This window comes from Mytilus californianus, unplaced genomic scaffold (assembly GCF_021869535.1).
Source record: "Mytilus californianus isolate M0D057914Y unplaced genomic scaffold, xbMytCali1.0.p SCAF_1, whole genome shotgun sequence".
Taxonomy (NCBI): domain Eukaryota; kingdom Metazoa; phylum Mollusca; class Bivalvia; order Mytilida; family Mytilidae; genus Mytilus; species Mytilus californianus.
In genome coordinates this window covers 135,898,410-135,955,284 of record NW_026262581.1, presented here as the reverse complement: position 1 = coordinate 135,955,284, position 56,875 = coordinate 135,898,410, and the positions used below count along the sequence as shown (strand labels likewise).

At 34.3% G+C, this 56,875-nt stretch overlaps 3 protein-coding genes across 6 annotated transcripts; all 3 read left to right on the top strand.

The window, feature by feature from the left end:
* Positions 1-2,072: 2,072 nt before the first annotated feature.
* LOC127736001 (uncharacterized) lies at positions 2,073-10,026 on the top strand. Its single transcript, XM_052246502.1, has 4 exons — positions 2,073-2,144; positions 4,266-5,164; positions 8,216-8,367; positions 8,743-10,026. Exons 2-4 carry the CDS (start codon positions 4,303-4,305, stop codon positions 9,406-9,408), a joined length of 1,680 nt encoding a protein of 559 aa, XP_052102462.1. The 5' UTR covers positions 2,073-2,144; positions 4,266-4,302; the 3' UTR covers positions 9,409-10,026.
* Positions 10,027-29,305: 19,279 nt separating this feature from the next.
* Positions 29,306-39,466, top strand: LOC127736023 (protein starmaker-like). Of its 2 annotated transcripts, none has more exons than XM_052246524.1 (4): positions 29,306-29,394; positions 29,721-30,672; positions 30,971-31,122; positions 38,231-39,466. In XM_052246524.1, exons 2-4 carry the CDS (start codon positions 29,739-29,741, stop codon positions 38,585-38,587), a joined length of 1,443 nt encoding a protein of 480 aa, XP_052102484.1. In that variant the 5' UTR covers positions 29,306-29,394; positions 29,721-29,738; the 3' UTR covers positions 38,588-39,466. The 2 variants fall into 2 exon arrangements, with proteins under 2 accessions (XP_052102484.1, XP_052102480.1); XM_052246520.1 differs by having other exon boundaries at positions 29,696-30,672.
* A 5,819-nt stretch (positions 39,467-45,285) lies between these two features.
* Positions 45,286-49,410, top strand: LOC127735775 (uncharacterized). 3 transcript variants are annotated; one of them, XM_052246096.1, is made up of 4 exons: positions 45,286-45,446; positions 45,933-46,450; positions 47,696-47,847; positions 48,815-49,410. In XM_052246096.1, exons 2-4 carry the CDS (start codon positions 45,949-45,951, stop codon positions 49,034-49,036), a joined length of 876 nt encoding a protein of 291 aa, XP_052102056.1. In that variant the 5' UTR covers positions 45,286-45,446; positions 45,933-45,948; the 3' UTR covers positions 49,037-49,410. The 3 variants fall into 3 exon arrangements, with proteins under 3 accessions (XP_052102056.1, XP_052102046.1, XP_052102064.1); XM_052246086.1 differs by having other exon boundaries at positions 45,287-45,450; XM_052246104.1 differs by lacking the exon at positions 45,286-45,446 and adding an exon at positions 45,471-45,490.
* Positions 49,411-56,875: the final 7,465 nt, after the last annotated feature.

Sequence of the window (56,875 nt, the reverse complement as noted above, 5' to 3'; positions counted from 1 at the left end):
AAATTTAAGTTGTATTTCATACTCGCTCACATAAAACGGAATAGGTTGCATTATCATGCAAATTTAGTATTCATAGTACCCTCAAGAGAGGGAAGAATACCACCCTCCTCATGTGGTTCTTTGCATCAATTCTCCGAATGGAACTTTGTGACTGGTTGATAAGTTCCGTTGGAACTTTTGGGCTAGTTTGTTAGTTCCGGTTTTGACTTATTTGCCAAAGAGGAACTTTGTGGCTAGTTGATAAGTTCCTTTTGACTTTTGTAATCAGTATCTTGGTTTCCCTTTGAAAGGTTCAAATATAATATGTTGCGCTTTTACTTTGCATCAATTCTCCAAATGGAACTTTCTGCCTGGTTGATAAGTTCCGTTGGAACTTTAGGGCTAGTTTGTTAGTTCCGGTTTTGACTAATTTGGCAAAAAGGAACTTTCTAACTAGTTGATATGTTCCGTTGGAACTTTTCAACTAGTCACTTTGTTCCGGTGGAACTTTTAAACCAGAGGAAGAACAAAGTAACTAGTTAATAAGTTCCTCCGGAACTTTTCGGCTAGTTAGTTCTTTCCGCCCGGAACTTTCCAACGTCGGAACAAAAGAGCATTTACAAAAACAGCCCATTGCATTTTAAATGGACGAAATAATGAATCAAACATCATGCGTTTGTCTTTATGTTTTACAGTATGTATTTTTGAGCGATCTAGATATAACTGAAGATTTGTATCTAAATCCCTATCTTAATAGATATGAAGTTTTATATTAGTAACTTGTTTTAGAGTTTTAGTTACAGCTTCAAGTTGTATTTTGCTGTTAAGTAACACAGTTGTTTAATAAACAAACTATATTTGTTAAGTGTATCTGAATGGTGTCAATTTCACTTTGAAATATAAATTGCAATGAACAAATGTAGACATGAAATATAAAAGGTACTGAACAAATACAGACAAAAACAAAACAAACATGACAACATAAGTAAAGGGGGAAAAAACACAAACAAAGAGTTTACAGGACATATGATATGATATTATTTTACGACGCTCGATAGTTAATCGTGGTCCTTGACACCCTGATTATTCTCGTCCTGTACATCTTTGTTATTACCAGTACTATCATCAGGGTCATTGCTTCTCAGCAAGTCACGAATATCATCGTGGTTAAGAATTAACTGTTTCATGGAAGCCTCAGTCTTTTTAACATAAATGCGGCCATCATTTGTCCAGTAAGCATGTATGGAATGGCGGTATTTGAGATCAGCTAGCTCTTTGACCAGGTTGGTTCTATGGGTTGTAAGATTTTCAGTGATGAAAATTTTGCTCGGATCACCCTTTAAACCTTTTTTTGCACTGAACACTTTTTCGCGATTTCTATAAGAAATGAAGCGCACGATGACTTGTGATTTACCGTTTCGGACTTTACCGATGACATGTGATCTGCTAATGTCTGATTTTTGGATTCCTAGATCAAGCTTTTTGTTACAAACATCTAATATAAGGTCGTCGGTATTAACCGGATGCATTACTTTACCATATCTGTCAACCGGGACCTGAATATTATGAAATCGAAGGCTGGTTCTACGGGAATACTGTTCTTGATTTTCAAGACGATTTTCAAGAAGACCGATTTTCTGGTATAGATCGCCAATCTCTGAGTTGTAATCATCTAGTCGGTGTAAATTTTCAACCACAATTTTGTTTAAGGATAGATGGTTTGCGGCTTGTACTGCTATCATTTGTCTTTGTTCTGCAATTTTTTCTTCTTGTTTTTTAATTGTTTCAGTCATAGGTGCAATGTGCTCTTCTACAGTGGATTTGACCAAAGCCTGAATTGTTTTGTTTAAGGAAAGTTCTATTGACTCACATAGTTTTAAATGGACTAACAAAACAACAACACCACGATAACTATGAATAAGTATAAAACTAATATTAACAATTAATAACAATAATGTTACTATTACTACTTAAAATAATTTTTATCATTACTCTTTTAATTTCCTAATGAAATAACTATATATAACAATCACTGATCATGAAAAATCCTCGGATAATTTCAGGGTTTTTGCCGAATCGATTCTAAAATTAACTTAAGTTTTTGTTTATCATTTCAACTTTCGTTTTCGGAAAATCCACTTTTCAGAGAAACACAATACATGCCTGTAAGTTCACTTTATTGAAAAACAATAATTTGGTTAATGGTTCTTTAAAATGTACAAATGATGTATATAATTCAATAGGTTCGTAAAATTTCATGGCTGGGCCGCTCTCTTTTGTCACTTATATTGTACGAAACATAGTGATAGGTAAAATATAACCGTAAAAGTAAAATAACAAAAATACCAAACTCCAAGGAAAATTCAAAACGGAAAGTCCCTTATCAAATGGCAAAATCAAAAGCTCAAACACATCAATCGAATGGAAAACAACTGTATTTTTGTTTGTTTGTATTGTTGAATTTAGGTGTATTCTGCCACCTCATATATGATTTAAATTCTAAAATTAAACCTTGGTATTTAAGAAAGAAGTAAAGTTGGTATCTATGTATTGGAATTATTTCAAGTTCATGAAAATACTTCCTTGTTTGTTTAAAATTAACTGAACATACTATAATCTCAAATGGGATTAACCACACTCTTATTATATACGCTTGTAACCGGAGAGCATAATTCTACTTGCAAAATCGTATGTCTCCACCGGGACTCGAACCCGGGACCTCTGTGTTACAAGGCAGCGCGTATACCGACTGAGCTAAAGAAGTACTTCCTTAGCTCAACTGCTTACGGCTGACTAAGTATCTACTAATGAAGGGAATCAATCCCGTCACACTTCCCCCACCTCAAGAGTCATCGTACCATTATGACTCTCACACACATACCCTAGCTAGAAATCCTCTCTAACTACCATGGGTTTTTATTGTTGGGCGCCAATGTAACCGGAGAGCACGATTCTACTTGCAAAATCGTATGTCTCCACCGGGACTCGAACCCGGGACCTCTGTGTTACAAGGCAGCGCGTATACCGCAGCTCAGTCGGTATACGCGCTGCCTTGTAACACAGAGGTCCCGGGTTCGAGTCCCGGTGGAGACATACGATTTTGTAAGTAGAATCATGCTCTCCGGTTACACTCTTCATAGAAAAGGAGTTGACTGCAAACCTCAAAGTTTATCCTTAAAGATAGATACCACGATAAAGAATAGAGAATGGAAACGGGGAATGTGTCAAAGAGACAACAACCCGATCAAAAGTATGCATACATCCCTATTCATTATGAAGAGCCACTTTATTATTATAGTGGAGTTCTACATTATTATAAGCAAGCTTTAAAACACTCCATAGTATCCAAGAGTTATTTGTCATATGTAATTTATCATCCCCGAAGTTAACATTGATTGAGGACGATTTAGAGTTTGACTTTTTATACTATAGATACTTACAGTTCTAGTTCTATATGTCATTCTAATATGAGGCTCTTCTTTCGCTTTGTTTACAAAGCCATGTTCTAATTCCACTAGAGTGCATGAGGTTACAATCAAAATTGCAACATCAATTGTATTTTGAACCTCGCTGGAGATCACCATGGACATTTTTGTTGGTGTTGCTCGCTAGTAAATTAGATAAAATCATGCTAAAAGTAATTTACATGTTTAATTCATTTTTTATTTAATGGCGAAACAGTTGGTTTTCTAGAACGTGTGTGCTTCATCACATCAAAATGATTCTTTCGAACGTGTCTTACAGGCCCGCTTCGAAGTATAAAAGTTCAGAATTTTCCTATTCAAATCGAAATAATTCTTTCATGCATGCTCTGTGCTCATTTTAATATCGGTAGACATTATATTTGTCAATATTTTACATCCCGCTAACTCTCGGTATAAAGATACTTGCAAATATAACGCCTATATATGATACCGCAAATTTGCAGATCTAACATTGTTGGGCTAAATTTGAGACGAAGTATATGTTTATACCCATGTTAAAATTAGCATAGAGCATGGCATGAAAGAACTATTTCTTTTTTTTTGTGGGTGTTTTATTGAGTTGGTGTCCCATTGGCATGTGCCACTAAACTCTATATAAATATATGAGATATGCACATTTATTCTATCTTTAAAATATACAATGTCAGTTATTCGTTTGTTAAATAATTATTCTTGGCTATGTAATTCTAATCCTTTAATATGTGTTATTGTTGATATAACTGTTTTAAACACAACTGTATTTATTTCAAAATTAACGTCAAACAGATTGGATAACAATTTATGCCTGAAATCTACTTTCAGTATATAGGTAATCTACTTAATACCAATCATCTCAAATATGTCCGAATGTGATGTAGATTCGAGTGTCAACGGTATTATACAGACCAAAACAGATGAACAAGCCGAACCCGAAATCGGTGAGGAAACAAGATCAGAAAATAAATCGGAAACCACACCAGCTGTCGACACAGGAAATATATCGGAAACCATACCAGTTGTCGACACAGATAATATATCGGAAACCAGACCAGTTGTCGACACAGAAAATGTATCGGAGACCAGACAAGTTGTCGACAAAGAAAATATATCGGAAACCATTACAGTTGTTGAAACTGAAAATATATCGGAAATCACAATAATTGCTGATACAGAAAATACATCAGAACACAATAAGATGGAAACCGAACCGTATGATATCATCGCGAATAAATCTCAAGAAAAGTCGAATAAAACCGAAGCTATTTGTGATGAGGCTCAAAGCGAGGATTCCCCAACGAAACAGAAAACAGTTGACGACAACAAAGAACAGAAGCCATTGATAGATAGAAAAAATAGATTTAAAGGTAATTCATCAACGGAAAGTAGTGCAATTGCATCCATGGATGATAATAATTTATCAGAAAAAGATGCCAATGACTTGTCAGTGAATAACGAAGTAGATGACAAAGAACAAAAATCCACAGTAGATAGAAGGAACAGGTTCAAAGGGAATGTGCGGGATATAAACAATGACTTTGAACCAGAGTACGACTGCAATTATTTATCAGAAACAGAAATTGAATTAAAACAAAAGGCTTTAAAACAATATGAATTCTTTTGGAGATCACATTCTCCCTTCAGTCAATGGTATTTAAGTGAATTCACAGTCGATGGGGACTCGTTTAATTCTGCAGAACAGTACATGATGTATAGCAAAGCAAGTAAGTCTAACTATATATATACATCTATATCATGTATATACACTCTCGTATCTTGTATACACATACAAGAGGATTGTATTCTCGTATCGTGTATACACATACAAGAGGATTGCATTCTCGTATCGTGTATACACATACAAGTGGATTGTATTCTCGTATCGTCGTATATACACATACAAGAGGATTGTATTCCCGTATCGTGTATACACATACAAGAAGATTGTCAGTACAAATAGATTATATTTTTATTACAAAGTATAACTATGTCTATGGCTCTGCTATTATTGTTTTTTTTTTAACAATTTGTAGTTTATACATATACTGGATATCATTAGATGTAACAAACTCAAAGGACAATTTTGCAATCGGACGATTGTTTGCTTAAGGTCCAGTGGCAAATATTTCATGTATATAAGGACGAGAACAGTTAACAATAAATCAAAAAGGTAAGATCTGCAAAGTTGGAAGACTGGGATGAAGGGCAGACTATTCAAAATTCCACTGGAAAAGGTTTGTTGAATAGGGGCAGAATTGTTTATGCAACATGCCACCTATAGACATCAAAAAAGTTGTTGCAATGGTTCTCTAACCTGTAGAGAGCGTGACACTCACCATACACGAGGCAGCACATTTAATGTCACAATTCTGACGTGGCTGTGTATTTATACATCCTGCAGTATGCAACGCCCCACTTTAGCATGGGCTATACGGCCGCATTGGAGAAGTATAGGGATGATCATAATTCTATACTGCAATATAACCCTTGGGATTGAATAAAAATATATACGGTGTAAACGCCAGTGAGACACAAACAGCCAAAAAGACATCTAGAGGGTGTCTTCACAAAATAGCATGCTTAATCGTCCCTAGCCGATAAAAAGTTGTGAATTTAACAGATACTATGCCAAATCTACCATCAATACCAAGTTCTTTGAATAACAAAACACACTAACATATGATTCTTTTAAGGTGCATTTCACAATTCCCATATTTATTTTCGATGAATGATCGAGACTGTAATATTATCTTGCACCACTCTATCGAAACACACAATCTCCTTTACACTGAAAACCTAAATTAGTCAATTTGACCAATTTAATTGGTCATTTTGACTGTCCTCTAGATGACAATGCACTTTAATCATTTTGACTATGCTCTTAGTCGTTTGACTAGATGGTTAGTCACATTTGACTGAGTAGGGTGGTAATTATGACTATGTTAGGAAGTCAAAATGACTATATGTTATACTCGTTATGACGAATTGGATGGTTCAATTGACTATGCACATTTGTCAGTTTGACAATTGAATGCAGTCCATATGACTTATTGAAATGGTCGAAAGTGACCATGTTGGTTAGTCGACATGATTACTGTGAATAGTCACGACTGTTAGACTGTTATTTTAATTTGTGTTGTGTTTTTTGTTCTACCATTTTACTTTGTGTGTGTTTCTATCCGTTCTGTACTTTTGTGTTTCATTTCTTCTGTTATTCTACTTTATGTTGTTTCTCTTCCATAGGATTGACAAATGCATCTGGAATATAATATCATAAAAATACCACAGCAGCAATACTAACAATGACAACAGTATAGGACCACAAAGTGCTCAATGTTCAAAACCTTCCTATATCTTAAGTTTCCATGTGTTACCATTACTCAGTGACATATATTTAAAGTCTAAAAATCAAATAAAGAAAATGTATTTATTATAAACTCATTGTTACATACATTATGATATCCCAACTTAAATATATATTTTATACATTTTCAGTATGTCAAAATTTGAAGTGTTTATTTAAGATATTTTGTCGGTATCAACTCTGCATGTGTCAGTGTAATATTCTCTCTGGTCAAAAATCTCTCAGCTGTGCTCATACAAATAGCAATGTCTTCATTTGCTGAAAAATATAATTATATCATTTTAGAAGCTAAAATATAACAATAAACAAGTATATCAGTCATGTTAAAAGTTAAAAGAAAAATACAAATTTTAAAATCTTTGATCTAGTGATGTAGTCACTCATCTTATACCATTATTTTGTAATGTAAGCACCGGGATCTTGACAGCCACCCATCCTATATCACAACATTGTAATGTAAGCACCAGGATCTTGACAGCCACCCATCTTATACCACAACATTGTAATGTAAGCACCAGGATCTTGACAGCCACCCATCTTATACCACAACATTGTAATGTAAGCACCGGGATCTTGACAGCCACCCATCTTATACCACAACATTGTGATGTAAGCACCAGGATCTTGACAGCCACCCATCTTATAACACAACATTGTAATGTAAGCACCAGGATCTTGACAGCCACCCATCCTATATCACAGCATTGTAATGTAAGCACCAGGATCTTGACAGCCCCCCATAGGTTTTTTTTTTTAATTTATTGTTGTGAATATCGATTGCAGTGTTTATTTTTAACAGTTTTTTGTCAGATGAAAAAAAGATATCGCTAAATACCCTTTTCAATCGACAATACGTTGAATGTGTATCAAAATTGATATCCCGTATACATATGTCCCCCTTTTTTTATTGTCATTATGTCAACATGTGCCGATATTACATTAGTTCCACTTCTTTTTCTTAAATTTAATTTTTGTAAGTTAGAATTAAAACATATATACATGATACTTACTTTAAACAATTGGTTTAATTGACAAAATGACAGTTTCATGCCTCCTGGTTTGTTTACATCTACACGATCTAGGGAACAAAGGGAACGCGAAAGAGTGCGCGTGAAAACCGATACTCTACACCACGTGGTGCTGTGACCACTAACATAGTCAAATTGACCGTGCAGGTAGTCACAATGACTAGATTAGTAGTCATATATGCTGTTGACTACCTTTCGGCTAATATTTGACTAACTGAATAGTCATAGTGACTAATTTAAATTTTCAGTGTACTTAATATGCATTAAAATGTGTTAACCCAAATCTCTTATGGTTGACATCTGAAGTAGTTAAATAATAAAAAAATCATGTGCTTAGCTCTGAAATAAACAACTGAGACAATTTAACTAATCCTATTTTACAGTGCTGTTTGAAGATGAAGACAGTGCTTATGACGTGCTTAGAGAACCGGATCCTCGCGAGCAAAAGAAATTTGGGAGGCTTGTTAGAAACTTTAATAAAGAATTATGGGAAGCAAATTGTTCAGCGATTGTTGAACGTGGTAATAAAGCAAAGGTAAGATATTAAAAGCTTCAGTGACACGTGACACATATTGCAACTGAAAGAAGTGAATATAAAAAGGCAAGTAGCCAAATTTACTGGAATTTGTGTGAAACATCTAGAGCTTATAAAGAAATTGTGACTACATAATTATTGTATCTTCTCTGGTTAATGTACTTACTAACTAGAATTGTCATGTTTTATATTACAAAAAGGAGTATTTAACAAAACATAATATGAACTCGATCTGAATAATGTATGTTTAGTTTTACAAACTTTTGCTTTGAGAGTGTTGGAAATTGCTTTATATACAATAAAGAAATACATTGACTTAATTCATATTCTTAAAATGAATGCTCACTAATTTGATCCTATGATTTTCCTTTGAAGTTTTCTCAAGATGAATACCTTAAAAGAATACTCCTAGATACTTATCCCAAAACTCTTGTCGAAGCAAGTCCATATGACTCAATTTGGGGTATTGGACTTGAAGAAAATGACCCCATGGCATGGGATTGTGAAACATGGAGAGGGCAAAATTTACTTGGAAAGGCATTGACTAAAGTGAGAGATGAATTGAAACAAGAAGAAAAGAAAGGAGAAAATCAAAGTGAAGAATATCAAAACACAACGACCGAGAGAGGCAATAACCCAGAAAAAGATATAACAGATACAGTCGATGAATCTATATTAAATCAGAATCCCAACTTTGAAGAGGAAAATGCAAATTTAGTTAAAGGCGAGAAAACAGTAGAATTTACCAAAAATTCAGAAGCTCTTCCTGTCGATATCCGTGCCAGTGTTGAAAACAATGCAAAAATGGAGGACACAGCAGTCGAGAATCCAGCAGATAATAGTAAGACAATCAAAACAAGTACAGAGGATAGCCAAACTCCTGAAACTATTATCTCAGAGGCAGATAATAGTGAGACAAGCAAAACAAGTACAGAGGATAGCCAAACTCCTGAAACTATTACCTCAGAGGCAGATAATACAGATAATTCTAGTCCAAATCTAGTGGGCATTTCTGAAGTATCAGAAATAACACATATGTAAAAACTATAAAATAAGATGACACAGTGACTTAAAAACCAGTTGTTTTGTAATCAACCAATGAACTGCCAAGATCATAATTACTAAAAAAATATATTATGTCACTTGAAAAAGGATATCAAATGATTTTATAAACATGCAATATCATTCTTTAAAAAAGCCTTCTACCATTGGAATAATTAAGACCTGGACTACCGCGGGTCTCGCAATGGTTACTTTATTTTGGGCAGTATTAAAGAACTTGCATTTTACAGAAATATAGATCGACAATCTGTTGATTTAAAGAGGTCATTTTACATAATTATTTGTCCCAAATAGATAACCAGGAATTATAAAGTATGTCATATATATGCATTTCTCAGTAGATGGAGCAGTATTTTATAATTCAAATTTTAAAGATTTTTAGTTACATGTTTTTATGTATATATCAAATAATATTTTACATAAGCTATTTTTTTTTAGATATTTTATTTACCAGATATTCTTTTACTGTGTACCATTGTTATTTATTTTTTTGTCGGAAAATTTTACCATTTTTTCTGTTGTGATTATAATATCTATATTTACCATGCATCGCATGGTGTTATTCATGTATATACTAAATAAATTGTAATGACTATTTCTAATCATTTCCTTTTTACTACAAGTAAAATGATCTGTTTCTACCGTGTTAATGATGGTTATGTTATTGTTACAATAACGTTATTTGTTTTCCAACATTCTAAAGAAAAATGACATCAGATGACGTGGAATAGAGATGAGAATGGGTCGGAAAAATTTCCATTACACTTCTTTCTTTAACAATTTTTCACACTCAAAATCTAATCTAAGGCATTCCCATTGTCAAATAGAGGAGCACGAAAAAGACATTCCCATTGTCAAATAGAAGAGCATGCGAAAGACATTCTCATTTTCAAATAGAAGAGCACACGAAAGACATTCTCACTGTCAAATAAAGGTGCATGCAGCAGTCTTTCAAATTCTCAAATCAATAGCTACATCAATAAAGTTTTAATTTATCTGATGAAGTTAACTTAAATGGTAAAAGGTACATAATTGTGAGATCTTTCAGATTATATGAGATTCTGTGTAAACTAGATCATGTGTCATGATATAGGTAATTTTATACTTTCAAAGCTAAATAAATTAAGTTTCTAGCAAATGCGTCTTAAATTTTAAACCTGGTACCTTTTGTTAGCTATTATTCGTATGTTTCTCTGTCCTATATGTTCTCCCATTTATTTGTATTGTAGTCCTGTCATGTAATGTGTCATTTTAATGTTATATTTAACATTGCCATAAAAGCGGGAGGTTTGGCTAGCCACAAAACCAGGTTCAACCCACCATTGTTTTCTTAAAATGTCCTGTACCAAGTCAGGAAAATGGTCATTGATATAATATAGTTCGTTTCTGTGTGTGTCACATTTTAATGTTGTGTTTCTGTTGTGTCGTAGTTCTCTTATATTTGATGTGTTTCCCTTAGTTTTAGTTTGTAACCCGGATTTGTTTTTTTCTCAATAGATTTATGAATTTCGAACAGCGGTATACTACTGTTGCCTTTATTTGAAATATAAGCTTAGGTTCAAAGGATGAAGACATAATCTTTCAATCAGTTTAATTGAGGTCTGAAGCTGGTATGTCAGTAACTGTTAGTAGTCCTTTGTTAATTTATGTATCATTGTCATTTTGCTTAGTTTCTTCTGTTACCTATTCTAACATCGGACTCGGACTTCTTTTAAACTGAGTTTTACTGTGCGTATTGCTGTGTGTTTGTGTATTCTACAGTAATTATTCAGTGTGACGTCCATTTTCGCTGAACTAGTACACAATTTTGTTTAGAGGCCAACTGAAGCCCGCCTCCGGGTGCGGGATTTAATCGCTGTGTTGAAGACTCATTGGTGGCCTTGGGCTGTTTTTTGCTCTTTGGTCGGGTTGCTGTCTCTTTGACACGTTCCCCGTTTCCATTCTCAATTTTATTAGGTGTAAACACAAATTGCAAAAAGCTAAAATAGTTTTAAATTAAATTATCCATTTCTTGAAACCCTGTCCTATGAATTTTGTGTAAAATCATATGTAATTGCCACTGACATTCTGTTTAGCTGATATTAGTTGGAGTGTTCAGGATATATAAATACACATCCACGTCTGGTCTTAATTAAATATGATGTATCGTGTTAGGAGAGTGCCGGAACGTTAAAGAACCCTTGCAACAACTCTCTGTGAGGTCCGTTTGTGGATTGTTGAAAGGCAATTGTTTTGACCCTATCCGCATACCCTCTATTTCCGAAAGATAGTCAAAATTCCCCGCCCTTCACTACATTAAACCCACTTTGTAGATTCCAAAAATAAATGTATTGTTAATTTGTTCTCATCCTGAATATTCGTGAAATATTAATGATTACTGTTACGTATAACAAACAACAATCAATCTATTATTCAATTATTCTTGTGGACGTCAAATCTCAAAATGCCAGGTGACGACGACCTCACCCTGACCCTTAAGGCCTAGAGGATGCACTAACAAGACAAAAAAAAAAGGAAATAGTAACAAACGAGGCAACGACTTAAGACATAACAACACAAAAACTACAACTTTAGACAATATAATTACTAAAGCACGGAGTGAACACAGTTGTGAAAGCTGGTAATGTGTCAAATTTAATTCGGTAAGGGTCAAAATCGTAAAAGGTAACTGTTTGGGGAAAGGGATACATATCTATTGTGTATGCCCCCCCAAAAAAACAAAATAAACAAACAAACAAACCAAAAAACAAACAAAAAAAAAAAAAAAAAAAAAAACATAAAAAAAAAAAAAAAAAAAAAAAATAAAAATGCTGTAGTTTTTTAAGTCGGCTTCGGTTCTAGGTGTCAACATAGAACATAAATAGAAAAATCGAGAAGTTGCATGATTCGGTACTGCTACGAAAAACAAGAACAAAAGAGGGGTTTTGAAAGATTTAAGGACAGCAAATGCCCAGATTTTGTTGCTGCTGTTAATCAGTTCCATGTATACAAGGCCAACAAAAAGTTTAACGTTCATATCGATCAACGTGTTAACGTTTGGGAAGAGGGTCCATGTATCTTATTTACAATTTCGAGGTTCACCAACAGCCAGCAAATTAAAAATGTATGCTCACAATGTCGCTAAGTATAATATAGACTTTCACGGTTAAAGTTATACGAAAAACCCAGTTGTGTCATTGTTCCAACTACAACGATGGTCAACGTGGTTGATTGATTAACTGCTTGTTGATTGCTCAACATCCAGTGGTAAATTTTTAATGCATATTCATTACGAAAAACAAATAAACAATAAATCCAGTTTGGATGGTTTGTAAAGTAGAACAACCGGTATGCCACTGGAAAAGATGGTATACTGGGTAGGGGAGCAACTTTTGCATTGCAACATGCCACCTTTGGACTCCCTAGAATTGTTGCAAGGGACCTTAAACGTGCACAGAGCATTTACCTTCTCCATTCACGCCGCATGATAAGAAACGTTCCTATTCCGACTGGACATAGTTCAGTGCGTCTTTATTGATCTAGCACACCCAAATGGACGCCCCTTTTTAACATGCGTTTAATGTTGGATGGTAGAAGACTTTAACTGGACGTAACATATTTCAGCAAACGTACGTATATATAAGCATATTATACTTTTTCGTCATACTGGTGGGGTTTAACTGATGTACGTATAACTGCAGTTAATGGCATCACACGATGGAAGATTGATTTTTTTTAATTTCGCAAGAATAAGAAATCATTGATCGATTTTTTTTGGGGTGTTTATTCGCAATTTATCTCGAAAGTGGGCAACTCTGGAACGTATCTCGTGCAGAAGTTTCCGCTTAGTGAAGAAATCAGCCGTTCAAAAATCGGGATGGTGTCCGTACCGTAAATAATAACAGTTCATAAATAATTCAGACGGCTCGAAAAAACGGTAAAACATCTGTTTAAGGATGTAGTTTATAACAGTGCAACGATTTGTTTACATTGACCTGCAACCTTTTTTATAACCCAAAATAGTATTGAGAACAAGAACAGTTTGGGGCTCCTGATTAGATGATGCAGGGTTGGAATTATATTTTATATGAAAGCGCTTCGGACGCAATTCATTTATAAAGTATTACTTTCATTTATCCATTTAGGTTTAAAAATTCCGGAATACTAAATCTATATCTTACATAGTATAGAAAATATTTTCACTGTATAAACTAAGGAGCCATTCAAAATTTCCTTTTCCATTAAGTACATAATTTGGAAGCTTCTACAACAACAACATTTTAGGTCAAATTTTGCCGCATGACCTTGAATATACTTTTCGCTGTAATAAAATGCTGACATCTCTAGTAACAGGATCAGCTGCCGTCTTATATTTTGTTTCTTCAAGAAATAAGATTTGAACACTACAAGTACCTTAAGAAGAATGCATTACAAATATTTCCGCTCTTGTGACCTTTAACGCTCTTATTCAATCCGGACGGGGCTGCGTATTTATACATCCCGTGCAGCCAAAAGTGACGCCGTCCTAACCATGAGTTTACCTGCCGGGCGGGAGAAGTCGAGGAAACCACATTTCATGATAAACCCTAGTATTTATGGGGAGATAACGCGAAGGTTTTTCGTATTGACAGTCATTTTGGTAAGCCATGATATGGCCCGTTCATCAACTTGATGACATCTACAAGATTATCATTTGAAAAGATCTAGAGAAAATGTTAATTGGCAACATATAGCTGATGCGTTTGCAAATAAACTGAACATTAACGACATACGTTGTTTTTGAAACGGAATCAAGACTGGAAAACCAAAAAAACCTTTCCACTTTAACAAACGAATTGGTCCATCTGGGTCGCTCTACATTGCACCGGTATGGCGTGATCATTTAATCACTTGATAAACTCTGCTACTAATAGATATAAGAAGATGTGGTATGAGTGCCAATGAGACAACTCTCCATCCAAGTCACAATTTGAAAAAGTAAACCATTATAGGTCAAAGTACGGTCTTCAAAACGGAGCCGTGGCTCACACCGAACAGCAAACTATTAAGGGCCCCAAAAATGACTATTGTAAAACCATTCAAACGGGAAAACCAACGGTCTTATCTATATAAAAAACGAGAAACGAGAAACACTTATGAACCACATCTACAAACGACAACTACTGAACATCAGATTCCTGACTTAGGACAGGTGCAAACAAATACAGCGGGTTTAAACGTTTTAATAGGTACCAACCTTCACCCTTATCTGAAACAATAGTGTAACATCACAACATAGTAAGACCCATTATAAAATATCAATTGAAATGGCTTAACTCAATCAAAAGACATATTAACACAAGTTAACATACACTGAACGAATAAATTCGATCTATGATACAATATAAATACAAAATCAATAAAATAAAATAAGGGGTGAATAAATAAAGGCAACTGTAGTATACCGCTGTGAGATGTTAAACAATTAAAAAAAAACCAATAACTAACAATACATTCAGAGGTGCAAACCATTGTTAAAAAAATCACTAACTGGCGGAAAAGCTACGAACAGAGATGGTTTTGTTGCAGGACATTTGAAATATGCACCTCACAGGCTACCTGTATTGTTGTTAATGCTTTTAACATCAATGCTAAATTACTGTGTCATCCCAAAGAAATCCATGCTTGTTATTTTAGTACCTATCGTCAAATCCAAACTTGAGCCAGTGAGATCTTACTGACATGATTTATAAGGAAATCCTTTGACACAGCTAATCACATGACATTGCTATAGATAAATTGTTAACGTGTGATACTCTCATTTATATTACTCGCTTCATGATTATTAGAGTGGGAGAATATATTTCTAGTGAGTTTAATTTCAGCAATGGTGTGCTACTAAAAGTATTTAATTTGAACGCCCACGAATAAATTTAGTTAAGGAAACAAAATTTTATAAATTGGTTGCGTCTGTAGGCGCTTTCTGGCTTTACCTTCATCATAAACTCTCAAAAACTAAATTTTTGCAAAAATGTTAAAATAATTTTAAATTAAATTATCCATTTCTTGAAAACTGTCCTATGAATTTGCTGTAAAATCATACGTAATTGCCACTGACATTCCGTTTAGCTGATATTAGTTGGAGTGTTCAGGATATATAAATACACATCCACGTCTGGTCTTAATTAAATATGATGTATCGTGTAAGGAGAGTGCCGGTACGTTAAAGAACCCTTGCAACAACTCTCTGTGAGGTCCGGTTGTGACTTGTTGAAAGGCAATTGTTTTAACCCTATCCAACATACCCTCTATTTCCGAAAGATAGTCAAAATTCCCCGCCTTTCACTACATTAAACCCACTTTGTAGATTCCAAAAATAAATTTATTGTTAAATTGTTCTCATCCTGAATATTGGTGAAATATTAATTATTACTGGACGTATAACAAACAACAATCAATCTATTATTCAATTATTCTTGTGGACGTCAAATCTCAAAATGCCAGGTGACGACGACCTCACCCTGACCCTTAAGGCCGAGAGGATGCACTAAGAAGACAAAAAAAGGAAAAAGTAACAAACGAGGCAACGACTTAAGACATAACAACACAAAAACTACAACTTTAGACAATATAATTACTATAGCAGAGAGTGAACACAGTTGTGAAAGCTGGTAATGTGTTAAATTCGGTAAGGGTCAAAATCGTAAAAGGTAACTGTTTGGGGAAAGGGATACATATATATTGTGTATGACCCCCGCCCCCCCCCCCCCCCAAAAAAAAAACAAAACAAAAAAAGAAAAAAGAAAAACAAACATAAAAAACAAAATAACAAAAAAACAAAAAATGAAACAAAAATGCATTAGTTTTTTAAAAGTCGGCTTCGTTCTAGGTGTCAACATAGAACATAAATAGACAATTCAAAAAGTTGCATGATTCGGTACTGCTACGAAAAACAAGAACAAAAGTGGGATTTTGAAGGATTTAAGGACAGCAAATGCCCAGCTATTGTTGCTTATATTAACCAGTTCCATGTATACAAGGCCAACAAAAAGTTTAACGTTCATACCGATCAAAGTGTTAACGTTTTGGAAGAGGGTCCATGTTACTTATTTACAATTTCGAGGTTCACCAACAGCCAGCAAATTAAAAAGTATGCTCACAATGTCGCTAAGTATATAGACTTTCACGGTTAGAGTTATACGTAAAACCAGTTGTGTCATTGTTCCAACTACAACGATGGTCAACGTGGTTGATTGATTAACTGCTTGTTGATTGCTCAACATCCAGTGGTAAATTTTTAATGCATATTCATTCATTACGAAAAACAAATAAACTATAAGTCCAATTTGGATGGTTTGTAAAGTAGAACAACCGGTATGCCACTTGAAAAGATGGTATACTGGGTAGGGGAGCAACTTTTGCATTGCAACATGCCACCTTTGGACTCCCTAGAATTGTTGCAAGGGATCTTTAACGTGCACAGAGCATTTAACTTCTCCATTCACGTGCGGCATGATAAGAAACGTTCCTATTCCGACTGGACATAGTTCAGTGCGTCTTAATTGATCTAGCACACCCAAATGGACGCCCCCTTTTAACATGCGTTGAATGTTGGATGGGAGAAGACTTTAACTGGACGTAACATTCTTGCGAAATTAAAAAAAAAAATCAATCTTCCATCGTGTGATGTCATTAACTGCAGTTATACGTACATCAGTTTAACCCCACCGGTATGACGAAAAAGTATAATCTGCTTATATATACGTACATTTGCTGAAATATAAGAAATCATTGATCGATTTATTTTTGGGTGTTTATTTGCAATTTATCTCGATAGGGGCAACTCTGGAACGTATCTCGTACAGAAGTTTCCGGCTAACTGAAGAAATCAGCCGTTCAAAAATCGGGATGGTGTCCGTACCGTAAATAATAACAGTTCGTTAATAATTCAGACGGCTCGAAAAAACGGTAACACATCTATTTAAGGATGTAGTTTATAACAGTGCAACGATTTGTTTACATTGACCTGCAACCTTTTTTATAACCCAAAATAGTATTGAGAACAAGAACAGTTTGGGGCTCCTGATTAGGTGATGCAGGGTTGGAATTATATTTTATATGAAAGCGCTTCGGACGCAATTCATTTATAAAGTATTACTTTCGTTTATCCATTTAGGTTTAAAAATTCCGGAATACTAAATCTATATCTTACATAGTATAGAAAATATTTTCACTGTATAAACTAAGGAGCCATTCAAAATTTCCATTTCCATTAAGTACATAATTTGGAAGCTTCTACAACAATAACATGTTAGGTCAAATTTTGACGCATGACCTTTGAATATACTTTTCGCTGTAATAAAACGCTGACATCTCTAGTAACAAGATCAGCTGCCGACTAATATTTTGTTTCTTCAAGAAATAAGATTTGAACACTACAAGTACCTTAAGAAGAATGCATTACAAATATTTCCGCTCTTGTGACCTTTAACGCTCTTATTCAATCCGGACGGGGCTGCGTATTTATACATCCCGTGCAGCCAAAAGTGACGTCGTCCTAATCATGAGTTTACCTGCCGGGCGGGAGAAGTCCAGGAAACCACATTTCATGATAAACCCTAGTATTTATGGGGAGATAACGCGAAGGTTTTTCGTATTGACAGTCATTTGGTAAGCCACGATATGGCTCGTTCATCAACTTGATGACATCTACAAGATTATCATTTGAAATATTTAGAGAAAATATTAATTGGCAACATATAGCTGATGCGTTTGCAAATAAACTGAACATTAACGACATACGTTGTTTTTGAAACGGAATCAAGACTGTAAAACCAAAAAAAAAACTTTCCACTTTAACAAACGAATTGGTCCATCTGGGTCGCTCTACATTGCACCGGTGTGGCGTGATCATTTAATTACTTTACCGAGTACGGCAGAAAGTGATTTTCCCCCGATTATAGTACTGATTTTCCTCGATTTTGTACTGATTTTTCATGATAAATTTTACACTATACTTCTGTTATTTAATTTAAGTAGCTTGAACTAATCAATTGGTTAAAGATCATTTATTCTGTCTGGTCAGCAGTCATTAGTAAGTGATATCCTGAGGTGGGATTGCTTTGAAGTTACATCATGACCTTCCTTATTCTTTGTTTTGATGCTGTTGCAGCTGATTTGAGTAAAAAAAATCTGTTTTAGTCTGCTTTTAGAAAACTGGGAGTATAAATTAGATTTTTTTTCATGAAATTTTTTTCAAATATAATCTGAAAAATGCAAGTAGAAATTTGGACAAAATAAGCATTTAAATGAGAAAAAAAACTAGCAATTAAACTTGAGCTTTGGTGTACAGATTGTCCCCGATCAGCTTGTGTTGATTACAGATTTTCCCTGATACCTATACAGATTGTCCCCGATTTTGAAAAAGCTAATCCTTCAAAAATAAAGCTAATATGTGGATCTTTATTACACTTAGGCATGTGCTAATAAAAATAGTGGAATATATGAAAATTTTTCCTGCAAACCTATAATTCTACAATTTTATATATACAATTGAATTAGAAATTTTTTGGTTCATTGATATTTCATTGGTTGGTTCAGAAACTTTAAACAGGTTTCTTCTTGCTTGGGGTTCATAACTTACTGTTTGTATATTTCTGGATTCATAGTTTGGTGAATTTGATAAATTGTCTGAAATGGTTGGAGATTGTGATGATTTGCCTTTTTTGATAATGTTTTGTGGTGTATTTGTTGATAATTTACAAATTATAATTTTTTCATTTTGTATTTTTAATAAAAGTTTTTACTTCTCTGGCAAGAAGTTTTGGAATGAATGCATGGTATGTTATCTTTCACCACCCTCTTCAAGTCTTCTCCAAATGACAAGTTTTTCAGATGGATGTGTCTTCTGATGGTGAGCTACTATTTCTTCAAAGATGACATTTTTAGAAAACTATTAAAGCTATGTTGATATTTTCTTGCAAGTAACAGTTAAAAATAAAACTTAGAATGAACCTTTTTCCTTATGATACTATAAGAGAAAATCGGGGAAAATCTGTAATTAACTTCATCTTCTCTGGGACAATCTGTACACTGATAGTGGACAATCAGTACACTGCATCAGAAATTGAAATCATATTTTTTTAGTATTTTCCTTATCTCCTTAAAAAAGTACTTCCAGCTCTAAGTTTACTTAATTTGCACATTTGAATAAGTATTCTATAATTAGAGAAATAACATTTAGATATTTGAATAATATAAGAAAATCACTTCCCATGACTTCGGAAAAGTTTCTATTTTTAGGATTGGTCAACAAAATTCATATTGCCCATGGGAGGTCAATGATAAAAATGTATGAATGAAAAGGAAGGTTGCATAATTATTGACACAGATTTTCTTTAATTCATATATAATTACCCTTTTGATGTTCTCTACATAGGAAAATCGGGAAAAATCAGTAATCAATCGGGGAAAATCAGTACTATAATCGGGGGAAAATCACTTTCTGCCGTACTCGGTTACAAGCAGTGTTTATAAACTCTGCTACTAACAATACATTGAGAGGTGCAAACCATTATAAAAAAAATCACTAAATGGCGGAAAAGCTACGAACCGAGATGGTTTAGTTGCAGGACATTTGAAATATGCACCTCACAGACCACTTGTATTGTTGTTTATGCTTTTAACATCAATGCTAAATTACTGTGTGATCCCAAAGAAATTCATGCTTGTAATTTTAGTACCTATCGTCAAATCCAAACTTGAGCCAGTGAGATCTTATTGACATGATTTATAAGGAAATCCCTTGACACAGCTAATCACATGACATTGCTATAGATAAATTGTTAACTTGTGTGATACTCTCATCTATATTAATCGCTTCATGATGTATTAGATGGGGAGAATATATTTCTAGTGAGTTTAATTTCAGCAATGGTGTGCGTCAAGGGGGAATTTTATCACACCACTGGTTTAATTTTAATACAAATGACATGAAAGATCGATTAGCAATTACAAACGTTTGTTGCTACTAAAAGTATTAAAATTGAACGCCCACGAATAAATTTAGTTAAGAAAACAACTTTTTATAAATTGGTTGCGTCTGTAGCGTTTCTGGCTTTACCTTCATCATAAACACTCAAAACCTAAATATTTGCAAAAAGCTAAAATAATTTTAAATTAAATTATCCATTTCTTGAAACCCTGTCCTATTAATTTGCTGTAAAATCATATGTAATTGCCACTAACATTCCCTTTAGCTGATATTAGTTGGAGTGTTCAGGATATATAAATACACATCCACGTCTTGTCTTAATTAAATATGATATATCGTGATAGGAGAGTGCCGGTACGTTAAAGAACCCTTGCAACAACTCTCTGTGAGGTCCGGTTGTGGCTTGTTGAAAGACAATTGTTTTGACCCTATCCAACATACCCTCTATTTCCGAAAGATAGTCAAAATTCCCCGCACGTACTAGTTTGTTACAGACTTAAGACATAACAACACAAAAACTACAACTTTAGACAATATAATTACTAAAGCACAGAGTGAACACAGTTGTGAAAGCTGGTAAGGTGTCAAATTCGGTAAGGGCCAAAATCGTAAAAGGTAACTATTTGGGGAAATGGATACATATATTTTGTGTATGACCCCCCCCCCCCCCCCCTAAAAAAAACAACAAAAACAAAAACAAACATAAAAAACAAAAAATGAAACAAAAATGCAGTAGTTTTTTTAAGTCGGCTTCGTTCTAGGTGTCAACATAGAACATAAATAGACAAATCGAGAAGTTGCATGATTCGGTACTGCTATGAAAAACAAGAACAAAAGTGGGATTTTGAAGGATTTAAGGACAGCAAATGTCCAGCTATTGTTGCTGCTATTAACCAGTTCCATGTTTACAAGGCCAACAAAAAGTTTTACGTTCATACCGATCAAAGTGTTAACGTTGGGGAAGAGGGTCCATGTAACTTATTTACAATTTCGAGGTTCACCAACAGCCAGCAAATTAAAAAGTATGCTCACAATGTCGCTAAGTACAAAATGTATATAGACTTTCACGGTTAAAGTTATACGTAAAACCAGTTGTGTCATTGTTCCAACTACCACGATGGTCAACGTGGTTGATTGATCAAATGCTTGTTGATTACTCAACATCCAGTGGTAAATTTTTAATGCATATTCATTACGAAAAACAAATAAACTATAAGTCCAGTTTGGATGGTTTGTAAAGTAGAGCAACCGGTATGCCACTGGAAAAGATGGTATACTGGGTAGGGGAGCAACTTTTGCATTGCAACATGCCACCTTTGGACTCCCTAGAGTTGTTGCAAGGGATCTTTAACGTGCACAGAGCATTAACCTTCTCCATTCACGCGCGGCATGATAAGAAACGTTCCTATTCCGACTGGACATAGTTCAGTGCGTCTTTATAGATCTAGCACACCCAAATGGACGCCCCCTTTTAACATGCGTTTAATGTTGGATGGGAGAAGACTTTATAACTAGACGTAACATATTTCAGCAAACGTACGTATATATAAGCAGATTATACTTTTTCGTCATACCGGTGGGCTTAAACTGATGTACGTATAACTGCAGTTAATGACATCACACGATGGAAGATTGATTTTTTTTTTTAATTTCGCAAGAATAAGAAATCATTGATCGATTTATTTTTGGGTGTTTATTTGCAATTTATCACGATAGGGGGAAACTCTGGAACGTATCTCGTGCAGGGGTTTCCGTTAAGTGAAGAAATCAGCCGTTCAAAAATCGGGATGGTGTCCGTACCGTAAATAATAAAAGTTCATAAATAATTCAGACGGCTCGAAAAAGCGGTAACACATCTATTTAAGGATGTAGTTTATAACAGTGCAACGATTTGTTTACATTGACCTGCAACCTTTTTTATAACCCAAAATAGTACTGAGAACAAGGAAAGTTTGGGGCTCCTGATTAGGTGATGCAGGGTTGGAATTATATTTTATATGAAAGCGCTTCGGACGTAATTCATTTATAAAGTATTACTTTCATTTATCCATTTAGGTTTAAAAATTCCGGAATACAAAATCTATATCTTACATAGTATAGAAAATATTTTCACTGTATAAAATAAGGAGCCATTCAAAATTTCCTTTTCCATTAAGAACATAATTTGGAAGCTTCTACAACAACAACATTTTAAGTCAAATTTTGCCGCATGAACTTTGAATATACCTTTCGCTGTAATAAAACGCTGACATCTCTAGTAACAGGATCAGCTGCCGACTAATATTTTGTTTCTCCAAGAAAAAAGATTTGAACACTACAAGTACCTTAAGAAGAATGCATTACAAATATTTCCGCTCTTGTGACCTTTAACGCTCTTATTCAATCCGGACGGGGCTGCGTATTTATACATCCCGTGCAGCCAAAAGTGACGCCGTCCTAATAATGAGTTTACCTACCGGGCGGGAGAAGTCCAGGAAACCACATTAATGATAAACCCTTGTATTTATGGGGAGATAACGCGAACCTTTTTCGTATGGACAGTCATTTGGTAAGCCACGATATGGCCCGTTCATCAACTTGATGACATCTACAAGATTATCATTTGAAATATTTAGAGAAAATGTTAACTGGCAACATATAGCTGATGCTTTTGCAAATAAACTGAACATTAACGACATACGTTGTTTTTGAAACGGAATCAAGACTGGAAAACCAAAAAAAAACCTTTCCACTTTAACAAACGAATTGTTCCATCTGGGTCGCTCTACATTGCACCGGTGTGGCGTGATCATTTAGTTACTTTATAAACTCTGCTACTAACAATACATTCAGAGGTGCAAACCATTATAAAAAAAAATCACTAAATGGCGGAAAAGATGGTTTAGTTGCAGGACATTTGAAATATGCACCTTACAGACTACTTGTATTGTTGTTAATGCTTTTAACATCAATGCTAATTTACTGTGTCATCCCAAAGAAATTCATGCTTGTTATTTTAGTACCTATCGTCAAGTCCAAACTTGAGTCAGTGAGATCTTACTGACATGATTTATAAGGAAATCCTTTGACACAGCTAATCACATGACATTGCTATAGGTGTGATACTATCATCTATATTAATCGCTTCATGATGTATTAGATGAGGTGAATATATTTCTAGTGAGTTTAATTTCAGCAATGGTGTGCGTCAAGGTGGAATTTTATCACACTACTGGTTTAATTTTAATACAAATGACATGAATGATAGATTAGCAATTACAAACGTTTGTTGCTACTAAAAGTATTTAAATTGAATGCCCACGAATAATAAATTTAGTTAAGGAAACAACTTTTTTATAAATTGGTTGCGTCTGTAGCGTTTCTGGCTTTACGTACCTTCATCATAAACACTCAAAACCTAAATATTTGAAAGCCAGGGATGTACAAATACGTAAAATCGTTAAGAGCTATATGAATGGCAAAACATTACCTAATGATATGTGTTTAATAAGCCCACCAGTTGCTGGTAAGAGAATACTAATTTTATGTATTTGTGAAGAATCTGCTAGTGAACATGATATTTTGCTTAATGTCAAGAAATCATTGTAAATGATTTTTAAAATAAAGTATTTTAAAAAGGTTTTAAATGTGCCAGAATTTTATTTATTTGGCAATTTAATAGAGTTTGTGGATGCATTTATATATATTGGACATGTGGTTTATAATGAGACAATATCAAATTATATGCAGGAAGGTTTACTGGTTAACAGGCTAATTAACAAATGTTCTACAGATGTTAAGATTGAACTCTTTAAGTCTTATTACATGCATATAGAAATGAGAAGATGTGGTATGAATGCCAATGAGACAACTCTCCATCCAAGTCACAATGTGTAAAAAGTAAACAATTATAGGTCGAAGTACGGCCTTCAACACGGAGCCTTGGCTCACACCGAACAGCAAGCTATAAAGGCCCCCAAAATGACTAGTGTAAAACAATTCAAACAGAAAAACCAACGGTCTAATCCATATAAATAACGAGAAACACTTAAGAACCACATCAACAAACGACAACCACTGAACAACAGGTTCCTGACTTAGGACAGGTGCAAAAAAATGCAGCTGGTTTAAACGTTTTAACAGGCGCCAACCTTCACCCTAACCTGAAATAGTAGTGTAACATTACAACATAGAAAGACAAACTATAAAATATCAATTGAAATGGCTTAACTCAATCAAAAAGACATATTAACAAAAACATGTAATCATACACTGAACGAATAAATATGATCTATGACACAATATAAATACAATATTAAATAAAAAAGGGGGGATGTAAAATGTCAAAAAGACAACTATAACCTTGGACAAAATGGCGTTAAATAAAAAAACGTACACGGGTAAATTTAAATATAATAATTATGTACAAAATGTATATTGTGTATCTTTATGGTATAAATGTTCTGCCTTTTTAAAGGAAATGTGATTAATGCATAATATTTCTTTTAAGATAATACTGTTTTTTAAAATAAAATGCGATTAATGTATAACAATGCTTAACCTTTTAGGATAATTAATTGATATGAATATAGATGTAGTGCCAGTTATATGATTGTCATGAATGAAGTTATGTCTTTCGATGAAGTTATGCGAAAGTCGATGTTTAGTCTGTTAAATCACTTGAAAGCATATGAAAAACAGTTGATAAATACAATTTTTGGGTGTTTATTTGCAATTTATCACGATAGGGGGAAACTCTGGAACGTATCTCGTGCAGGAGTTTCCGTTAAGTGAAGAAATCAGCCGTTCAAAAATCGGGATGGTGTCCGTACCGTAAATAATAAAAGTTCATAAATAATTCAGACGGCTCGAAAAAGCGGTAACACATCTATTTAAGGATGTAGTTTATAACAGTGCAACGATTTGTTTACATTGACCTGCAACCTTTTTTATAACCCAAAATAGTACTGAGAACAAGGAAAGTTTGGGGCTCCTGATTAGGTGATGCAGGGTTGGAATTATATTTTATATGAAAGCGCTTCGGACGTAATTCATTTATAAAGTATTACTTTCATTTATCCATTTAGGTTTAAAAATTCCGGAATACAAAATCTATATCTTACATAGTATAGAAAATATTTTCACTGTATAAAATAAGGAGCCATTCAAAATTTCCTTTTCCATTAAGAACATAATTTGGAAGCTTCTACAACAACAACATTTTAAGTCAAATTTTGCCGCATGAACTTTGAATATACCTTTCGCTGTAATAAAACGCTGACATCTCTAGTAACAGGATCAGCTGCCGACTAATATTTTGTTTCTCCAAGAAAAAAGATTTGAACACTACAAGTACCTTAAGAAGAATGCATTACAAATATTTCCGCTCTTGTGACCTTTAACGCTCTTATTCAATCCGGACGGGGCTGCGTATTTATACATCCCGTGCAGCCAAAAGTGACGCCGTCCTAATAATGAGTTTACCTGCCGGGCGGGAGAAGTCCAGGAAACCACATTAATGATAAACCCTTGTATTTATGGGGAGATAACGCGAACCTTTTTCGTATGGACAGTCATTTGGTAAGCCACGATATGGCCCGTTCATCAACTTGATGACATCTACAAGATTATCATTTGAAATATTTAGAGAAAATGTTAACTGGCAACATATAGCTGATGCTTTTGCAAATAAACTGAACATTAACGACATACGTTGTTTTTGAAACGGAATCAAGACTGGAAAACCAAAAAAAAACCTTTCCACTTTAACAAACGAATTGTTCCATCTGGGTCGCTCTACATTGCACCGGTGTGGCGTGATCATTTAATTACTTTATAAACTCTGCTACTAACAATACATTCAGAGGTGCAAACCATTATAAAAAAAAATCACTAAATGGCGGAAAAGATGGTTTAGTTGCAGGACATTTGAAATATGCACCTTACAGACTACTTGTATTGTTGTTAATGCTTTTAACATCAATGCTAATTTACTGTGTCATCCCAAAGAAATTCATGCTTGTTATTTTAGTACCTATCGTCAAGTCCAAACTTGAGTCAGTGAGATCTTACTGACATGATTTATAAGGAAATCCTTTGACACAGCTAATCACATGACATTGCTATAGGTGTGATACTATCATCTATATTAATCGCTTCATGATGTATTAGATGAGGTGAATATATTTCTAGTGAGTTTAATTTCAGCAATGGTGTGCGTCAAGGTGGAATTTTATCACACTACTGGTTTAATTTTAATACAAATGACATGAATGATAGATTAGCAATTACAAACGTTTGTTGCTACTAAAAGTATTTAAATTGAATGCCCACGAATAATAAATTTAGTTAAGGAAACAACTTTTTTATAAATTGGTTGCGTCTGTAGCGTTTCTGGCTTTACGTACCTTCATCATAAACACTCAAAACCTAAATATTTGAAAGCCAGGGATGTACAAATACGTAAAATCGTTAAGAGCTATATGAATGGCAAAACATTACCTAATGATATGTGTTTAATAAGCCCACCAGTTGCTGGTAAGAGAATACTAATTTTATGTATTTGTGAAGAATCTGCTAGTGAACATGATATTTTGCTTAATGTCAAGAAATCATTGTAAATGATTTTTAAAATAAAGTATTTTAAAAAGGTTTTAAATGTGCCAGAATTTTATTTATTTGGCAATTTAATAGAGTTTGTGGATGCATTTATATATATTGGACATGTGGTTTATAATGAGACAATATCAAATTATATGCAGGAAGGTTTACTGGTTAACAGGCTAATTAACAAATGTTCTACAGATGTTAAGATTGAACTCTTTAAGTCTTATTACATGCATATAGAAATGAGAAGATGTGGTATGAATGCCAATGAGACAACTCTCCATCCAAGTCACAATGTGTAAAAAGTAAACAATTATAGGTCGAAGTACGGCCTTCAACACGGAGCCTTGGCTCACACCGAACAGCAAGCTATAAAGGCCCCCAAAATGACTAGTGTAAAACAATTCAAACAGAAAAACCAACGGTCTAATCCATATAAATAACGAGAAACACTTAAGAACCACATCAACAAACGACAACCACTGAACAACAGGTTCCTGACTTAGGACAGGTGCAAAAAAATGCAGCTGGTTTAAACGTTTTAACAGGCGCCAACCTTCACCCTAACCTGAAATAGTAGTGTAACATTACAACATAGAAAGACAAACTATAAAATATCAATTGAAATGGCTTAACTCAATCAAAAAGACATATTAACAAAAACATGTAATCATACACTGAACGAATAAATATGATCTATGACACAATATAAATACAATATTAAATAAAAAAGGGGGGATGTAAAATGTCAAAAAGACAACTATAACCTTGGACAAAATGGCGTTAAATAAAAAAACGTACACGGGTAAATTTAAATATAATAATTATGTACAAAATGTATATTGTGTATCTTTATGGTATAAATGTTCTGCCTTTTTAAAGGAAATGTGATTAATGCATAATATTTCTTTTAAGATAATACTGTTTTTTAAAATAAAATGCGATTAATGTATAACAATGCTTAACCTTTTAGGATAATTAATTGATATGAATATAGATGTAGTGCCAGTTATATGATTGTCATGAATGAAGTTATGTCTTTCGATGAAGTTATGCGAAAGTCGATGTTTAGTCTGTTAAATCACTTGAAAGCATATGAAAAACAGTTGATAAATACAATTTTCAGTAGTGATTTATTGCCGTCTTCAACATTGTTAAATTGTGAGTTGTATCGAAGGGTTTATGCCTGCTTCGTGGATTTTCAGAAAGTTTATGACACTGTCATTCATACCGGTATACTTCATTTTATAAACGCATATATGAATCAAGTAAATCTTGTGTTAAGATTCAGTCCAGAGTAACAGATTTTTTCAAAGTAAAACTTGGAGTTACACAAGGGGACAATTTAAGTTCCAATCTGTTTAAGTTATTTATAAATGACTTGCCAGAGTATTTACAAGAAACTGAAGACCCTATTACACTTAATGATAAACCAGTGAATTGCTTATTGTATGCAGACGATTTGTTCCTTTTATCAACATCTGACTGCTAATTGACTGCAAACAAGACTGAACATCCTTAAAATAATATTGCAAAGATTGGTGTTTAAGTGTAAATCCCAACAAAACAAAGGTTCTGATATTCAACAAAGCAGGCAGACACATTTTGGAAAAAATTACTTATGAACCGCCCCTTGGTGTCTGTTGCAGTAGGGAAACCTACACTATTCTCAAAACCTATTACTGCAGTATATGTCATTTGCTGTGAATAAACTTGAACTTTTGTGTTACTTTTATGTTTGTTTCTTTGCAACAGATACGAGAATGTTTGTTAGAGCTCTTAAGCTCGCAGTCCTTGAGCATCGTCCCTTGGTACCTGTTGCAGCTAAAAAAATCAAACATATTTACACATTTCCAGCAACAACAAAAATAAAATAAAATAAAATAAAAAATAACTGCAAATAAAATCACGATGAGAAGACATTTGCCACATCTCTGGAGCAGCAATCTTAAATACTTTTTTTTTTAAAATTTAAAACATATAATAGCCTGTATCACTCTATATCAATATTTAAGGTGTATTATATGAATGTCATGTAAAATACTGTATGTTGTAAAGATTATATTTGTTAAATGTGTATACCCCCCTGGGAACCTAATTTTTAAAAATAACATATCTTAATCTCTTAATCTTTATTTTATATCTGACTGTTTAACTGTATACTGTATTTATTTTGACATGTTTTCCTGTATAGAAAGAAATATTTTGTGCTATGTATATAGATTATATGGACCTTTTATGTCTGAAACAAAGTTTATATCATAGTCACTTCACGGATCGTGAGGGGCTTGATCCGATCCGACTTTATAATTATATTCATATTTATTTTTGTTTTGCGTGGGCGTTGCCAAACAACTTTCGATTTGTTTCTGTCGCTTGTGAAATACTTTTTTGATCGGGGTCTGATCAGTTGATAGTTTACTTATGCTGTAAGTTTATTTAAATGCTCATTTTATAGTGACTTATAAATAAAATAGTATTTGATTAGAAATTTCTCGTACGAATTAACTGTATCGCATTTATTTGACTATTTTGTCTACCAGTCATTACATACAGAATAAACAGTAAGTTGCATAATGATATATGAAAGATTCAATAAATTTGCCCTAATAGATATTACGCAATAAATTGTCTTTTAAAAGAGCGGTCCCTAGGGCACGTTGATACATAGCTTTTATTTTTACATAACTATATACCTATTAATAACTACATATTAATAAAATACTTTAGTTATACAGATTTCTCTACAGTAAAGGTCGAAGTCAAGCTGAATATGTCCGTGCGAAAAGAATCAACAAATCAAGATATTAAAAAAATGGAACACAAGAAACCTGAAGTTAATGACGACAAGATACTAATGAACTCCATAACACAAGAAGAAAACACGGGCTCTGATATCAACAGCAAATCCAATCATGTTGATACTGAGATAGGTACCCAAGTATTTAACACAAAATGTCACGCAACTGGTGAGGAATGTCAAACATCTGATAATAAAAAGGATTCATGTGCGGAAAAAAGTAACGATAAGGATGATATGATAAATAAAGTGAAAATACACAATGATTCAAACAAAAGTGAGGACGACACAGATAAAGAACAGAAATCTGCTCTTATCAAGGTTACAGAGGGGGATAGTGAGGGAAAAAATCAAGGTACGAAAGATATCGAACCAGTTGATGTAGAAAATAAAAATATAAAGGAATCCAGCTTAGATGGTGGTAAAGGAGATACAAGACAACTAAGTTTTATGAGTGCTGAACCAAATGACGATACTGACGATAAATATAAACAAAAGATTGAGACAGCTTGTAATTCAGAGACAGTTTCGACGCAACAGGTGAACGTAAAGGACGATAAAGCAAGTGACGGCGCAAAAGCTAAAAATCCAAAATATGTAAAGGCTGAAGTTACCAAAGGCAATTTTTACAACAAGATCCAATACGAACAGAGAGGCAAAAAAAATAAGCAACAAAATCAAAATAGACTAGAGATAACAGATGAAAAAAATAAAAGAGGTCAAAAAGCAAACAAAGGAGCTACTCCAAATAAAAAAGATAATGCAGCATTGAGAAAAAAAGCACACGAGGCATATGAATTCTTTTGGAGATCACACTCTCCGTACAGTCAGTGGTATGAAAGTGATTTCACTGTCGATGGGATCAAATTTAACTGTGCAGAACAGTATATGATGTACAGCAAAGCAAGTAAGGATTGTTGTTTTATCGTGGAGCACAGTTAAAGGTTAAAATTTTATGAATGATTTCCATATAGAATTTCCACGTAGAGTTTAATCAATTTCCCTCTGCTTAATTGATTTGATCCCCTGTTTTATTTTGTATTTTAGAATACGAGTGTTTCAGTACAGTTAAATAAAATATGTTACTATGAACATTAAGTAACTGAATATTTACTGTCAGTTCTGATTTTTTTTCAACAACATGTATCAATGATGTAATTTTTCCAAGTTTTGTTTTATTACATGTAGCTTTTAATTATTTTTAGTATTATTTGGGGATAAACAGACTGCAGAAAAGATACTCAATACCTCTGATCCTCGTAAACAGAAGGATTTAGGTCGACTTGTGGAAAATTTTGACAAAAGCGTATGGGATGATAGCTGTTCAGTCATTGTTGAATGTGGAAATAAAGCAAAGGTAATATTTCTACAGTAAATAACCGTGAAACAAAACATTTTTAATGTGCATGGAGGCGGGCAACGGTGTTATATATCCTTTAAATAATACCAAATCTCCTGATCCAATACAGAAAAAAACATTTCTAACATGAAATTGTAAAGTCAGGAAAAATAAATTGGGCATTAACAATCCCAACTTTTTATGCCCCCGCCGTAGCGGAGGGGGCATTAAGTTTTACCCTTGTCCGTCTGTACGTACGTACGTACGTACGTCCCAAAGTTGGTTTCCGTTCTCTTACTTTATTTTGCCTCAACCAAATGTTATGAAACTTATACACAATGCTTATTACCACAAAACACAGATCAAGTTTGAATTTTGTTGGCGTTACTTTCACCGTTCTAGAGTTATGCCCCTTTACAAATGGAAAAATTGCTGAATTTTTCTTTTCTTTTCTCTAACTTAAGTTAGCCTCAACCAAATGTTATGAAACTTATACAAATGCTTAATACCACAAAACACAGATCAAGTTTGAATTTTGGTGACGTCACGTTAACCGTTCTAGAGTTATGCCCCTTTACAAATGGAAAAAATGCTGAATTTTTCGTTTCCGTTCTCTAACTTAAGTTTGCCTCAACCAAGTGTTATGAAACTTATACCAAATGCTTATTACCACAAAACACAGATCAAGTTTGAATTTTGGTGGCGTCACTTTAAAACCGTTCTAGATTTATGCCCCTTACCAAATAGTAAAATTGCTGAATTTTTCGTTTCCTTTCTCTAACTTAAGTTACCTAAACCAAATGTTATGACACTTATACACAATGCTTATTACCACAACATACAGATCAAGTTTGAATTTTGGTGGTGTCACTTTTACTGTTCTAGAGTTATGCCCCTTTACAAATGGAAAAATTGCTGAATTTTTCGTTTCAGTTCTCTAACTTAAGTTTGCCTCAACCAAATTTTATGAAACTTATACACAATACTTATTACCACAAAACTCAGATCAAGTACAAATTTAGGTAGCGTCACTTTTATTGTTCTTTAGTTATGTCCCTTTATAACTTTATATGATATGCAAGCGGGGGCATCATTTGTGTCCCATGGACACATTCCCCATTTATTTCAATCTGATATAATACAGATCCTGTGTCCACTCTTCGCTAACACATCTTGTCAGCAAAGCGTGGACATATGATCTGTATTTCTGATTGCACTTTTTTCAAGGTTAATATCTACTTTTACTGGAATATTGTATTGCACTTGATATAATATTGAAAACATTTTTAGGTACGAGTTTCAATGAATCCTAAATATACTCGTTGAATCTTCATGCCTCTTTTCGGAATAGTTATTTTAACTTTTTTTGTAACTTTACCTTTCATCCTGTATTTTAATTATATAGACTGTAATTTGTAACCGGATTTTCGAAGGAAATATCGGTTATTGATTTGGGGATGTACGGCGGGCGGGCGGGATGACGGGCGGCTGCCAAACAGTGTCTCTTCAATAACATGAAAACGCTGTGATGATTTTTTTTTTTCAAATTTAGATATGTTGTTTCTTGTGACTAAATGAAGGTCAAGTTCAATTTTCACGGTTTTAGTATGTCTCCTTTTTGAGTTTGAAATTAACTGTTCATTATTAGACATTTTGTAGATAATTAAGTCTCCCTGAACCATATATATTCTTACCCCCACCCCCCTTCAATTTGAGAATGTGCTTTTATCTTGTAAATGGTCGAGATCCACACCCCTAAACCATATATATTCTTGTATGTGACAATAAAACAAATCAAATGAAATATTGGGGAAGTCCCCGTGTTCACCCCCACCACCCTTCTTTTTGAAAACCTGTAAACGGTCAAGATCCCCACCCTGAAACCATATATATTCTTGTATGGGACAATAAAAAAATCAAATGAAATATAGGGGAAGTCAAGGGGGGGTCACCCCCTACCCCCTTCTTTTTGAAAACTTGTAAACGGTCAAGATCCACACCCGAAACCATATATATTCTTGTATGGGACAATAAAACAAATCAAATGAAATAAAAGGCGAGTTCCCTGGGTCACCCCCACCCTTCCTGTTTGAGAACTTGTAAACGGTCGAGATCCCCACCCCTAAACCATATATATTCTTGTATGGGACAATAAAACAAATCAAATGAAATATAGGGGAAGTCCATGGGGGTAACCCCACCCCCATTCTTTTTGATAACTTGTAAACGGTCAAGATCCCCACCCCGAAACCATATATATTCTTGTATGGGACAATAAAACAAATCAAATGAAATATAGGGGAAGTCCACGGGGGTAACCCCGACCCCCTTCTTTTTGAAAACTTGTAAACGGTCGAGGTCTCCATCCCTAAACCATATATATTCATGTATGGGACAATAAAACAAATCAAATGAAATATAGGGGAAGTCAAAGGGGGTCACCCCCACCCCTTTCTTTTTGAAAACTTGTAAACGGTCAAGATCCACACTCCGAAACCATATATATTCTTGTATGGGACAATAAAACAAATCAAATGAAATAAAAGGCGGGTTCCCTGGTGTCACCCCACCCCTTCCTGTTTGAGAACTTATAAACGGTCGAGATCCCCACCCCTAAACCATATATATTCTTGTATGGGACAATAAAACAAATCAAATGAAATATAGGGGAAGTCCATGGGGGTAACCCCACCCCCTTCTCTTTGATAACTTGTAAACGGTCAAGATCCCCACCCCGAAACCATATATATTCTTGTATGGGACACTAAAAATATCAAATGAATTATAGAGGAAGTCCACGGGGGTAACCCCCCACCCCCTTCTTTTTGAAAACTTGTAAACGGTCGAGATCCCCACCCCTAAACCATATATATTCTTGTATGGGACAATAAAACAAATCAAATGAAATTTAGGGGAAGTCCCCTGGGGTAACTCCCACCCCCTTCTTTTTGAAAACTTGTAAACGGTCAAGATCCCCACCCCAAAACCATATATATTCTTGTATGGGACAATAAAACAAATCAAATGAAATAAAAGGCGAGTCCCCTGGGGTCACCCCCACCCCTCCTGTTTAAGAACTTGTAAACTGTCGAGATTTCCACCTCTAAACCATATATATTCTTGTATGGGACAAAAAACAAATCATATGAAATAAAGGGCGAGTCTCCTGGGGATCACACCCCCCCCCTTTTGAGAACTTGTAAACGGTCGAGATCTCCACCCCTAAACCATATATATTCCTGTTTGTCATTTCAAGAAGATTTGAATGACATACAGGGTCAATCCATAGGCGTCACTTATGCATATCACAAACCAATTTGTACTGGACGTTGCCCAATGTCAGGCGACCATGGGAATGACGAATTATTGGAGCTTTGTTTGGGAGACTTCGTAACAGCATCCTGTTACAATTATTTCTTGTTACTAATAATTTTTTTTTTAAATACATTGTATTAATGATAAATAAAATTTTGGATTTTTTTCTTCTTTTCTTTGGTAAATTGCTTGAAGAATTTTGTGGCAAGTTTGTTTGTTATTCTGTAAAAACTAATTTTCTGAATGCTATATATTTTTTTTTTGATGAAGTGAACTCCTTTAAAAACTAAGCTTATATTGTCTATTAATAAACATATATTTAGATTTCTGATGTTGGGCCCAGTTGACAAGTTGGTCCAAATCGGAGTCCAAAATTAAACTGTGTTTGATTTCAGCATAAATTGAATATATATAGGGTTCTTCGAAATGCTTAATCTAAACCTGTATTTCTTTTCATTATTAATAAGATAATACCACATTGAGGTCCAAAGGGTCCTAAATTAAACTTTTGTTTAATTTCATCAAACATTGAATTCTTTGGTTCTTTGATATGATGATTCTAACAATGTTTGAGTGTTAAATCATATCTAATTTTAGAGAACTTAGTCATCACTGGTTGTCGTTATTATATTATTGATTATAATTTGAAAAATTGCATCATATCTTATTTTAGAGAACTATTTATCCAGTTTGAGTTATTTCCCTTTGCACAGAAAATATTATGGATAAAATTAACCTGTGTTTCATTTCAACATAAATTAAATATATATAGGGTTCTTTGAAATGCTGAATCTAAACCTGTATTTAAATATTCGATTTTTGGGCCCAGTTTTCAAGTTGGTACAAATCAGGGTCCAAAATTAAACTTTGTTTGATTCAACAAAAATTGAATTCATGGGGTTCTTTGAAATGCTGAATTTAACCATGTATTGAGAGATTTTGGATTGTGGGCTCCTTTATCAAATTGGTCCACATTGAGGTCCAAAGGGTCCTAAATTAAACTTTTGTCTGATTTCATCAAAAATTGAATTCTTGGGGTTCTTTGATATGCTGATTCTAATATGTACTTAGATTTTGGATATTGGACCATAATAGGTAAATGTCCAATTTCAAATATTTCAGTTCTTTGACCACATTCATTTTGTGTCACAAACCTATGCTGTGTCAAATATTCAATCACAATCCAAATTCAGAGCTGTTTTAAGCTTAAATGTAATGTCTTTACTTGCTCAACTGTTCAGGGTTCGACCTCTGCAGGAAAATCCGGTTTGCTGTCACTCTGACAGCTTCTTGTTGTGATTATAGTCAATGCGGAACATTTTTTGCTACTAGTTCAACACGATCTTCTTACCTTCCGGTGACCTTGATCACACACAAATACAACAGTTTTTATACGACCGCAAAAATTAAAAAAATTTTGGTCGTATATTGTAATGACGTTGGCGTCGTCGTCGTCGTCGTCGTCGTCGTTGTCGTCGTTGTCTTCGTCGTCCGGCGTCGTCCTGCATCGTCCGAAGACACATTGGTTTTCGCACTCTAACTTTAGTTTAAGTGAATGGATCTCCATGAAATTTTACCATAAGGTTCAATACTACGAAAGGAAGGTTGGGATTGATTTTGGGGGTTATGGTACCAACAGTTAAGGAATTAGGGGCCAAAAAGGGGCCAAAAATAAGCATTTTTGTAACTTCCAGACAATAACTTGTGTGTAAGTGTATGGATCTCTCTGACATTGTACCACAAGGTTTCATATCACAAAGGGAAGGCTGGGATTGATTTTGGGGGTAATTGCCTCAAAATTTTAGGAATTAGGGGCCAAAAAAGGGGCAAAAAACAAGCATTTTTCTAGTTTCATGACAATAACTTGTGTGTAAGTGTTTGGATATTTCTGAAATTGTACTACAAGGTTCCATATCACAAAGGGAAAGCTGGAATTGAGTTTGGGGGGTAATTGCCCTAAACGTTTAGGAATTGGGGGCCAAAAAGGGGCCAAAAAACACATTTTTCTAGTTTCCAGACAATAACTTGTGTTCAAGTACTAGTGAATGGATCTCTCTGAAATTGTACTGCAAGGTACCATACCACAAAGGGAAGGCTGGGATTGAGTTTGGGGGTGATGAATCATAAGGGGGTTCAAAAAATTTGGGGGGGGGATTTTGTTTTTTTCTTTTTTTTTCTTTTTTTCCTTTTTTTTTTTCTTTTAAAATTTTCCATTTTGAGTTGGTTATTTCTGATTTATATTTAAAAGCAAATAATAATGATATGGTAGGAGATACACACCAAACAGGATGTGTAAATTATTATATAATAAGTATTGTGCAAAACCAAGAAATTTTCAATTGCACAGTATTGCACAATAGCAAGAAATCTTCAATTGCACAGTATTGCGCAATAGCAAGAAATCTGTAATTGCACAGTATTGCGCAATAGCAAGAAATATCCAATAGCACAATATTGCGCAATAGCAAGAAATTGTCAATTGTACAGTATTGCGCAATAGCAAGAAATATTCAATTGCACAGTATTGTGCAAAAGAAGATACTTCGTATAAATTGCTTATTTCTTGATCAATTTCAATGGGGTTTTATTCTTGAATTCTTGGGGTTCTTTAATATGCTGAATCTAACCGTGTATTAAGTTTTTGGATTTTGGGCCCCGTTTTTAAATTGGTCCACATTGAGGTCCAAAGGGTCCAAAATTTAACTTTGTTTGATTTCATCAAAAATTGAATTATTGGGGTTCTTTGATATGTCGAATCTAACCGTGTATTTTGATTCTTAATTTTTGGTTCCGTTTTCAAATTGGTCTACATTAAGGTCCAAAGGGTCCAAAATTAAACTTAGTTTGATTTTAACAAAAATTGAATTTTTAGGGTTCTTTGATATGCTGAATCTAAACATGTATTTAGATTTTTGATTATGGGCCCAGTTTTCAAGTTGGTCCAAATCGGGGTCCAAAATTAAACTTTGTTTGATTTCAACAAAAATTGAATATATGGGGTTCTTTGATATGCTGAATCTAACCATGTATTTAGATTTTTGATTTTTGGGCCCCGTTATCAACTTTGTCCACATTGAGGTCAAAAGGGTCTAAAATAAAACTTTGTTTGATTTTATCAAAAATTGAGTTCTTGGGGTTCTTTGATATGCTGAATCTAACCATGTATTTAGATTTTGGATATTGGACCATAATAGGTGAATGTCCAATTTAAAATTTTTAAGTTCTTAGACCACATTCATTCTGTGTCAGAAACCTATACTGTGTCAAATATTTAATCACAATCCAAATTCAGAGCTGTATCAAGCTTGAATGTTGTGTCCATACTTGCCCCAACTGTTCAGGGTTCGACCTCTGCGGTCGTATCAAGCTGCGCCCTGCGGAGCATTTTATTCGTTTTTGTTCTAAGTCTTTTAGTTTTTAATGTCGTGTTTTGTGGAGTTGTATCCCTTTCTGTGGTCTTTTTTTATGTCATGCGTTGTTAGTTTCTCTCCGACTTGTGAGTAATTAATGTTAGATATAACTCATACAATACTATTCTTTAGCACTGTAAATGTATCGCTTTATAGACATGTGGCATACGTTCGTTTAGATTTTTTTGCTTTTGTAAAAACGTTATTTTTTTGATAGGGTTCAATTATATGAGTAAGCTACATTTCTTTTTATAATTTGCTTATTTAAGTAAAATTCATTTGCAATCCACGATGACAACCGATTTTGATACTTCTCTTGAAATTTTCTTTTATAAATAGCAGTAAATTGAATGATCTTATGTCAGGGGAAAAGTATAATCCAAAACCATTTTTTATTTTAGTTCTCCCAAAACCAAGAGCTTAAGACAACTATTCTGAAGACTTTTCCTAAAATGCTTGTCGAAGCTAGTCCTCAGGACACAATCTGGGGTATTGGACTCGACGAAAAGGACCCAAGGGCTTGGGATTGTAAAAAATGGAAAGGGCAAAATTTACTTGGAAAAGCATTGACCAACGTGAGAGATGAGTTAATGAAGGTTGAAACTAGTCAGAATACTGTATGTCAAAATACAGAAACGAAGGAAGAAAGAACGACAGAAAAGAGAATGAAAATAGCTGATTCTGATACAAAAAAGGTCGATAATGAAGAAAAAAGTTTAGCTAATAACGATAGAGCAGAAAAGATAACCGACGTGTGACAAAGAAACCACAAATGTATTCCTTATCTTATGAAAGCAATGGAAACTTAGAGAACAATGGAGAATTCAGAATTGAATTGAGACTTTATAACGGAAACAGATTTTGATTCGTTTGATTAAAGGATTCTATGACAAGACACATTGAAGAAAGTACAGAAATAGTTATTCAGAAAAAGACGTACGACAGATCTGGAATAACGAAGGTTTAAAGCATGTGAAAACATTGAAACTGAAACATAAAGCAATTGAAATGACAACTTTCACTTCACAGGGTTTACATTATATAATTGCAGCACTAGATCCAATGTTTTCCTGATCAGCAATCTTCAAAAATCTTTAAATTGTGTTACTTAATTGTGTTTGTGTAGAAAGAATCAAGTATTTTATAATTAATATTTTGTTAAGCTCAAAGCGAATGAATATCATAAGTTTGACTGAAAAACATCGAGATTCGCGATCCGTTTTAATATCTGATTGAAATGCGCTGAAATGATATGATATTATTTTTATTATTAACAATATTTATAACTTAAAGTGTTTTGAACAGCGCACGTTTTACATTCCAATTTTTAAGAACGATTTATTTTTATTACTTGCTTGGTTTGTATTTATGATTTTTAATTTAAAAAGTTTTTTTATCTATCTGTTTATCTAATAACCCTTAATTATAGTTTATCTGTGCCAAATTTTAATTTATATTAATTTTTATGATCTAACATATCATATTCCTAAGAGTTTTATAAATTTAAAGATTTTATACATGTATATTTATTTTTTATCACATTTGAACATTTTATTGTGATAAACATTGTGTACAACTTTTAAATATAGATCTGTTTGTTTCTGTCTTTAATATATGAAATAAAGTCTTAATAGATATATAGCGTTTGCAGTGTGATTTTAATTGATCTATATATGTTGTGTACAAATTGTAATGTTGTACAAATTATAATTTGTACAGTATTTTGGTACAAGTTATCTGTATTTTGTGAATCTCTTTTCATAATTAGATAAAATAAGCACAGTGTCTTTGGTTAAGCTTATCACTGTTTTATTTCCACAACTATATGCTACAGTCTTGCACATAGTACTGACACAAAGTTTATTTAAAAACTCTAAAATATATTTTGTGGACATAGAATTTGGTATAAGTCAATAAATAAAAATATAATCTAAACAAATCAGGTGTCCTTATTTGTAGTTTTATGACATAGAGGATAGTGCTTAATGTTAGATTGAAGTATATAAATTTGTGAGTAAAACATCGAACTGGATAATTATTGAAGATAAACTTGTATCAGCAGGTGAAAAAAGATGTGTGTCAAAATACTGATAACTTGTACAAAAACCCTGTACAAATTATAATTTGTACGAAATTACAACTTGTACACAACATATACATTGTAATTATTAAAAACACCATGACACTTGTGAAAGAAACACCATGACATAGGTGTCTTATCAAATCCGTGAAACTTGTAGTGCAAACACATACACATATACTACAGAGGGCCACCCCCATCCCCTTTGTGGGAAAAATTTGGTTGATTATATAGGGAATCACATGACTGGAGCGGGCCCCCCTCTTAGGCAGTCAGTGGTCCCCTTATGAAAACTTCTGGATCCGCCATTGGGGACTTATTCTTGAAACAATATATACAAACAGACGTATCTCCTTATTTTTATATTATTCCTTCACAATATACAAATGATTTCAGTACAACAGGTGTGAAAAGAGGGAAAAGATACCAAGGGATATATAAAAACCATATATTGAAAAAGAAAACCCACTAAAACATGGCCAAAAGAAAACCGACAAAGAGAAAATAAATCTTCACCAAAAGACTACACAGAATCCTCCACTCGAACCCCACTAAAACCAGGGTTTAACCCGGATGCTCAGAAAGAATAAAAACTGCTCCACTATGGTATGCTCTTGCTCAGAAAGGATAAGGACCTGCTCCACTATGGTATGCTCTTGCTCAGAAAGGATAAGAACCTGCTCCACTATGGTATGTTCTTGCTCAGAAAGGATAAGAACCTGCTCCACTTTGGTATGCTTTTGATCAGAATAGATAAGAACCTGCTCCACTATGGTATGATCTTGCTCAGAATAGATAAGAACCTGCTCCACTATGGTATGTTCTTGCTCAGAAAGGATAAGAACCTGCTACACTATGATATGCTCTTGCTCGGAAAGGATAAGAACCTGCTCCACTATGGTATGCTCTTGCTCGGAAAGGATAAGAACCTGCTCCACTATGGTATAAACAGCAAGAGCCATATTGACAGATTTGTACGGTTCTCCTTACAACAATAAGACTATCAACAAAGCATGTCAACAGTATACAAAAGCACATTTCCAGTGTAAAACAATGAAAATAACACTTTATAATTCATGCGTCTGAAGCGCTTTTCTGGATCTACCTTCATCAGTCACGACCAACCAAAGCCGAATATTTGAAAGCAAATGGTTATAAGAACCGAAACATATAAAGATCTATTTGATCAAAAAGGATCTGAAAATAGTAGCCAAATACATCAACGGTCAACTTTGCCTGAGGTAGTAATATATATGAACAAGTTTGCAGAGCAACCATTACTGTACAACATTTGACATCTGGTACAACATAGGCATGATTGCAGTTCAATATACATATGAAAATAAGGTGTTGTTGGATTATTGAAGTAACTTGTCCAACAAGATGTCAACTATTGCTCCTTCATGTTTGAATAGTCTTTAAAAAGTTGAAACTACCACAGTGGCGGATCCAGCCATTTTCAAAAGGGGGTTCCCAACCCAGGATAAAGGAGGGGGGGGGGGTCCAACCATATGTCCCCATTCAAATGCATTGATTTCAAATAAAAGGGGGGATTCCAACCCCCGAAACCTTCCCCCCCCCCCTTTCCGGATCCCCGCCACTGTACCAAATACTCCTTTAGATAAAGTAATATACTAGATGTTTCAATGGTAAATACAACTACCTTGTAGAGCAGTCAGCACAGGCACTTGTCTCAGATTTTTTTTTGTTATATTAAGGTATATAGGTTTTTTTTTCTGAGACAAGTGCCTGTGACAGTCAGTGCTACCACTACAGAAGTAACAATGATGTGATTGATACATAGACATTTCAAAAGACAATGGAGATTATTGGTCTGTTATATGGTGTAAATAGGTATATTTTAGATTGTATATACCTTACGGGAGTGATCATTAGAAAGGACGAATATTTAAAACAGGTGACAGGTAACGGGAGCTGCTGATTTTTATTGTCAGATAATTCTATATAGATTTTAAAATACACTCTAAACAAGCTAGAAATCGGACCTTTTGTTTGTTACATGGCTTTATTCTGTTATATGTTTTATATGTGCATGATGCTTTGTTTTATTTGTCTTGTATGCGTTTTATATATGTAATCGATAAAAAGCTCATCAGACTGAGCTTATGTTTAATATGTTTTATACTATGCTGAATTAAAATAAAGTTTTCTTTGCCTATGTATACCAATAGACAAGAATGTAGCAATCATGGGTTACGGTCACCGTATTACCGTACGGCCTAAAATCATGGGTTACGGTCACCGTATTACCGTACGACCTAAAATCATGGGTTACGGTCACCGTATTACCGTACGACCTAAAATCATGGGTTACGGTCACCGTATTATCGTACGACCTAAAATCATGGGTTACGGTCACGGTATTACCGTACGGCCTAAAATCATGGGTTACGGTCACCGTATTACCGTACGACCTAAAATCATGGGTTACGGTCTAGGTATTACCGTACGGCCTAAAATCATGGGTTACGGTCACCGTATTACCGTACGGCCTAAAATCATGGGTTACGGTCACCGTATTACCGTACGGCCTTTCTTTGCCTATGTATACCAATAGACAAGAATGTAACAATCATGGGTTACGGTCACCGTATTACCGTACGGCCTAAACTAACGAGCACAACCAACCCGTAGAGTCTGCTTTTAAATTGATGACATAATGTGAAACAATTCAAAAGAGTAAACCAGTAAAGAGTATTTATGTCAGAAAAAATTTACTAGTATGGCAGATAAAAAAATCAACGACATCCAATGGATTACTGGCTCTTTGCATTGGATGGGCACATTCAAAATATGTTGGAGTCGGGGTTCAACATGTTTTTTGAACGCTCAACCCTCTTAATCTGAGACCGTAATATAGCTGTACAACAATAAAACAACTGTACATGTATCAAAACCCTAGCGTCAATGGCTTGCCTGCCTCATAATTTATTAATTTTGAAACTGAAGGCACATGGATTGTCGGAATCATCTTTAAGTTTGACAGATAGCTACTAAAGTAAAAGTAAACAATGTGTAAAAGTTGGTAACGATATACGTACCTGGAAAGGTATATATCAAAGGTGTACTTTTTAAATTTTCTTCTATGATATTTTCATGTTTGTATCAAACAGCTCATTAAATGATTATGCAGATGACAATACTTGTGTCATATTCACATTGGTTTAGTTTAAATCATATGAAGACCAACCCTAACAAGTTTCAGGCAATAACCATTGGCAAGAAAACTGAAAAGAAAACTATTTCTTTTAATATAAATGGCTTTATTATACATTGTGAAAAAGAAGTGAAACTATTTGGTGTAACTATGGATTATCAGCTAAGATGGATGCCCATATTTCTAATATTTGAAAAAAGGCATCAATACAGTACATGCACTTAAACATATTGGTAAAAATGTAACGAAACTAGGTGGACTTACTATTTATCATTCATTTATAATGTCAAATTTTAATTATTGTCTAATAGTATGGCATTTTTGTGGTGATTTTTATACCAGAAAAATAGAGAAAATAGAGGAACCTGCCCGAAGATTTATATATGAGGATTATTGTAGCACTTATCAAGAAATGTTACACTGTGTCTAAACTACACCGGCAAAAAATGTTTGGACTCAATAGTATCTAATATCCGGTACGGTGACGGACCATCAACAAACAGAGAAAAGGTGGGTTTCTGTTTATTTGTTTGTTATTTTTATGATATCGAAGAATATAAATACATATAAAACTATTTTCGATTGCGAGATGTTATATGTTCTACAACCGTTCTAGATTAACAGAGAAATAAGTAAAAATGCGTGTCAAGATGATGAATTGAGTGAACCTTTTTTTTTCACTTATTTCTCCGTTAATCTAGAATGGTTGTAGAAAATATTTCATCTCGCAATCGAAAATAGGAATACATGTATTTATATTCTTCGCTATCATAAAAATAACAAATAAATAAACAGAAAACCACATTTTCTCTGTCTGTGGATGGTCCGTCACCGTACCGGGTATTAGATACCATCGAGTCCAAACATTTTTTGCCGGGGTAGTTTAGACACAGTGTGTAAACTAACTGAAAAAAACAAGCTTAAAAATCAGTGAATTAGAATGATATTAAATTGTTAATAAACAATGTTCACTGAATTCACATGATCTTATTGAAATTAAAAACTGTGGTTACTCTTTCAAAAATGACAATATAGCTGATGTTCCCAGGGTACGGACAACTATCCATGGGCTGCACTCATTCAGATATGCAGGAGCCAAACTCTGGAACGAGCAGCTGAATAAGATGAGACAAGCAATGCCTTCGTGTCAGTTTTAAAGTTTGGTTGGTAATTGGGAGGTCAGTTCGTGTCAGTGTTCCTCAGATCTTATTGAGGTGAAGAATATATATTTATCTTATATACTCAGACTTTTATATTTTTTCTACATACCTTTTTAATTTTGTTGTAAATGCTTAAAATTCTTTAAGTGCTTAATAGCTACTGCATGAATGTCACTTCGTCTGCATTTTATGTTTGTTTTTATATGCCTTGATTTGCTTATTTATTGCCATAACTTGCTGTGCTTATATAACAGTATAAGCTATACATAATGTGCTTTCTGTTTTATGTGTTTTATATCTTGTGTTTATCATATGTATGTCGGTTAAATTTCACATAGCTTAAACTGTATTGTAACAGTTATATATACCCGACATTAAAAAAATCTATGCTTTTTTATGTATTGATATCCCGAATTAACAATTATGTGAACTCTGGTGGATGGTTTTCTCATTGGGAATCATACCACATCTCTTTATTTTTATAATGGTCCCACATACGATTGATACCTATATTCTGGTATTACAGATGGTCCCACATACGATTGATACCTATATTCTGGTATTACAGATTGTCCCACATACGATTGATACCTGTATTCTGGTATTACAGATTGTCCCACATACGATTGATACCTATATTCTGGTATTACAGATTGTAGTGCTTTTTACAGACTACTAATCCGTAGATGTCCTGGTGTTCAATGGTTGTTTTATTAGTTGTATTTTGGCTTTGAACTAGCTTTCAATTAAAGCTATTACTCTTAGATCGACAGTATGTGTCATTTGTCTTAAAATCTATTTGTTTTGCTTGATGACGAACTGACGACTCTAGCCTTTTCCAACTGATTTTGACAGTTTGTTGTTACACTTCTGTCCCAGGTTACGCTCACAAACAACATGTGATGATTTTTACATTTTGCGGATACATCATTGAATTTCTATAAATATCTTTCATATTCTTGAATATTCAATCATCATTTAATTAAAGTACTATTTATAGTAAATAATATTGCGTAAAGAGGTTTAACCAAGCGGATATACATACATTTATTTACGATTTATTTGTAGTTTCGTTTTCGGTTAACAACAGTTGTTTCTTTCAGTTGTGAAGTAATATAAAAGAATGGTGTCATAAAATCAATATATACATTTACGGGAAATGCGATTGCTTTTGGTACAACGTATGATTTTCTGCGCAGGTTTGTAAGTTTTTCATAGACTTTAAATGAGGGGATGGACGGGCGTAAGGAAACATGGGAATGAGGGGACGGGTAGCCGGAGTCAAGGGGGAGGGAATCGAGAATCAGGGGCGCGAAACTTGGGTAGATAGGGAGTGAAATAAGGATATTCTGGGGAAAAAAATGAACGATTTTCTTCTGGTAGTGAGGGGAAGGGAAGTGAAAGTAGGAGGAGGGCGAATCGGGAGTAGAGGGGAGGGAGGTGGGAGTTGGGGTAAGGAAATGGGAATCATGGACCTCCATCCACTCCCTGTTAAATGGTAACCTTAGATTTATATTCTTTCAATATTTTCGAAATTCTTGAATAAAACCAATTAATCATTACTCGTCATGAATTTAAGGAAACAACAACGGCTTTTAACATTTTCTGGAAACCTAACCTGTTTATTTGAAAAAAGATAAAGAGACATCGGGATTATTTACGAATACAAAATTATGCTATTTCAGAGCAAAGAAAAACAGGATGAGCGAAAACACTAATATTCAGTCTCAGGGCGAAGGAGCATGTCAAGCATCTGGGAATTCTTCACGTCACGTGACATACAGGGGAGCAAACTACAGACATGGACAAGCTTACGGACCCAGAAAATTTAACGATTTTTCTTCGAATCAAAGAGATGTGTACGAGAATGAAAACACTAGTTATCCGTATCAGAACGAAGGAGCATATCAAGCATATGGGACATCAAGTCAAGAATATGATCACATGCCATACTGGAGAGCAAATGACAGATATGGGCATGCTTACAAAACCAGAAAATATAACGAGTTTCCTCCAAATCAAAGAGGTGTACATGTGAATACAAAAAAAAGTAAAAACTCTTCGCTACGACAAAAGGCAATGCAGGAATTTGAATTCTTTTGGGGATCTAACTTTCCTTACAGTCAGTTTTATGCCTGTGAATTCACAGTCGATGATATCACATTTAATTGTACAGAGCAGTACATGATGTACAACAAAGCAAGTAAGTCATTCAACATGATGTACAACAAAGCAAGTAAGTCATTCAACATGATGTACAACAAAGCAAGTAAGTCATTCAACATGATGTACAACAAAGCAAGTAAGTCATTCAACAGTTATTATTGTAGTATTAGGTGAAGTTGACTACAGGTCATTGTTTTTGTTTTTTTTTTAATTAATTTGTTGATGAATAAAATAAACTCTTGATGTAATGGAGCATGTGGATAACTGTGGATGTAATATCACATGATGTATGGGGAATTATATATCACTGAGAATGTAAAGTCACACGTGGCCTCGTGGTAGATACATATTTATATGTATCTTTCCTCCTATACATTTCTAGGAATATCATTGGTTATAACATCTTCGCTAGCCAAGGGTTACCATCCAGTCCTCTCATGGAGAGGAGGTGACTGGATCGTAACCCTTGGCTAGCGAAGATGTGGTTAAAAGGAAACACGTTGAGACCCTGTATATTTAATATGGGGTTAGTAGGCGTGCTTTATTTCAATATTGGGTTAGTAGCAGTGTTACGTCCCTTTGTAAAAACAACATGACGTTGAAGAAAATTCTGAAACGATTCGTCCAAACAACAGATGAAGTAATTGATAATGAGCAACTGAAAATGTATGCAGAAAACACATTAAAGCTAACAAGTGGTTATTGTTGCCATTTGTTTTGGAATAGACCAATATAAGCAGGTTCTTAATATTGAATACTTGATCACTTTGATAGGCCACTAGTCTAAATGTCACATGTTAAGATAGTGATCTAATAGATATTATATGGGGTCAGGATATTCCATATGGGGTCTCTCGCCCTCGTCCCATATGGAATTTCCTTATCCCATATACTGGGTATTCCGTATTAGGTCACTAGCACACTGTGTAACTAATGATAATATTTTCATTTCAGATAGATATGTTGTAACTTTTTAACCATTTTTAAAATTTAATTTCATTGTTATATTGACAGAACACAGTATTACAAAATTACAAGATACTTGAATGCCACTTAATGCGTTTGTCAAAATACAGAATAGCTCCCATAACCTAGTTTATCATAAGATTTTACCTCCTATACATCATATGCGTTTGATTTACATTCATGATCTGCGGAAGTCAAATATAAGTGGTCATGATAACACACTTTGTGTGATAACATGAGCAAACCATGTTCTGAATATGATTGTTGAAAAGCCCAATTATCTAAAATTTCACCTTTTTCTTCTTCTCATTTTCAGTGTTGTTTGAGGACGAGGGGGTTGCAGAAATGGTACTTAAAGAAAATGATCCTCTTCAACATAAAAAATTAGGGCGAAAGGTTAAAAATTTTGACCAAAAAACATGGGATGCAAATTGTTCAGCAATCGTTGAGCGAGGGAATAAGGCAAAGGTAACTTGTCGATATAATCTAATACTAATAATATCAATGATTGATTTTTCGTTGGTTTACGCCCGTCACAACTATTTCATTCATAGTCAGGACAAGAGTCAATAAACAAAAATTTTGAAGCGACGGCAGCATTTTTCTTTCTCCCTTTCTTAATTATGAATTATCGATTGTTACTCTTTAACGTCCCTTAGCAAATACTTCATAAATATTTAGGACGAGAACACAATAATTCAACAGGTAGGTTTTGCAAGGTTTGGGCTGGAATAAGAGTGGGAAATTTGGACAGCCATTGGAAAATAAGAATATTTTGGATAGAAACAGAAATTTTGCGTTGTAATATGTCACTTACGGACCTTCCAGAGAGTTGTTGCAGGTGTTCTTTAACAACCAGAGTGGGTGACACTCTCAGGAGACATCGGGTTAAACGTCCACAAGTCCTGACTGCGTAGTTATACATCCCGCAGGGTAAAACGGTCACCCACTTTTACAACAGTAATGGAGAAGTTTGGTGATTCTTTGTTACGAGGAGCTAACTATATTTGATCCGAAAAAATCTTTGGGGTACCTAAATGCACATGTTAAAATTTCGTTCCGTTATAATGTAACCTGTATACTATAGAAGTTTGAGTATTTACAAACGTTCATATATATGCTGCATTTCAACTTAGATTCGCCGATGACAATGTGCGTAAACCATTTTATAAGGATTGTCTTTTGTACTGCCCCCGCCCCTTGTCCAAGTTATTATTATTTTTCTTTCTTATTTAAAAAAGAACAAGAAAAACACACATACTCAAATAAGATTAACTTAAAACGTTCGTAGATTTTGTATAAGAAATGTAAAGTTACGTGTATACTGACAGACAGGATAAACACGGCATTTTGAAAGCAAATGACAAGGATAAATTAACTGATAGACTGTCGTAAATGAAACAGTTGTGCCAATGCTTTGGTTTCTATATTTCAGTTCTCTCAGAATGAAGAACTTAAGGCAACTATTCTGCAGACTCATCCTAAAACTATCGTGGAGACCAGTCCACATGATAAGATATGGGGTATTGGACTTCATAAAAATGACCCCTTGGCTTGGGACAGGTCAACGTGGAAAGGACTGAATTTACTTGGACAAGCTTTGACGAAAGTAAGAGACGAGTTGATGGAGGAAGAGAATGAAGGAGCTTGTTATTAACATATACTATTTTTTTTTTATTTCTACCTGTTTGAATGTGATCTTACATTGATGAGATATGGATGATATATTTTAGCATAACGCGTAATGTCAGTTATTTAAAGGGACTAAACATGGTACATAGTGTAGACCTTTATTTTATTTCGTTGGGTTGCTGTCTCATTGATATTTACTTCACAGTTTTAGATTTTTTGACCAAATTAAAAAGTCTTAAAGATTAGGTATGAGTAGTATTAGAATTTGTTGGATATTCAGTTTTAAATAAAGAAAAACACTGTGTATGTAGATACATATATCTTTAACCATTAATTTATTTTGTTATCAAATATATGTATTCAGAACTTTAATTGTCATAAATGAATAATGAAAATGATTGCATGAATTTTCTACACTAAGTATTGATAACTCTGCCAAAACGCAGTCCATGATTTACTAGGCCAAACTAGCAAAAATTTGTTGTTCATAGCTGAAACAAAGGCTGGGACATTCATTTAGATCCACAGCTTAAGGCAGTTATAAAAGAGAGGCGAAAGATACCAAAGCGATATTCAAACTCAGTCGAAAACAAACTGACAATGCTATGGCAAAAAACGAAAAACAACGAAAAGACAAACAACTGTACACAAAACACAACAATGAAAACTAAAAACTGAGCAACACGAACCCCGACTAAAATCTCAGGTGCTCCGGACGGGTAAGCAGATCCTGCTCCACATGTGGCAAACGTCGCGTGGCTCATGTTAGGACAAACCCGATGATAATTCTAAATAGGTAAGTCACATTCGAGGAAAAGAGGACAACAATTGTAACATATCCGTCGTCATCAGTGAAACAGATATTCCATAACTGTCAACCAACTCGTGATGGCGTCCGTAAGATTTACGAAGGGATGATTTCAACTTAACACTTAGGACTCTTGTTCAATAGCTTCCTTGTAAGCAAAATTCCTCTGTCAAGGAAATCATGATAGGAAATGCAAGCTATGGAATATCGTAACATCTGGGAAATGTATACTCCATATACAGGTGCTGCTGGAATAAGTGATCTTGGGTAAGAAAAAGGCGTTGCTGATTGAGAGAGTTCAAAGGACATAGAAGGCAATAGGGTACATATTTGTATGGATAATACTAGTATTTTATTTAAAATTTAATTGAATCCTGATGTGACTTACTACGGTTTGGTGGTATTACACCCGAACAGCACATGGTCTAGATAGACTGGCTTGGTACAGACACACCATTTGGTGGCTTTAACTAGTTTAACGTGTGCGCAACCTTTCTCTTTGTCTATCTAGACCATATACTGTAAAGGTATGATGCACAATTAAACATTGGCACATGATCTCAGGTCCATGAATGAATTGAATTAGTACGTCTATTTTTATCTGGGAGTTTTAGTATACGTAGTGTCATCCAGGCATGGGCAAATCACATTGCAATGTAATGCATTACATTACAATTATTTGGACAAAACCAGCATTATATTACAATTACAATTACATGTATTTTGGACAATAATGCATTACATTACAATTACTTTACCAATACATTATATTGCACATCACATTTTATAAATTCTATTATCAAAATAAACATATATATAACATTTCATACCAAAATTTAAGCATTACACATTACTTGCATTACTTGGGGAAATGTAAAGCATTACAGGGCATTACAATTACAAATTAGCATTACCCCATGCCTGATGTTATCTGATAAATCCACACCGTGAATTGGGTATGCATGTAGTTATCTCTGCTTGCAATAGCTCTCTGTATGAAGCCGTCTTTGTTTTTACCTCGTTTCTTACTATCGTACTTTTACCGTACGCAGAGTGGTGCAGAAATAGGTTATCCTTATGGAGAGCCTAAGTTTGTGTCCAGTTTTATTGGGGTGCATGTTTGCCTGCACGTAAAATTTCATTAAGGTTTGACAAAGTTTAATATTGATGTCTAAATGAGCTTAACGACAAACTGGACCAAAATATTGGCGAAACCGGCGCCCAAGACGGCGGACTGCAGGTTCACTTTGTCTCGCCTTCTTAATTTTCGTCGTAGAAATGAAAAAGAAGGAATCGAATGATTTTACGATAATTTTTTTTCAAATTTCTGTTAACGTTATTTAGATGATTGTAAGTGTCCCTTTATCAAAAACACTTTCTTATAATCTCTTATATGAAATGTGCAAGCTCTACTAACTACATTTGCTTGCTTGATCGCAGCAATAAGTCTGGACTATGGTAAGTCCTCAATTCTCATTGGGCATGCGTCAGCTATGACAGACATCGGAAAAGATATGATGTTTTATAACCGGAATCCTGAGGAAAAACTAATGTTTCTACTGTTTAAAATAGCTACACTTATTTCAAGACATGTTGGTTGACATAAATATTTTACTGAAACCCAATTTATTTTATTCTAAAATGTGTTATATGTGCTGATTTTGAAATCACGGTCTATACAAAGAGTACAAAACGGCGTATCCTATTGTAAACGAAGACCTCGAAATAACAAATGACCAATTTTAACAATGACCGATCAAAATCTGATAAACAGTCATCCAAAAGAGCTCTTATCTTCAGTCTCGATGATATTCTTGGTACCATAAAACAAATTGAAAGAAAAAACAAAAGCCAGACGATTTTGTTTTTCTGTCGAAAATTTAACAAAGTGGGAAATCAATGATTCAAAAGTTGACCAACTTCAAGCCCGCAAACTGGTGTGACATTTAGGATTCAAGATCTTAAAAGACTGTTCCCTTTTAGATAAGATTGTGCCAACAATTTGTGACTGTATGTGAACGCTTGTGCAAGCAAATAACAGAGTAATAAAACAATTACTGAAAAGTCATATGATACATCAAATTTAGCCAAAAGATAAATATGTTTTATATATACTTAAATGGCTACATTGTAGGATTTACTATAAAACACGTGTACATTGACTTTCTTTTAAAAGAAAATCCTTTACATGTAATTTATCCAAATCTTCAGAAATGTACTTCTATTGAATTATTGTCTTTCAATACTCTTTAATTCGCCGATAGCTTTGCCGTATGCAGTGACCTTAACCATAACACCCCTTTTATAAATTCGGCAACCGCACAGCGTAAGTGCGAAGGGAAAAACCATGATGGAAGAAAAAAGTAAACAAACGTTGTCATCTGTTTATGTAGTTCATACGTGTTTCTCGTTTCTCGTTTTTATATAGATTAGACCGTTGGTTTTTCCGTTTGAATGGTTTTACACTAGTAATTTTTGGGGTCCCTTTATAACTTGCTGTTCGGTGTGAGCCAATGCTCCGTGTTGAAGGCCGTACCTTGACCTATAATGGTTTACTTTTATAAATTGTAACTTGGATGGAGAGTGGTCTCATTGGCACTCATACCACATCTTCCTATATCTAGTTGAAGGAAAATAGTATAAACCAATTCTGAAAGAAAATTGTAAGACAATAAATCAAATAATGGCAGTTATGGCAAGTTTGATAAAAGATTGGAACGCATGGAAAATATAATAAAAACAACCAATTAACATCGCTTTATCGTCTCATTTATATACACGTGCTCCATGATTCTGTGTTGGTTATTTATATTCACCATCAACTCTTATCACATGATAATGGAATTATTATATACAAAGCACAAAAATGTCGTCATTCACCTCCAAAGCTAACCAAACATTTAAACAGACTTATTCAGAAGGGATATAGTTACGATACTGTTGTCAGGTCATTAAAGAGGGCATTTTTTGAAATTACTATTGATTCACTCATAGGGTCTTTGCATCGGAAATAAACACATTTATTCTAAAACCAGTTGTTGGCATGATATGGGTTATGTTCTTCTCGTATATTTTATGACGGTATAATACTAAACCCCTAACGGGAGGGATTGTGCTTGATTTTCATATGATGAAGACATAATCTTCCAATCAGCTTAATTGAGGTCTGGAGCTGGCATGTCAGTAACTGCTAGTAGTCCTTTGTTGATTTATGTTATCATTGTCATTTTGCTTAGTTTCTTCTGTTACCTTTTCTTACATCGGACTCGAACTTCTTTTAAACTGAGTTTTACTGTGGTGCGTATTGCTGTGTTTGTTTATTCTACATTGGCCTGAGGTATAGGGGGAGGGTTGAGATCTCACAAAACATGTTCCAGGGCATACGATACAGTTACAGGGGAGGTAATGGCGTAGCTAAAGTAGAATGTTATTTTCGCGACGTCAAACTGTGACATATCGGAAAAAGATGCATTTTTCGACTGATTTATATCATTCAGACTGATTTAACTTGAAAATGAGTTCATGGACCCCTTTTCTTTAAAATGACATTAGGTTTGATTACGTATGAAGATTACTTGTACCAATTTTTATGAAAAAGTCACCGATGAAATTTTTTTAAATTAGATAAATATACAGCAAAAAATGCCGTTTTTTTTCTAAAATCATGAAACTTTGATAAAAATTTATTATTTACAAAGAATTTTTATACAAATTTAGAGCATACTTATGTAAAGAAGATTTTCCAAATGTTTTAACAAAAATCCGCTTGTGTTTATCTTTTGAAACAAAAAAATTAGGTATGTCTATCCAAAGGATAGAGATGTCCAAAAAACCGAAATTTTGAGTAAATGTCTAAAATTTCGACCCCATTTATCTCTTAAAGTAGCACATGGAGGTATATTTTTATTACATATTTGAATTGACTAGGTGAAAAATAGCTTTTATGCAAATTTTCGTAAAAAAATCACCGTGGGATCAAAACTGTATAGTATGCCCTTAATCCCGTCGCATTTTTGCGCCTGTCCCAAGTCAGGAACCTCTGGCCATTGTTAGTCTTGTATGTGTTTTTCAATTTCGGTTCATTTATATGTTTTGGAGTTTATTGTGACGTCCATTTTCTCTGAACTAGTACACATTTTTGTTAAGGGGCCAGCTGAAGCCCACCTTCGGTGCGGGATTTTCTCGTCGTGTTGAAGACCTATTGGTGGCCTTGGGCTGTTTTTTGCTCTTTGGTCGGGTTTGTTGTCTCTTTGACACATTCCCCGTTTTCATTCTCAATTTTAAAATTGGTCAACCGAAATTCACAAACAAGACCATGCAAAAAGGTACACAAATGCAAAATAAACAAAATTCTGAATAGTGTACATCCTTATTGGAAACAGACTTGTGAATAATAACATGCCTTTACTTTTTAAATACAATTAAGATTAAACTATACACACTATGATATATTATCCCCTTTCCATGTCTCTATTCCTTAAAAAATACATTCATAGTTTTTATCCGAGAAAAATTAGGACTTTGTCTTCATATAGGAGCAATAGTAATTGATCTAATGGAAAAATAGCAATAAAAGGAGATATGTGGTATAGGCAGAGACATAGTACTCAAAGGCACTTGTCTCTGAAAATTTGTTTACCCATGATCCTTAATATATCAGGGTTTATAGGTATTTTTTTCTGAGACAAGTGCCTGTGATAGTTCTATAATATGTGTCACTGGTAAAAGTCAATGAGACATCAACCTGTGATAGTACTACAATATGTGTTACTGGTAAAAGTCAGTGAGACATCAACCTGTGATAGTACTATAATATGTGTCACTGGTAAAAGTCAGTGAGACATCAACCTGTGATAGTAATATAATATGTGTCACTGGTAAAAGTCAGTGAGACATCAACCTGTGATAGTACTATGATATGTAATATATGTCACTGGTAAAAGTCGATGAGACATCAACCTGTGATAGTACTTTAATATGTGTCACTGGTAAAAGTCAGTGAGACATCAACCTGTGATAGTACTATAATATGTGTCACTGGTAAAAGTCAATGAGACATCAACCTGTGATAGTACTATAATATGTGTCACTGGTATAAGTCAATGAGACATCAAACTGCGATAGTACTATAATATGTGTCACTAGTATAAATCAGTGATACATCAACTTGTGATAGTACTATAATATGTGTCACTGGTAAAAGTCAGTGATACATCAACCTGTGATAGTACTACAATATGTGTCACTAGTATAAATCAATGAGACATCAACCTGTGATAGTACTATAATATGTGTCACTAGTATAAATCAATGAGACATCAACCTGTGATAGTACTATAATATGTGTCACTGGTAAAAGTCAATGAGACATCAACCTGTGATAGTACTATAATATGTGTCACTGGTAAAAGTCAGTGAGACATCAACCTGTGATAGTACTATAATATGTGTCACTGGTATTTAAGTCAATGAGACATCAACCTGTGATAGTACTATAATATGTGTCACTGGTATTTAAGCCAATGAGACATCAACCTGTGATAGTACTATAATATGTGTCACTGGTATTTAAGTCAATGAGACATCAACCTGTGATAGTACTATAATATGTGTCACTGGTATAATTCAATGAGACATCAAACTGCGATAGTACTATAATATGTGTCACTAGTATAAATCAGTGAGACATCAACTTGTGATAGTACTATAATATGTGTCACTGGTAAAAGTCAGTGAGACATCAACCTGTGATAGTACTATAATATGTGTCACTGGTATAAGTCAATGAGACATCAACCTGTGATAGTACTATAATATGTGTCACTGGTAAAAGTCAATGAAACATCAACCTGGCAAACAGCAGAAATAACCACAAGACATCGAGAGGTTTATACATATATGATATAACTATAAATTGTCTAAAAATGTATAATGTATTTGTACAAGGCTCAGAGATAAAATGCATGGCTAGGACTAAAACTTCTCTCCGGCTATGAGCTGATTACAAGTAAAATTTATGTTTTGAGACAACATCAGTTTGTTGTTTTCTTTATCCATCACCACACATGTCTCCAACAACAGAAAACATTAATATATGACAAGACAACAACTAACATGGGAGAGACACTTGAAGATTATACATCAATGTCATTATCACTACGCCAAGACAACAACTAACATGGGAGAGACACTTGAAGATTATACATCAATGTCATTATCACTACACCGAGACAACAACTAACATGGGAGAGGCACTTGAAGATCCTACATCAATGTCATTATAACTACACCAAGACAACAACTAACATGGGTGAGGCACTTGAAGATTATACATCAATGTCATTATCACTACACCAAGACAACAACTAACATGGGAGAGGCACTTGAAGATCCTACATAAATATCATTATCACTACGCCAAGACAACAACTAACATGGGAGAGACACTTGGAGATCATACATCAATGTCATTATCACTACGCCAAGTTAACAACTAACATGGGAGAGGCACTTGGAGATCATACATCAATGTCATTATCACTACACCAAGACAACAACTAACATGGGAGAGACACTTGAAGATTATACATCAATGTCATTATCACTACACCAAGACAACAACTAACATGGGAGAGACACTTCAAGATCATACATCAATGTTATTATCACTACACCAAGACAAAAACTAACATGGGAGAGACACTTGAAGATCATACATCAATGTCATTATCACTACACCAAGACAACAACTAACATGGGAGAGACACTTGAAGATTATACATCAATGTCATTATCACTACACCAAGACAACAACTAACATGGGAGAGGCACTTGAAGATTATACATCAATGTTATTATCACTACACCGAGACAACAACTAACATGGGAGAGGCACTTGAAGATTATACATCAATGTTATTATCACTACACCAAGACAAAAACTAACATGGGAGAGACACTTGAAGATTATACATCAATGTCAATATCACTACACCAAGACAACAACTAACATGGGAGAGACACTTGAAGATTATACATCAATGTCAATATCACTAC

Bases quoted from the DNA above. Each gene is read 5' to 3' on its own strand.
- LOC127735775 (XM_052246086.1), top strand. From the start codon at position 45,407: ATGCGATTGCTTTTGGTACAACGTATGATTTTCTGCGCAGGTTT. The intron at 46,451-47,695 runs GTAAGTCATTCA...TCTCATTTTCAG, and splicing joins CATGATGTACAACAAAGCAA to TGTTGTTTGAGGACGAGGGG. The intron at 47,848-48,814 runs GTAACTTGTCGA...TCTATATTTCAG, and splicing joins AGCGAGGGAATAAGGCAAAG to TTCTCTCAGAATGAAGAACT.
- LOC127736001 (XM_052246502.1), top strand. From the start codon at position 4,303: ATGTCCGAATGTGATGTAGATTCGAGTGTCAACGGTATTATACAGACC. The intron at 5,165-8,215 runs GTAAGTCTAACT...CCTATTTTACAG, and splicing joins CATGATGTATAGCAAAGCAA to TGCTGTTTGAAGATGAAGAC. The intron at 8,368-8,742 runs GTAAGATATTAA...TTTCCTTTGAAG, and splicing joins AACGTGGTAATAAAGCAAAG to TTTTCTCAAGATGAATACCT.
- LOC127736023 (XM_052246520.1), top strand. The intron at 30,673-30,970 runs GTAAGGATTGTT...AATTATTTTTAG, and splicing joins TATGATGTACAGCAAAGCAA to TATTATTTGGGGATAAACAG. The intron at 31,123-38,230 runs GTAATATTTCTA...TTTTTATTTTAG, and splicing joins AATGTGGAAATAAAGCAAAG to TTCTCCCAAAACCAAGAGCT.